Genomic DNA, 72,089 nt, shown 5'->3' on the forward strand with positions numbered 1-72,089 from the left:
GTTAAATTTTAACGAGTTTATTAACCCTTCTTTATCTGAGAAAAATAAATTAACTTGTGATACAAAGATATCTACTTAGTTTTTACGTTGTAATGAGTTTAAGCTGTAAATTGTTGAACGTTAAGAAGTGATCGTGTAATAAATGAAGTAAGAATGACCATTTAGCTGTGAAGTTTTGATGAGTTAAAGCACTGCATTGTTGAAGGTAATGACGTTAATCTAAAAACAGTAAACACTGGCCATTACATTTTAACGAGTGCTTTAAGCTCTTCATTGTTGAAGAAAATTAAGTGAAATATGTGATTTAAAATGCGTTGAAAAGGGTAAATAAGCTGTCGCATGTCGACGAAGTGTCCGGGTTTGCGGATGAGTGCGCCCATTACAAAGCGTTAACAACCAAACCAAAGGGAACTATACATGTTGATTTAACCTTAAGGATTGCTGATCAAAACGTTGACATTGAGCGGAATTTTAATAATTAACAACTACAAAATGAAGCAGTTGAACTTCTGAGACCGAGTTCTGAATGTTGTAGAGATTTAAATAATTAAAGATAACATTTGTCAGGTAATAAACTGTGTGAATCTCATCATTACCATCGTCACATCATTATCATCATTACATCATCACGATCTATGGGCAGATATCCCGTTAGTAGAGACCCATCAACTCACACAGAGACATATAAATGCCTCACACGGAGAGACCCACAGACTCAGAGAGAAAACCTATAGATTCGCTGACTCATACATAGGCACATAGACTCACATAGAGACCCATAGACTCACACAAAGACCCATATATTCCTCACACAACGATTAATAGACTCACAGAGAGACCCAGAGATTCACACACATATCTGTAGCCTCAAACCGAGACAGATAGACTCACACATATACACATAGACGCACATAGAGACCCATATACAAACACCGAGACCCGTAGACCCACAAAGAAACACATACACTCAAAGAGAGACCCATCGACTCACTACACAGCGATCATTAGACTTATGCAGAGACTCAAAGACTTACACAAAGACCCGTATACTCATACAGAGACCCGGAGAGTCACAGAGAGAGCCATAGACTTACACACAGAGCCATAGCCTCACACAGAGACCCATAGACTTACACAGAGACCCATAACCGTACACAAAAACCCATACACTCAAGCAAAGACAAAGACCCCCCGTATAGCCTTAACAGACTGTAGGGGCATGTGCTGCTAGCAAGCACCTATGAAGGCTGGTACGGCACACGAGGAAGTGGGTGGCCAGCACCACGCCTGGACGCCTTTGTCCCCCCAGTGGCAATGTTTACACACCACACTAGGTAATCATTTGAGGCTGAGTCGACCTAGTGGAGGCCGAGAACATGTTCAGATAAACGTCACTGATGTTAGCCATGAGCGGAAATCAAACCCGGGTCGCTGGGTTCATAGCGCAGCATAGCGCGAGACACATAAATCAGATGCCATCCAGACATCCACCTTGCGTCCTTCCCTGTGGAAGAGGTATGTGGATAACACTTTCGTCATTTGGCCACATGGCCTCCCAGCATTGAACCACTTCTTGGACCACATCAATTCCAGACATCCATCCATCAGATTCACCATGGAAGTGGAGAAAGATGGCAAACTACCATTCTTAGATATTCTGTTTGAGAGGAGACCTGACGGATCCTTGGGACATTCTGTCTACAGGAAAGCCACCCACACAGATTCCTACTTGAAACCGGATTCCCACCACCACCCATCTCAAAAGAATTCTCTCATCAAAACGCTATACCACAGAGCTCATGGCATTTCTGACCAACACCACCTGGCCAGTGAATTAAGATACGTACACCAGGCCCTCAGGTTGAACGGATACTCTGAACGCACCATCTGCCAAGCTGTGTCTCCCACCATACAGAAACAGCAACTTGAAACTCCGATCAAAACTGTCACGTTACCATACATAGCAGGCGTGACCAAAAAGATCTCCAAAATTCTAAACAAACATAAGATCCAAGTCCGATTCAGTACAGTACATAAAATCCGTGATCTAATTATATCTGTGAAGGATGTCATCCCTGACTTGCAATACCCTGGAGTCTATAAACTGAGTTGCAGCTGTGGTGACTTTTACATTGGGGAAACGAAACATCATGTCTCTGATCGTGTCCGCGAGCACAAGTCAGATTTGAAACACGGCAAAATTGAGTCTTCCGCCGTTGCCGATCATTGCTACAACGCGGAGGGCTCTCATGATATTGTTTTCTCCGAGACTAAGGTGCTCTGCAAACCCTCTGGCTACCATCAAAGGTTTGTACACGAAGCCATTCAGATATACAAACACAGACATAATTTCAACCGTGATGATGGGTACAAACTTAGTAATCATTGGAAAGATGTTATCAACCATGCAAAAAAGATTTAACTACACATTTTTGGACCATCTTATCTGACAGGCACTATTTTACTCTACCGAGTGTTAACATCCCCAGCGTTTAACTGTTAAACTTATTAGATTATCTTGTTATTGCGTGGCCATAAATTAGTAATTCATCCACCGATGTCAACAGGGGCTCCGTAATTTTCTAGTGATTACATTATATTGTTATATTTTATTTTAATAATTTCTTAAAAAACTTTTTTTAATTTTCATATTTTTTTCGATACGAGAGGTACCGGATCTGCTCAAATAAGTCCCGGAATGCAGGCAAGCCAACACACCAGCACAAAGTAAGCACAAAAATGATAGAAAAATGTGATGATGTGACTGAAGGCAGCGAAAGCCCCGACAGTGGCCATCAGCATTTGAACCCCGTGGTCACACAATGACGCTGCCTCATATAGTCCTCTCCTCTCCCTCTTTCGGCTCTCCCATGTGCACGCACCGGAGAGCATCAAAGCGCACATCCACAGCTCATCCCGGCTCAGATCCCCGTGCTTTGAACAGAGAAGCGCGTATAGTAGCAGCCGCTACAGCTGTGTCTGCCTGTGACTGGGGTGTGGGGACGAAATCTGATGGGAACGCATTACCCCCCCCCCCCCCCCCATAATCTACGCACCTGTTGTTACCGGAAAAAGCGGAAATGACGTGCATTTGCGGAAATTACGTCTCCGTGCGTCGCTGGTTGGCTAAACACTTGACTGAAACTTTATTGCGTGAGCGACAGCAAATGGAATCTATATATATAAAATCGTGAATCTGTCTGTCTATCTGTCTGTCTGTGTGTCTGTGTGTCTCCGGACCATACGCATTTTCATTGGACGGCGGTTGCCCCTGGCAACGGCTAGCGACGCCTTCGCCGCTTTCATTGGACCTGGCAACGGCTAGCGACGCCTTCGCCAAGGGCTGCAGTTTCATTGGACGGCGGTTGCCCCTGCCAACCGCTAGCCACGCCTTCGCCACTTTCATAAGCTCCGTAATTAATTAAATAATAGCCATTACACAGTATTGTTGGAGCGCTAGGGGGGGGGGAAGGAACGCCACCCGTACCCTGCCTCTTCCAAGCCGACAATTTTAGGCGAGGCCGCAGGCTTTGCACGCTACTAGGCCTCGACACCCACCACGCCACTCTGAGGTAAATTCATCAAAGTTTTTCCTACTCTTGACTACACCCCCACCACAATGTGTGCTATTAATATTACTTTTAAACCCAACGCGCCAACAATCTATTACTTTAATGTTCACTGTACAAATACTCATTAAGCTGGGTGAGCGTACTGACAGTCTATTATGTACACTGTTGCCTGCTTATTAAGCTCTGTGAGCGTACTGCTCTATCATGTAGACTCTAGCCTGCTTATGAAGCTGAGTGGGTGTACTGGCAGTCTATAATGTAGACTGTAGCCTGGTTATTATAATCGATTCTTTAAATGTTCTTTGTACAAATAGTCATTAAGCTGCTTTAGCGTACTGCCCGTCTATTATGTAGACTGCTGCCTGCTTATTCAGCTGGCTGGGTGTACTGCCAGTCTATCATGTACACATTAGCCTGGTTAGGAAGTAAAGTTAGTCAATTTGTAACACGTACGCTTTCGCAAACATTATTCATAAACAACGTTATTGCGTTTAGATCGCCTTATTTATTAAGGTGTCACCCTCATCCACCACCCGACACGCCCAATCTGCACAAAATTGTCACGTTCATAAAAGACTAAGACTTGACTGCTTTAGCCCACCGGTGTGTTCAAGCGGAAAACCACAACAATTACCATTTCTCATGAAAAAACTACTGTATAATTATGTTTAAACCCCACGCGCCAATAATGGATTTGTTTAAATGTTCACTCAACAAATACTCATTAAGCTGGCTGAGCGTACTGCCACTCTAGAATGTACAGTGTAGCCTGGTTATATTTCTGGGTGGCTGTACTGACAGTCTATCATGTACACATTAGCCTGCTTCTTAAGTAAAGTGAGTCTTTTTGTAACACGTACGCTTTCGCAACCATTCTTCAAAAATAACTTTATTGCCTTTCGCTCGCCTTAAATATTAATGTGTTGTAACCCTCCACCACCCCACACGGCCAATCAGTCAAAAAGTGTCCCGTTGATAAAACACTCATAAGTCTCTGCTTTGGCCCACCGGTGTGTACAAGCGTAAAACCACAACAATTCCCATTTCAGAGTACGTCCTTTCGCTGATGCTGGATGCAATTACCAGCCAAACGTCGTACTGTTCAGTTGTCTGTCCATCTGTGTACGATCGCTTGCGAGGGATTTGCCGGGAGGCACGTCCCGTGCCCCGCGATGGGAATACGCATGTCACTGTGTATGTGTTTGTGTGTATGTATGTGTGTTTGTGTGTATGTGTGTGTCTGCGTGTATGTATGTGTGTGTATGTGTGTGTCTGCAGCAAGCGCGTGTATGTGTACCTATGGACGCGCGCGCGTGTGTTGTGTAGGGGGAACGGTAGTGTAGTGGTTAGCGTGCTGTCTGTGTCTGTGTGTGTCTGTGTGTGTGCGTGTGTGGTGTGTGGGGAGCGGTAGTGTAGTGGTTAGCGTGCTGTCTGTGTGGCTGTGTGTGTGTCTGTCTGTGTGTGTCTGCGTGTCTGTGTGTGTGTCTGTGTGTGTGTTTGTGCGTGTGTGGTGTGTGAGGAGCGGTGGGTGTAGTGCTTAACGCTACGCTGCGCTACCAACCCGGCGAACCCAGTTCGATTCCCGCTCACGGCCACCACCGGTGACGATTATTTGAACCTCCCCTAGGTCGACTCTGCCTCAAACGAGTAACTGCTGTGGTGTATTAACATCGCCACTGGGGAGACAAAGGCGGCCGGCCGTGGTGGATACAAGTCTCGGGCGAAGCCGGGTAGTACAGTTAGTGAATATATATATCTTGTCACACAGCCCCAATCATGTCTTTTTCAAAGCCTGCAGTGAAGAGAAAGTTTGGTGACGAGCACAGACAATTTCAGGAAAAGTGGGAGATGCAATATTTCTTTGTTGAGCACATGAGCACCCCGACGTGTCTTATTTGTACAGAAAAAGTTTGGGTGCACAAGGAATACAACCTCAAACGTCATTACTCAACTAGACATGCTGAGGAGTATGCAAAATACCAGGGAGATGAGAGAGCCAACCGGGTTGCCAATCTTAAAACATGTCTACTGAGGCAACAAAATGTCTTCAAGAACGCAACCAAAGAGAATAATGCAGCAGTCGAAGTAAGCTACGTGGTTAGTGAGATGATTGCTAAGGCAGGGAAGCCATTCACAGAAGGCGAGTTTATCAAAAAGTGCATCTTACAGGCTGCAAAGTATAGTCTTTCCCAGGGGCGGTTTCTTCATTAGGGCGATTGGGCGACGCACCACCAATGTCATTCAACCACAGTCACGCTAGCCGTCATTGCAGCCTCTAGATATAGTCCAATCAGCGTCATGTCACGTTCTGTGGAGTACCGCCTCTTTTTGGGCGATTTCACTCCGGCTGAGAATCGCCCCGAGTGGCCCCATAGACTTACATTCAAAGATGTTTTTTTTCGACCGGGGGGCGCTGCAATGCATTCTCTATGGCTTCCGGACGGGCAAGCCCTAACGTGCTTACGTCATCATACGTGCTTACGTCATCATACGTGCTTACGTCATCATACGTAAGCACGTTTCATCCAACAATATAATTTATCGCTACCTAGTGGAATCTTTAATAAAATAAACTTGAGTGGTTTGTTTTAATAGTGAGTATATAAACAAACAAGATGTATTGTAAGAGTCACTTTATTTTTCATTAATATTAAAGAAGTGAAGTTGCCTTTACATGCTTAAGCTGTTAATTTATTCATTGCATGAATAAATTCAATCATCCAGACATTTGCCCCCCCTGAGAGATTTTGCAGGAGCCGCCACTGGTCTTTCCGGAAAAGAAAGGTCAGTTTAGCAACATCAGCCTTTCTGCTAACACCGTGGCAGAGCACATTTCTGACCTGTCAAGTGATATTTATGATCAACTGCGTGAGAAAACCAAATTTTTCAATGCATACTCAGTCGCTCTTGACGAGAGTTCAGACATCACTGACACTGCCCAGCTCACAATATATGTCCGTGGTGTTGATGACAATTTTGAAGTGATGGAGGAGTTGCTCACAGTAATTCCAATGCATGGCCACACCACCGCTCAGGAGATATTTTGCCAGCTGTGTGATGCCATTGTGAATGCCGGTTTGCCATGGAAGAAGTTTGTTGGAATAACAACCGACGGAGCGCCATCAATGACAGGGAGGTAAAATGGACTGGTGGCACTTGTTCAAAGAAAACTAGAAGAGGAGGGTGTGGAGGAGGCCATTGCTCTGCACTGCACCATCCATCAGCAGGCCCTTTGCAGCAAATGCCTGAAGTTTGACAATGTGATGTCTGTTGTTGTGAAATGCATCAACCAAATCAGATCCAGGGGTTTAAAGCACCGGATGTTCCGTACTTTTTTAGAGGAAATGGAGTCAGAATATGAGGATGTGCTCTACTTCACCGAGGTACGTTGGCTCAGCAGAGGAAACGTCTTGAAAATATTTTTTGAGTTGAGAGCAGAAGTGAAAGCCTTCATGGAGAAGGATGAGGTGGCTGTTCCTGTGCTAAGTGATCCCAAATGGCTCATGGACTTAGATTTTCTTGTTGACATCACGCATGAGCTGAATATACTGAACAAGAAGTTACAAGGCTAGGGGCAGCTCGTCAGTGCTGCCTATGACAACGTGAGAGCATTCTCCACAAAACTTGTGTTATGGAAAGCCCAGCTCTCTCAGACAAACCTTTGCCATTTCCCAGCATGCAAGGCACTCCTGAATGCAGGCACACCATTCAATGGTGAGAAGTATGTTGATGCCATTTTGAGGCTACAGGAGGAATTTGATCACAGATTTGCAGACTTCAAGACGCACAGAGCCACTTTTCTAATTTTTGCGGATCCCTTCTCCTTTGATGTGCAAGATGCCCCTCCTGTGCTTCAAATGGAGCTCATTGACCTGCATTGCAACTCCGACCTCAAAGCCAAGTTCAGGGAGGTGAGTGGAAAAGAAGACAAGCTTGGGCAATTTTTGCGAGAATTGAACCCCAGCTTCCCTGAGCTTTCCCGAATGTTCAAGCGGACCATGTGCCTTTTTGGGAGCACATATTTGTGTGAAAAGCTCTTCTCCACCTTGAACTTCAATAAGTCCAAGTACAGGTCCAGACTTACTGATGATCATCTTCAAGCCATACTGAGGGTCTCAACTGCTTCCTCCCTCAAGCCAAATGTGGCTCAGCTATGTGAGAGGAAGCGCTGCCAGGTCTCTGGCAGCAAGAAGTAGGCAAGAGAAGCCATGTTCAGAAGAACCGTTCATGTTCTTCAATATTCTATTCATGTTCAGAAGAACCCATTGAAGTTAAATAACTGTTAGTAATGACATTTGAGAAGTTTGGATTTTTTTAGCAAAGTTTTTTTTGTGGAATACCTGATGCGGCCCAGCCTCACCCAGATACTGCCTCCAGCGGCCCCAGGTAATTTGAGTTTGAGACCCCTGGCCTAGATGAAATCCCCGCAATGGATTGGATACCGGTTACCCAGCGGTGGACATTCAGATACCCCTTGTCGCACCCTAGATGGCGCTCTCCCCGTAACACATTGACATGCTAATCTCTCCCATTAACACAGCTGTTGTGTGTGCGGCGGCGGGACTCCTTTCCATCTCTAGCCCACCTCCTTTCCCTTGGGTTGCACCCACCTCAAACCTACATAACCTCTTGTTGCAGTCGCTCTCCCACTATATTTTTCCTGGTTTAGCAGTTCTACTGCTGTATTTTTTCACCTGAAGACGATTGCTTGTGTTGCAATCGAAACGTCGTGATATATTTTTTTCTACCTACGTGACTTTACCGAAAAAACTAAGGAGAATGTGTGTAATATTGGATTCTGGTTGGAATCCATCCTCATCAAAGGAAGGATTTGAACCACAACTAAAGACTACGTATTTATGAACTAAACACTATTGTTATATTACCAGGAAAGCACAACTGAGTTTTTAGCTCGTTAACAGATGATAACTCAACGAAGTGGTTTATCACGTGGAAATGTATAGCAGCCAAATAATCAAAGAGCATGTTTGTAAATGTGGAGGGAAGAAACTGGAGGACTCGGATAAAAATCAACGGGACTACTCCTAACATAGTAGACGTCAGGGTCAGGATCGAATCCACGACCTCCTGTATACAAGACGAGGTAGATAAAATCTCACCACCGTGATGTGAAAATAGATTCGAGCATTCCAATAATGCCATTGCCATGAATTCCCCTTCATAAATCATCTTTAAATACCTGGCATCGCCCCTGAAAGAAATGCATGTGATTGTGTGCGTGTGCGTGCGGTCTCATAATCTGGTGTCATCCATTCGCCCATACGTCATTGCGACTTTCATAGAATCTGAAATGGACAAGTGCCTTGAAAGCGCTTTTAAACAAATTCGCCAAATATCTACAGGACCTCAACTCAGTCACAGCATCAGATGTGCATCCTTATTCTTACTATGCCTTTGCTTCTCAGCTTAGGATTGACACCCTTCCCTCCCTCCACCACTTAAAATCATTCCGAGCTCAGAATGCACAATTCTGCTAACAAAATGCATAATTTGCATATATATTTTACACAAACGTACTTTGCCAAAATTAAAGGTCGCAAAAGGTTGCTCAAGTTTACAGAAACGTTTAAACGATAATGAATTAAAGGAAGCTGGTTTGACCAAAGTGTTCAGTCATTCACGATATTCTTTCATACAGCCGAATATGCACATCAGGGAAACTGCAATGAGTGTTTGTCTCAAGTCAAACATTAAAAATCCCAATGGATATACGTGTAAAGATAAACGCTTTTTAACTTTCAAAATCAGTGGTTTGATGCTTACACACATCTCAAAAGGGTTTTACGAGAAAATGTAAAGATGAAAATTAAATCAAATGTACAAATGCAGATGATCACATATCCTAACAAAATACATAAAAATTAGCAACATCTGCCTACTTATGTACAAGAGTGCATGATAAAATGCACCTGTCAGGCAAAGACTACGTTCTGAGAGACATTTGATGGAAGGCACTGGCATATTTAAGATTCTATGAAAGTCACAATGCAAGCAAAAATTAAAAAAAAACTGGAATGTTTTCACAGCGGTCAGGGTAGAACATGTTGACGCTTGATTATAAGGAGGAATGTATTGTAAAGGCAAGACTGGAGGGCAGAATCTTTTTACGCAATCTTAACAAAATAGCTGTGAATACAATGGCATGTATATTATAGGCATGGCAAATGTCATGAACATTTGAACGTGATTCGGGACAAACTACGAGTTCTGAGACAGCACACGCACATCCATCCATTCGTTACAACTTTATCAAATGATGACAAAATAGAAAACGCGTATGTATGCATGGTGGCATCTGTTTGTATAAACTTAACAAAAACAACATTGTATAAAAGTAGGACTGATTTTTTTCAAAATTATAAACCAAGCGTTCAGGAATATATGAACATAAATACCCCCAATTGCCAACATATGCATATACTGATTGACGTACTCTGATAGCATATGCGTTGTCTTTAAAACTGATTGGTCCACACCAGAGACATTTTTCTTTCGAGCCTAGTCTCAAAACGGTGTTAGATAATACATATGCTATCAGAGTATGTTTTTTGTTTGCATTCTGACCACAAGTATTGTGATTAATTCACACTTGATTCCTTGTAAAAGGTTTCAGTTTGGTGTTTTAACATCTTAACACAGCTGTGTTAAGGGGAAAACCTATTCTCATATTTTGGTACTGGCAAAGGAGGTCCCATGAAATCTATTGTTTTTAAATGCCCATATGGTCAGTGTTAAGAAATGTGCAGAGGTTCAACAGAAAGAGAAGCAGTCAAACTCACAATTAGGAGTATTGTAGTTTTCCATGTAACAATATAAAATACTTACCACAATTGCAGACACCTACACACAGACAGACAGAGACACTCACAACAACAACCGCCATTCGCCACTAAGTGGCGGTGACGTCACCACGACGCTTGTGCCAGGCCAAGTGCACCTTGAGGCCACGTGAAGTGTCGAACGCCCGCTGGCAGGAGGTCACGGGGCAGACCCAGGTGCCACCTGTCGACTGACCGAGATGCCTGAGATGACTGGCTGATGCACCACCTGTGCCCCCTACTGTACCAACTTGCTGTGCTTTAGCCACCCAGGCGCTCCGCTCGTTGTTGTGAGCGTCGCTCCTCCGCCCTCCGTTGTTGTTGGAGGGCGACTGCCTCCAACTGCCCAGTAGCGTCCTTCACGAGCCTCCTCCACAGAGGCCGATCTTGACACCGCTGGTACCAGTCATCGGCAAGTCCACTCAGCTCCCCGTCCTCCTGTACCACATCACTCCATCTCTTCTCTAGCCCGTGCCGCGCCCGTTTAGCCCCCTCGATCCGGCCGAACAAAAGCTGTTTAGGCATGCGGTGGCTGGGCATGCGGGCTACATGACCCAGCCAACGCAGCCTTGCCTGCGGGAGGAGCTCACCGATGGGACTTTGCCCACATCTTTCAAGGATTTGTGAGCTCCTCACACAATCCAGCCTGGTTAAAGCCAGGATGGATCGTAGGCAGGCCAGCCTAAATGTTTCCAACCGGTGAAGATGTTCCATTCGGGGGGTCCACGTTTCGCAAGCGTAGAGAAGGGAGAGTATCCAGTACAGGGGCATGGAGGTGGCATCGCTTCTTTTTGTAGATGACGTTGTCCTCTTTGCCCCGTCAGTCTGTGATCTCTAGCATGCACTTGAATGGTTGTATGTCGAGTGTAAAGCAGCTGGGATGAGGATCAGTACCTCCAAATCCTGGTCTTGGTTCACTCCTGGGAGACAGTGCTTTGGTCTCTCCAGGTGAGGGGGGAACAGCTGCCCTTAGTGGAGAAGTTTAAGTACCTCGGGGGCTCTTTCGCGAGTGATGGTGAGTGCGAGCGTGATATCGGCCGGCGGATTGGTGCGGCGCTCGCAGTTTTGCGGGCATTGTACCATTTTGTGGTAGTGAAGTGGGAACTGAGTTATCGAACAAAGCTCGTGGTTTACAGGTCGAACTACAATCCCACCCTCACGTATCGTCATGAGTAAGTAAGTAAGAACATTTGATATTGCGCAGTCTTTTGAGTCCAGTCCATCACGAATGCGCATTGCTCACACGTTGAAGTAGGCTCTCTGAAACAACACTGTTTTGTGTCTGTTGCGGAACTGGCTCAGACTCAGGGATGGATCCTGAACATCATCCTTGGGTAATAGGTTTCTCCGCAGGGTTGCCAGGTTCACTCTCCGTGATCGGGTAAGGAGCTTGCTAATCGGGGAGAGATTTAGAGTCAAGTTGGTGCTCCTCTGAATTGAGAGGAGCCAGTTGAGGTGGTTCGGGCACATGGTTAGGATGCCCTCCGATAGACTCCCTCTGGTATTCCACCGGGCACGTCCCACATGGCGAAGAACCCGGGGGCATCCCCGGACATGCTGGCGGTACTGTCGAGCTAGAATACGTGTCTAGTAGTGTATAGTAATGTAGTGTATAGTGTAGTGTATAGTCTAGTAGTGTATAATAGTGTATTGTTGTGCCTATAAGTGTAGTGTTTAGCAATGTGTAGTGTAGTGTATAGCAGTGTATAGTGTAGAGTATAGTGTAGTGTATAGTGGCGCATGGTAGTGTAGTGTATAGTAGTGGAGTGCATAGTAGTGCTGGAGCCCATTGCCAGGTAAAGGGAAGTATGGACTGCCCTACTCAACATGCTGCCGCCACGAACCTCACCAGAACAAGCGGATTGAGAAATGAATGAACGAATACAAATTGACCCTGCTTATGCCTCCAATGAGTCGTTAATACTCGGTAAGGGATAAGTATCATCCCGAGTCACCTGATTTAAGTGGCTAAGAACTACGCAAAACCTTAGTGAACCATCGGGCTTCTTTACAACAACCATCAGTGGGCCTTAGTGGCTGGTGGAGGGAGTGGTAAAATCTACTCTCTGCATTTTTTTGCTTTTTGAAGAAATGTTCTAATAAATACACAATCCTTGATTTAGACTTACAAGTAATGCGGATTCTTAAACCTGACCGTGTGGATTATTTAAAAAGAAAGGCAATTGAACTCGAAGAACAATGCAAGGAGAATACAAGTCTCTTTGGGACCTTTTTTGCAAAAAAGAACCCAACGTCCCATGCACACATTCATTGCCGTATGGTCACTATTTTGATAGTCTCATTTAAAAAATAAAATCCCTTGGTGTGTTTTGTATTTCGTGTTTGTCTTGTTCACCACTTTGAAATGCTGCTTTCATTAAAGCACAAAATAAGTGAATCTTTTGATTCTTATAAATTTATTGATTAAAACCGAGAGTTATGACCCCAATAAAACATTTAATTCTGACTTTGAAAACATTGTCTTAAACTGATATGTTTTATATCTAGTTGCACAGCCACTATATCATGCTCATGCTCCGGAACACACACAAATATTAATTAATAAAAATAACTGTGACCTCTTCAGCATTATAAACATTACACAATCCAGATAGCTTAACAAAAAAAATGCGACATCCAAACAATCATTAGTTCATTGGTTGTTAGAATACCAACCATATTATTTAAATCAGATTCTTATTCCCCAAAGATATAAGATATACAGATAACAAATATCATATGGTAGATAGCAAAGCACGATGCCAACACTCCACTTTGCAAATATGACTTAAAGATGTGCAATATATTCCTGTATTGTATTCAGATTGTATCATCTTTATGTATATATAAAGCTGCATGCGATCGAAAATAACAACTCAAATTCCAGAACGACTCCCAATTGCTCATGCACCTTTTCTTCAATGACCAAATTGGCAATAGACGCAAATAACTTAAAGTTGTTAATGTAAAATATGAAGCTTCGTGTTAAATAATTATGTGAAAAGTCAATTACTTGTGATGTCTTTGGAAGCGGTTGGCAGTTGTAGAACTTGATCTTTCCTCTCCTCTACCCTTCTGAAGCATTCGTCAGCAATGATGCCACTTTTATTCGTTGCTTTTATGAATCCATCTATGTCGTTTTCTTCATCGCCTTCCTCATCCCTTCAAAGTGAGGTCTTCCTGCCGCCTGGATTCCAAACAATGCCCAGATGATGGATGTGTTGTTCTACTTATTGATCTCAGCATATTCGTTGGTATTTATAGGACCTCTGCATTTGTCGTTTTGTTGATTCGGTTTCCACTCAGCATTTACATTTTAAAGTTGTTTGCTTTTGTCCATTGATTTGTATGATATGTTCCACTTAATATGCAGTTTTTTTCATTGGTTAAACCATCTTCATGCTATGCAAATAGTGGTGTAAAAAATAATGTAGACTTTGCAGTAACTGACAATGGATCTGGAGGAAAGGAAGATGAGTAGGCAGCGTGGACAATATTTGCTAATACGCTTCTCTGGATATCACCTAAAAACATTCTAATACACAAGTCCTCTCCTCAAGTCATACATCATATTGACTTCGATGCATCAAACGAAGAAATTGTATTGAATGTATGCAAAACTGTTATTATTTATTCACATTTACCAACCTGTGCGATTATATGTCCACGTATGAAAATGTTGTTATCGTCATTATCATCAGTTACTGAACGTTCAGCTTAAAAAAGCAATAGCACTGCCATAAATACACATTTGTATCTATATAAAACAGATTATTTGTGATAACGACACTTTTTCATAGCACAAACAGAGGTCAGAGATAAAGAGTGCATAAGGGTTGAAGACTACGAATGTGAGTTTTGTTTATTTAACTTGTAATGTTGTTGGTGTGCCAGTAATGTATCAACCGATTCCACCTTCATGAGTCTCTTGTGATCTACATGTATGCATTTAATATTTACGTCTTAGGCACGATGTTGATCATTGGCCAACCTCTCTCAACTTCGACTGTGACCTAGAAAATGTGGTTAATAAGTTCCTCTGGTCTTAGACAGATATTTCACAGCATGCTGCCAACCTTACTGTCAATTGTCTTTGTATCATAACATCATTAATCGAATAAAAGTTCCTAAATGAATAGGGTCACAATACACATCTCTCCAATATCTGAACCTCAACATGAACATTCAACAAATGTTTTTTCACATCCCATCAGCGACACGACATTTTGGAAGCACATCATTTCAGCAACATTGATATTGTAGGGAGTCATATTGGCTGCCTGTTTGTGTTACTCAGTTTAACACGTATGCCTTTGCGACCAATATTTTCCATAATAGAGTTGTTTTGGGTTAGATCGCGTAAATTTGTGTTACTCTTTGAAAAGAAGTTGCTAAATATATCTTATGTTGCTGATTTACTTGACTGGTTCTATTTGATGAGTTTCCTAAAAGTCTCAAGAGCTTTCTTCTATTTCTGTCGAGAAAAAAATAGTTGAATGAATTGCACAGATTTTGACCTTATTTTGTATGTTTACATTGGCAGTTTTGACAGGGCTATTTAGTGTTTGATTTATCATTCTTTCGTCTTCTCCAGCAGGTCTCTTGGATTTCAAATTCCATGAATAATCACTTCGGCACTTGCCCCCCTTAGTCACCCAGGCCTGTTTTAACTCCCGAGCCTTGTTAATAACATATTTTGGCCCTTTATTGAAATATTACATGGAATCATTCGTAACTTAATGTAGCGCTAACATTAGTCATGGTGCAAACCTTATTCAAATCATTGCTTAATTTTCTGCCATCTGTCGGCTCTGGAGTTTGTCCTAGTCATATTTCGCCGTCGTGCTCTTTTCCCTGAAATTCTTCCTCAGTTTGATTTTGACCGTCATCATTATTAAGCCACCGTCACTTCCAATGTCTGCCCAGATAAATATCCACTCTTCTTAGTTGACTGAAAATGGTTTGACATTCGTGTATCGTCAGTACAGTAGTGAAATGCACCACAACATGAGTGCTACGTTGGTCTTCTTGATGGTTTGTGGGGGTGAATGGTGTTGATCAGTACAATGTTGTTTAATTTAGTACATTTTATGAGCCTTGTAAACCCAGCTAATTTGTGTGTCCCATGTGGTGCCTTTCCAGTCATTGGAAGCATTTGTTCACATTATGGATTTACAGTACCCGGAGGCTTGCTGAAATTGTGTTGTATTAACTCAGATATGTGTTATTGATGGGTCTGAACGTATATTTGGAAAGCAAACTAATGAATTGTGCGTTATGGTGATATTATTTTAATGGCAAAATGGCATTGAGCAAAACAGAATTGCTGCTGCAAAAGGAAATAAGCAGAAAATATGAAGTTACCTGTAACGATGTTTCAACATTTACTTAAATGTTATATTTGGCAGATATCCATGCTGAGAACGGAATACTTGATAATATTGGAACTTTTCAGCTTTGCATTTGACTTCCAATGGCCATATGCTATCCCATGGAAATATATTATTATGCTCATGCTGAAGCAATTTTGGATGAACATAAAAGTCTGAAAGGAACAATCGTGAGAGGCAAAATACCAGTCTTGGGCATTCATTAGAGGGGATGGGCAGCTGATTAAAGCTCTAGAAGAGAGTACCCATGGGAGAAGGCTCTGCCTCATGAAATAGGGGTCAGACACCAACATGAAGAAGAAAGCGCAAGGCTGGTGAGTATTTGTGGGAACTTGAAGCACAAAGCTCTAGAAGAGAGTACCCATGGGAGAAGGCTCTGCCTCATGAAATAGGGGTCAGACACCAACATGAAGAAGAAAGCGCAAGGCTGGTGAGTATTTGTGGGAACTTGAAGCACAAACTTACCATTAAAATATGCAATATTGATTTTAGATTTCAATAAAAAATGTTAAAGTAGAAACACAATTTAATATTAAGCACGTAGTTAGCTGATGTGTAATTTACCACTTTCATTAACATTTCTATTATTAATTTTGTATTTACATTTGAAGTGCATCACAAACAAAATGCACGTTTAAACAAAACAAGAGTATAGAGGAATAAACACATTGGAAATGATTGTAGATATTTCTTTATGGATTTCTTGAAAACATGCATATATTAATTTTGCACTAAAAAATTCACGTAATTGGTAGATAACACTATAATATTTTTTTTGTTCCTGGGCAGTAAATGGTATTTCCTAATTGATTATTCTCCAAAAACTTTGCTTTTTTGACCAGGACATTGATATTTTGAAATTTACTTATTTTCCAGAACATTCCAGATAGATACAGTACTGAGTAAACTTGGAGTAACTTCTAGAAAATTCTAGAACTTTCCAGTAATATAAATATTATAAATACAGGGGCTGTAAGCCTACCAGTTCAGTTTAGTTCCAGCTGCCTACGTGGATACATATCTGCATTTTTCTGAGATGCATCAAGAGGCTGCAAGCGTCCGGCAGACGCATTTTTCTATGTCTGCGGCCAATTTATAAAGACAAGAGCGAAAATGTACTCTGTGGAAGCGTCTACTAAGATGTGTGAGGTCTACAAGGCATATTTTGGCATGCCTGTCTGGGATCAAGACAAACCCAGCACACCTCATTTCACCTGCGAGCAATGCAAAAAAACTCTGCAGAGTAAGATGGATAATTGTTGCTCGGAATTTTATGTTATGAAATTTGTTTAAAAAAATAAAACTGGAGTGCAATGAATTCCCGAAGAAGTAAGGAGCAATCGGCTTGGAACAGCTTTGCTGCAGTGATTCGTGGATACCTGTGCAATCACAAGGTCGAAAACTATGTGGAGCTGGTTGAAACTCTGGTGAAGAACCACAACACAATGGGCTGTAGGATGTCCCTCAAAATGCATATCCTTGATGCTCATCTTGATAAATTGAAGGAGAACATGGGAGCATTCTCGGAGGAGCAATGCAAGCGCTTTCACAAGCATATATTGTACATTGAACGCTGCTACCAAAGACAGTATAACAAGAAAATGATGGGAGACATGATGGGAGACATTTGGGGGCTGATTCTTGAAAGTGATTTGCAGTATAATCGTAAATCTCGAAAACTACTCACTTCTAAATCTTTGTAGTAATTTTTTATTACTTTAGTATACATACATGTACATTTTGATTCATGTGTTGTTTCTTTCTGACTTTATGTTAACGAAAATACACACATTTTCCCGTTTTCTCATTGAAAATAGGTAAATTTCAAAATATCAATGTCAATATTTGTGGGGAATAATAGCCATTTTCTGTACTTTTGAGCCATAAACAATTATGAAATAACACTTACTACACAGGAACAAAAATTGTGTTACATAGTGTGATCAGATTATTATAACACCCACAATGCCTCAAGTTAAGTGTATGTACATATGCATGCATGTAACGATCGTTAAATGTCATGCCATTTTAGAGATGTTGCTGTTTGATGATGAATTGTGTTCGTTGTTATTAAAAATATTTAAAATGAAAGACTGTCCAGTTTGAAACAGAGCCACATATTCATAAGTTAATCTGTGACATAGGGTGCTCAATTGTAGTTTCATTAATCAACCTACAGATTCTCTAAATGCTTAATAACATCATCTTCTTCAATAGATTCCCAATCTGATGGGACTTTTCCCAGGGCTGAAAATTTTTGGTTATAGCGCTTTTCTAAGTCTGACTTGAACTTGCAGACAAACCATTTCCAATATGGCTGTGTGGTTAAGTCTGGTGTTATGCTCCAACAAGCATATTCTGGCCCGGCTGTACGATAATCCTTCCATGGTATTTTCCTGTCTGGAAGCACTAAGCTGCAGTTACTGGCAACTAAACTAGTGCAGATGTCAGTGACAAAGTTATCAGTTTCATGCCAATATCCTCCACTCACTGCCTGTGGGCGGTGAATGGGAACACTGTGGTCTCCGTCATGATTGGACATCGTGTTTGTGCAGATGGCTTTACAGGATGGGCACTGCACCCAGCACCCACATAGCTGCCGAAATAGTATTTTGTGCGGTTCGTTCTGAACGTTTTGTAAATCATTTAAGCATGTTAAAGAAAATTGATCTTTTAATCTTTGAGCCACGGTTTTCAGTCCGTTTGTTAATTCTTCTTTAAAAAATTCAATATCTGTTATTTCGCTGCAGTCGCTTTGGTCCAAAGTGTGTCTTGGGAGCTTGATGACGTCATCAAGGTGTGTGCAAAATGTATCCAGCCATGAAGATGCATCATACTCGTCTTGTTCCATTTCAGTTGCTTTATTGATTGCCCGAGTAATTGCAGCTGTGGTATCCCCAAGATTTGAATTTAACATCTCGTGAATGATTTCATCATCGTTTCCCTTGCAATACTCTTCTACACATTCCGTAATGTATTTCTGAAAGTGTTCTTTTGGATGGTGAATATATTCATCAAATGCTGTAAAATCTTTCTTCTTCGCTAAATCTATGAGAATGTAGTTTTCTAATTTTGATCGATTTCCGTTGAATGCCGTAAATGTGGACTTCATCCTGCCTGCAATGTCAACGCAAACTTTATCATAAACTGCCTGTTGAATGGATGCTTTCAGTTTGTTACACAAAAAATCCACGAAAATAGTTGTGGACGTTGCTCCTTGGCAGCGAATTTTGAAGCTGTTGAAGTATTCTTCTTTCTTACTGGTAAAGTATACTAATGGGTCGTTTTCCCTCTGGAAATTTTCATGCATTCTCTGAAATCGCCCCATAACCTCTCCTAATATGTGGACAGATAAATAAATTTTGAACTTCTCTGTGAGCTTAAATCTTTTATTGGATTGTGAAAATTCCTGTATGTCTGAATTCATTCCCTCAAAAATTTCACGTATGTAGGATGGGTTGAAATTCGTTCTATGTTTCTCCTGGGTGGTAATGCAGCTCCTGACTTTGTATTTTATGGCAGTAATTAAATTTTTAATTGACTCAGTATCCTCATCTTTAAAATGGTGATTCCGATATCCAAGCCATTTCGTGTTCATCATAATGTGTTCGTTTTGATTAACGGAAAATTCTGCCTCTTTGTGACAGTTCAATATCACTTTTTCTAGGTGTGGAATTTGATTCTCGTAAACGTCGTAAAGAAGGTTTTTAATTTCTTTTTTTACATCAAGCGTTGGAGGGCTGGTCATACCGTCTTTTATCACTTTAATCCACTCCTTCCAGATTTTATCAAAATCATTCTTCAATTCTTTGTCATTTACTGTATTTCCTCTCAATTTTGAAGCCAAATCCTTGCTCTTTCTAATAAGTTGATCTTCATAACTTGATCTCTGCAGATCAAGATTCCGTTTTTTGTCTTTTTGAGCCATCAGGGCAGAGTAGTTTTTGTAAGCATCAAATACTAGCTCTTCTTTCACGGTTTCAAATCCTTTTTCGAATTTAACTTTCCATTGAACCAACAATTCTGCATCATCTGCGCTATTGAAGTGTTCTTCCATTTTCTTTTTAATATCCTGATAGTTTGACAAAATTCTTCGTTCAATCTGTAATCGTGTCATTGTATCTGTATTGTTATCAATGCTGTTATAGAGTTTGTTCTCCTGCTGAAGAACATGACTCCTGAGTTCCCAAGTCCATTTTCCATACATTTCTTCCAGTTTGGTATAAGCTGCGATCTCTATTGTGTTCTTAAAGCTAAACACGAAATTTTCTGCGAGCAAAGCCGTCCATAGATCCTTAATGCGTGCTTTGAATTCTGATATTTTCAAGACATTTACTGTGTTTTCTTTTTTGGCATTTGTAAGTAACATTTCTTTAAGGTCTTTAATATTTTGGCAGTAGCTTGGATTTGGCGGAGCCATCGGAGGGTCTCCCTCCCAAAGATGAGCAAAGTAACGGATCTGAGAGTTCACGTCAAACCTGATCACTGCGTCAAATGATGCAACAGCGCATTGCTCCTGGTCTGCAGCCATGCGTGTCATCTCATCGAGTTTTTCCTGAAAGCGTCTCCTTCCCTCCATGTTCTTATTGTGAGCAGTCACATCTCCTACGTTTTGATGGACAAACACACAGCTCGGTGATAACTTCACCTGCCTCATTCTCAGAAACGCCTGCACAGCAATTTGTAGAATGTCTTGCATTTCAGAAGGGTTCTCTCCAAAAATGTTGATCACGGTCATGTTTCCCAGCCCAATCACAAACGTTGCCAGCTGATTGTCATGACTATGTGTTGCATTTGACAGCTCTACAGAACGCAGTCCTTCTGTGTCGACTATCAGCACGAAGTCATATCCCAGTTGTTTAATGAACTCTGCCTCCACCTTCACTAACTGCATGTAGGCCCCTCGGGTGCATCTCCCACTGCCAACAGGAAACTGGAGGCCAAACATGGCGTTCAGTAGCGTGGACTTCCCACTGCTCTGTATTCCCAGTATTGAGATAACAAACAGCTTCACGTCCCCAATTTCATCAATGATTCTGTCCAAGATTGAGCTAATCCAAATGAGAGGCACATGTGCAGCATCGCCATCCATGAGTTCAAGAGGAAATCCAGAGATCATCATTTCTGCTGCAATCTTGGGCAAAGTAGCCGGGAGTTTGTCAACTGATGGCGTTGTCCGTGAAGCTTCGTAGATCTGACCAACTTCCCTAAAAACGTGATCAATTCCAAAGGAAGAGGCTTCAAGTTCTTCTGATATTTTATCCAACTCTAATTGTTTTTTTGCAATGTTAGAACCTTGTTTTTTCAACGCTATTATTGCCGTCCAGGCCTGATGATAAGTGAGATGCAGTTGTGATAAGCGATTTGCAGACAAATTATCTAAGTATATGCGTAGCCAATGCAGGAAGTATGTTTTTACTGTGCGTGACTTATGGTTCAAAATTTCAATCAATGATCTCATAAAATCGTTAAGAGGAAATGCTTTTTCAAGCTGTGCTTTCCTAATGCGTGTTTTTTCTCCTAAAATATTACTTTTGTATTCCTCAACACTTTGCCCCCCCCTTACCGTCATGCGAGTCAATTCTTTGTCTTTCTTGCACCACGACTGCCACAATTTCCCTTGAAGAGGCAGAAATGTCTCCTTTATGGAACACAGCGGCTTGTCATGTATAAGACTCAGCAAAACTTTCGCTGCTTCCTTTCCCTCTTCACATTGTTTATCATCTTCATCAACAATGAATCCATACCGTCTTGCAATAGCTGAGCAAGCTTCGATGTTCATTTTTCTTTTTGAATTTTCTAAAAACGATTTGATTATTGACGTCAATTCATCGATTAACTCAGCCTCATTTCGATTCTCGACAGCAATTTTCGCGTTTGTTCCAGATATTCCACTGGAAACTCTCTTTTTGTCAGCACAGAGGCAAATTAGCGGCTTTGGGGAACTCAAACATTCGTCTAAGATACGTTTGCCCTCTTCATTGCGATCACCATCTGACAGTAATATAACATTTATAGACGAAATATCATGTAAAAATTTCGCCTGTGTTTTGTGTTCTCTTGCATCTCCGTGGAGATTAGTGAATGCTATGCAGTCATTAAATACATCATTGTCCTTCCCACCTGGAAGATACCAGGCGATCTCTGCAACTCCTTTCATTAGTTGACCATTCCTGCTGCTGCCTCGGCAGTGCCTATGAAAGAAAACTCGATGCGTTTGATTGCCGAGCAGAGAGTTCATTATCTGAGATTTCGATGCAGGTGATTCACCAAATCTTACGAAGGACACGAGTGCAGTGTTGGCATCATTGATTGCACAGTTTTTAGATTGCCATTCGTTGGTAGATGCATCACGGTATTTCCAGCTCTTTTTAATCTGTCTGAATGACCACATAGGGAATTCTATTTCTGAACGACAAGGATTTGGAACTAAAAGCGGAAGTGCAAACTGGATGAATGACAGTTTGGTGTAAATGTACTGCCTTACAAAATTATCTCCACAATGGAAAATTGCCATTTGTAAGTCCATAGGGTGAATGTTGGTTTCAGTGTTTGTCCTAGGCCCATCACTGTTATTTATTACGTCATCATCATCATCATTAGAAAAGAAGCTATCACTATTAGGGCTTTTATTTGTATTCATGGACTGAGATAAGTTGTTTAATTTGCCTTGGTTTTGATTTTCACACTGAAAACTAACACATCTTGCTCGATAGTCAATCATCGTCAGTTTTTGCAGATAAGAAAGAGCAAGTTCTTGTTCTGTGCATCGATCAGGGTTAGTTTGAATTGGAGACCCGTTAATAACACATACATTACTTGTGTGTAATTCCTTGGGGTAGTATTTTATCAGCGAGAGTCTTTCAAGCAGATTCATGAACTTTTCATCATCATCATCATTTCTTAGTGGTTGAATAGATGCCTTATTTTGTAATTCTTCTTGCCTTGAATATGTGTCCTCTTTCCATCCCCCCTGGGAAATTATTTCTGCATTTTGTATCGTACATTCTTTCTTTGAACTACATGTTTGTTCTTTGAAAGTTCCAGCGATAATGGATTCCAGCATCATATCAAGTTTATTCCAGTCAGTTGGCCCTATTTCACTGCATTTAATCACATGGGAAACTTCAGCACACATTGTTTCTTCGACCTGGGATCTCATGAAATCGAACTGTTTTCGCTTTTCGGCAAGAGTCCTTGCATTAGACAAACCTGTCCGTAACACGTATGCCTGAGCTCTAGATTCGTCTTGTTGCATCAGTCTTGAGTACTCTCCGTAAGCTGACTCTAGTTCACGTTGAAGATGATCAATTCTGTCGTAATCCAGGGGATGCTGAAATCGTTTTTCTTTTACACAGTAGCCAACAGCAGAAGCAACTGAATTGATAAGTAGCTCTTGTTCGATGAGTTTTGTTCTTTTTAGTGATTGGCAGAATGAATTAAATGCATGTGTGATTTCTTTGTTTCTTTTTTCGTGTATTTCTGAATAAGTTGGTGAAAAGTCAACTTTCAAATGTTCTTCTGCTTTTGATAAGATGTTCACGAGATCTTTAAAATCAGATAATTGAGTAGGGACTCCTTCAGACTCATTCAGCCACTGCATAATGGAGGCGAATTGTGGAAAACTGTCACCGTCAAAGCTGTTTGGCTCCATAATAGACCGCATAAGCTTTGTGATTTTCACCGTTTTGGCAGGTGCTGTAACAAGATTTGACAACAATGATTGGAGGGCTGGGTGAGATAAACAGGTGTTTATCCAAGTTAAATTGCTTTTTGTTTCATCATATAACGTTTGTTTCAAATCAAGTATCTTTTTTAAATTATTTTCCATGTCGGATTCTTGCCAATGTTTAATATCTTGCATCACTGACCTGGCTTTAGCGTTAGCAGAGACCAATATATCTTTAAGACAAAAATCTGGATTTTGGTTTGTCAAAAGTGTGTATGCCTCCTTGAGCGTGCTAACTATCAAGGTATTTTGAAAATCATCCTTGTGGTTAAACTTGACAATGTCCCATACTGGAACCAATGATGTGCCTAGATCAATGACAGACCACGTCTTGGTGTTGGATACAATGTCGGTTTTCCATTGTTGAAGAGAACAAAGGCCAGGTGATCCACCTATTGTACTTACAGAAAATGTCACCTTACTAAGAAGTGTAGCATTGTATTTTTCAGAAAATTCCGTTGTAAATTCGGATGCCATCATGCTCACACCACCTGCACTACCACTGCTGTTGTAGGCAGAAGTGGAATACATTTCCACTGCCTCCGAAAGCATATTTCCGTATTCCTTTTCCTCATCTGAGCTGATTCCCTCTGCTGATGCTTTCCACTTAAATATCCCACCAAAGTGGACAGGGCCCGTATGGGCATGAGAGCCAAAGTTCTCAACAAAACTTCTTAACCTGTTTCTTAGCACATGCGTTTTAAAAGAATCCTTGGCGGTTTTTAAAGTGTTTTCAACGCTTTGTAATTCCTCCAACGCCTCATCAGAGAGCTTGAGTTGATTAAAGTCAAGACTTCCTGAGGCAAGTGGTAGGTACAGGTATTTGGCGCTATGAATGCAGGTATCCGTGGGCTTTTCTTGTTGCTTTTTTACATTGTGTAATACCTTGCTATGCCGTGAGTTGATTTCTTTCTTCAAGGCCTGTAGGAAACCTTCTTCTGTGGTTATGGTATTGAATCCCATTATTTCCACTGCTGTCTCAAATATGTTTTCCTCTTCAGATGATGAAAACTCTTGTAGCTTTATCATCGGCTGATGTACTGGCCCAGCAAGATCAAACGACATTGGGATGTTTAAGAGTTTGCCTCTTTTCTTTAGCCTATCCTTTATTTGACCAGTTCGATACACCCCCTCCAAAGCAAGTCCTTTAGATGCATTTTGTAAAATACGTGAAATAGTCCCACGTAAAGTTGAAATGTCTGCTAAATTTAACTGCTTTAGAGAAGTGTTTGCCATATCATTGGAATGGCTGCCATCACACAATGGGGTTTCTTTTGCTCCTTTCAATTTCATTTGCTGCTCTGTCTCAGTCTCTATGTTGGCCTCACCACTGTGAATTAATCTTTTCTGATGGATTTGTTCTGGATGCTGCTTTGTTGGTGCATCTTGCTTCTGTTTATTTCCAATTGGCTCACATTGTTGTGATTGTTTTAAAACAACTTCATTGCCCGACATTCCCACTAACTTACACAATGCCTTTTTCTCCCATGAATGCCGGCAATGTGGTTCTATGATTTCAAATTCCTCAGGGCCAAAATATTGCAATGCTTGTACATTGGTGATATCCAAAATATCTCGTAGTTTTGGAATCCAATAAGTTGTATTAATACCTAAGTCTCTAAGTACTTTGGCAAGCTCATCCTCAGCTTTTACGTCGTGTTCCTCCTCTTCAGACATAGCCTTGAATACACACATAGACATCGTCCTTAATTAGTAATACAACATTTAACAATAATACAAATCAATGTATAATTCAGTTGAATATTGCATGTTGTTTTTAATCATAGCATAACAAATATTCAGACGAATAACCAAAGTTCATCACCTATTTAAATGTCAAACATCTGTGAGAAATATTAAATAAAGAAATTGAATATTAAATAAAGTATTTACTTATACCTACCATGCTTATCTACGTTTTTAATAATACAAATTAAATTTAAACAATTGATTAAGCCGTTGCTTGTTGTAATTTGGAATATAACAGTACGGAATTAATTCCTTTAACGGGCCCAATTTTTTAAAGAGACTAATGGGAAGTGTTTTAACTTACCATGCTATAACAAGCATCACTTAAACCATGGCACCATAGATAATGAATCAATCCTGCCCAGCTCCTGTGCTCAAGCTCCACACGTGGTTCTCATGCCACTTGGCCCAAAACTATTTTCCTCAAAAAACTACTTTTTAATTGTAAACGTTTTTGACTAAATGTCATTAACCAATGCAAATGTTGATAAAAGTCGGTCTTTATCCAATGTTACACCGGCCCCTAGAGGTAGTAGTAAGGGGTGTACTGGGATCGGGCCAACGTCATGTATAGAAAAAAGTGGTGCGGCGCTTGGAGTTGACAGGTGGGGGAATACTATGAGGTCTGGTCTTAGAGATCGTGTGTCTACTGTGCAATTACAGGATCTGGTAGAGGTTAAAAGTGGTGGTACTAAGGTGTGGTGGTATCAAGAGCTTTGACCGTGATGACATCTTGATCTGAAAGCCAACGCTCTTTGTGCCAGAGTGAGCTAAGGCCACACACGCACACACTGTGTGCCCCTGCGCGAGAGTAGGGTGGTCTTAGGCACTTCTCAAAGCTACAATCACACTGGGGTCAATTGATCGCATAGGGATAATGTGTTGGACATCACATTACATTATCCCTATGTGATAATGTAATGTACAGTACATTATTCATTGTAGTGGCTGCTGAAGTGGTGATGGCCATTGCTTTTTCGGGGGCTTGTATACATTGATTACCATCACATGACGGTTATTATTCATGTGCCACCACTTGTGATATTGGACTTGAGAGCACGGGCCTTTAGTCCCTGCCTCAGGCAGGTGGTGAGGTGATGTTTAGGTTGGTTAATGGCAGCACCAAAAGTGTCACCATTGTTTCTGTAATTTGCTATCCGCGTGCTGGCACAGAATGGTATACTCTTCTTTGAATGAAAAAATGTGTACGTCTGCTTTGAAGTTCATCATAACTACAGTATCATATGAATAATTATATATATTGACTGCAGTCTCCCTAATTCTGTATTAAGTGTTTTTTTCGAATGCGTAATCAACTTTGAAGCTGTAAATAACAATTATTATATGCATAAAATGCTTTACAACGAAAATACTGTAAATATCAAATCATGAATATATAATGGACAGCACCAATGATTGGTGGAAAACCTACAAACGCCACAGTCGCTGCCCACCACTTACATTAACATTGGCTGCTGTCATTTCGGCTATGCCCATTTCAAACCTTTATAAACAGTTGTCATTAGAAGCTAACCCCCTTTTCCTGGTGACAACCGCTTGTGTTGCGATCGAAACGTCGTAGTTTTTTGTTATTCTTTGTAATTGTCTTTGGACCATTCTACGTGACTTTACAGAAAGACCCAAAGAATATGATTTCAATTTATTGATTACTACAAATGCATAATTAAACATGCCATTTACATGACAGAGACATTCCAGTCGTGATGCCAACAGCAACCTTAATCTTCACAATGCAAGTGCCAGAGTTGACCATCTCATGGACTCACCTCTTGCTTGCTCAGAGCACAAAGGAGGCTGGAACTCTCTTCCTGACCCTCTTATAGACAGACAAGTGCGAGGGTGCGGTGGAGTTGCATTGTGTCCAGCTTTAAAATATAAACAAAGCAAACACGTGATTAATTATTTTCAAAGTACACTACAAAGCCACCACTGTTTCAGATAACTGTGAACTATGCATGAGTTTACTGACTCACATAGACTTTCATTTAAAAGTTATTGCAACAACATACACATTGATACAGCATCTAAATATAAGTTAATCTGAACAAAACCATGAAAACCGGATGAATCCCAAAAGCATGGTGGGAGGTGTTGGTCATTGCAATACTCAAACCCGACAAGCCAACCGGTGACCTGGGAAGCTATGGGCTAATATTACTCATGTGAACGACCTACAAACTCCTGGAAAGCATCATCCTCCAGAGGATCAGCCCCCTCGTCGAGTCAGTGATCCCTGGAGAACAAGCAGAATGTGTGGACTTCTCATCGGCCTTTAACACAGTCTGGATTAAGGACTTGATGTGGACGCTCAGAAGGACCATTCCTTGCCTGAAAACAATCCTCGTGATATGGACGGTGCTGATCAATAGGTCTCTGCGTGTTTATATGAGCAACAAAGCCAGCTCACCCTGGCTCCTTATTGTATATACAGTCGATCCTTCTGCATCGCGACTTTACCCATCGCGGTTTCGATATATCGCGGGGTCGGCATAAGAAATAAAATGGGAATTCTTTTGGGGAGTTTTGCGAAAACCGCAGACGACATGCGAAGGCCGGCAAATGACACACAAAGAGTTTAGTAACGCAAAAATGCATCACATATATGCATAATATCAATGTATTTATTGTTTATTACCATAAATATACACAATTTTTTTAAAAGTAAAATTCTGTGAAAAGTTAGTTTGCGCGTTGGTTTGGAGGATGCCAAGCTTGTTTACGGCAGCCTCTCGCGTGATATCTCATAGCCCCTCCCCTGTACCCCCTGGCTGGAGGTGCTCGCTTCGCTCGCCAAGGGGACCAAAACATTTAACGCGTTTTTTCCAGATGACGGGGGGGGGGGGGGGGCTGAGCCCCTAACCCCTGTGATGTGAAAGGGTCGACTAAGGGCTGAACGATAAATCGATTTCAAATCGAAATCGTAATTTGAAACAATGCGATTAGCAAATCGCGATGGCTGCGATTTTTGGTGATTTGAACAGTCCTATTACTTTCTTATTGAAATTGTTTTATTTTTTATTATTATAACTTTATTTATTTAACTTAGCAATTGTTCTATGTTTGCTTGTTCTAATTGAATTAAAAATTTAAAAAAATACATGTTTGAAGGAATTCATATCTTTTAACTTCTCATCCTTGCATTTGACTATATAGGGCAGTTCATATTTTTATGGTATCATGTGGTATTGCTCCATCACATGTTTCACATTTATTAACAGAGTGAATATTGAACTGAAGCTTGACTTAAACAATTTAATCGCAAATCAAATGGCAATCGCAACATGTCAGAAAAATCGCAATTAGATATTTTTCCCAAATCGTTCAGCCCTAGATCGACTGTATGACTATTATAATTTTTTGTAATGTCTTGTCTATTTTGAATGTCGCAGTTCCTGACAAACAAATATGCATTCACTGCATGCCAGAAGTCGGGAAAACCAGATGGCTAAGCCACAAGAGTATTAGAATGAGAAGTGGGTAAACAGAATGAATGAGACATCTATCAAATTGGTATGATGAGAATAACCAGAGCTGAGGAGGGCCTGGAAGAAGGTGTACATTTTGCTTCCCGGGAATTCACTGAACTCGTGTTGTAAAGGAGGAAGACGTTCATGACAGGCCATAGAGGAATAACTCTTGCATTGGCAAGGATTGACCCAGGGAAATTTCTGAGAGAGAATATACACAAGGGTGGACCCATGGCAAAACACCATAAACTCGCTGCTCACCCAAGGGCAAATACAGGCAAAAGAGACAAGTATGCACCTTGCCGATTCACTCTCTGAGTTAACAAACCCTGGTGCCTGGAAAGTTGAAACGTTCAAATGCCAACCATGCATATGAACATTCTTAAACATCATGATATTAAAAATTACCTTTGGTGATACTAGATATTTTTAAGTGACAATACAGCATATAGTCAGGGGGTTGTGAATACAACTAGTTACATGTTCTATTAACATCCACTTATCAATACATAAGTTCCATGAGATCTGGGTTAAGCATATCAACTTGATAATGACGTATGGAAGTTTTGTATTGAAGTCTTGAACCAAAGGATCATTCAGAAAATATACGTAATACGAATAACGTATATTCTCCACGACAAGAATTGCATGCATTCCAGGGGTATAAACCAGAGCCTGCCAACCGTCTTTGTCTTCCCAGTGACTGTCATTGCATGCTGCAGCAGGATGGAAGTTTTGTATTGAAGTCTTGAACCAAAGGATCATGCAGAAAATATACGTAATATGAATAACGTATATTCTCCACGACAAGAATTGCATGCATTCCAGGGGTATAACCAGAGTCTGCCAACCGCCTTTGTCTTCCCAGTGACTGTCATTGCATGCTGCAGCAGGAATTAATTTTAAGGATGAGTCGACCTAACGAGGGAGGAAAGCCGTTTCACAATAAACATGGCTACAGACACACACAACACCTAGGGGCAATTAAGTGTGTCTGTGCTCACACATATCGTGGGATGACCTCCAAAGGGAGTAGTTTGATAGGGGTTATGACATCAAGTGCCAGGATGTCTGCGGAGCCAGAACCAGGGATGATCTCAGGCTGACCCGATGGATGCACCACGTGTGCAAAGGTGGGAGGAGAATATCGGGCCGTAATGTATACTAGGTAATTAATCACACGAGCTAGAAATTACATACAAACAGCACACAATCATATTAGTCAGTTCTGCACTGGCAGACTCCGAGACTTTCTCTCGTGACTGGCAACAGAGTTCAGTTCCTGCTGAGGCACACTAAGTGTCACGAGAAGGATTCTATTACGTGTTTTCGTTTGTTTTTGGGCCGCTTGCAGAGCCAAGGACTGCGCCTGTATTGTTGCAATAAGTTACGTGGTTGAAGAAAATTGTTAATAAGAGCACCCTAGTGGTGAGGTCGTCTTATACAGCCCTTTTCATGCTACTGTCGTGCGATGAAATGTTCTGTTAAATACTGCACATTCATTGGAAAGGGCGCAGCCTGAAGTGCAACACATACAGGTTTCCCTCGCTTTGTGGTTGTAGATGTGTTCCAAGAAAAAAGGCACACAAACCGAAACCACACAGGACAGCTAACCTGCCAAACAGTTCATAGAATACATACACAATGGTGTTCCACGTCCGATCACGAAGCCGTATATGAGTGAATTTAAATTGCATATAGCGAATTTTGGGTAGAAATACATTCGTCCAAAATACATGATATTACACAAACCGAACCCGCATAAAGTGAGAGAAACCTGTACTGACTAGCGGCAACCTTAGTCTACACCACGTCACTTGTATGTGCATTTATTTACGTACACATACACCCCTCACTTGCATACTTTGGTGTTTAGATTGTGTCCTGTGTTTAAACTTAAGCACGATTTGTTCGCCACAAGTATACGTGGTTAATGCAGACATGAATCCTTGCAAAGGTTGCAGTTTGGTGTTTTAACATCCTAACACCTCTTTCATTGCCAGAAAGGGCAAAACCTATTCTTATACCCTGAGTTTTTGTTCTATATTTTTCGTTAATGACCACATGTCCGAACACTGTCAAAGCAGGTAGTATGCACTGTGATTGGCATATCAATAGAGAATGCGTTTGATAAATAAATACTATAAAGGGAATCGCAAACAGTGCAAAAAGGATAATGTTGTTTATCGGCTATGGCTAGTATTACAAACCAACATCAAGGTTCGCGTATGTGCAAGTGTTCAGTCAAGATTAATGTTCGACATATTTTTAAAACGTCATTTTGTTGTTGTCTAGTCTGTAATAACTTATAATATTTCATTACTTTGGTGTGTTTGCATGCAGTCCGATATTACAGGGCCATTTGTTCAACCTATTTAACATCGCTAACCCATTAGACATTAACATGCAGTTTAATATGGTATTATTTTTTAAACGTAGCCTGTTAACATATCTGATTTAACATAGCCAGCCTATATTAACCACACATAGTCTATACAATGTACGTTCTAACATATATACCGTACATAATTTACCTGTATTTTTAGCCTATTACTGGCCAATGTGCAGCCGACTTGCATCTCTGATAATACTCACTATGTTCAGGTGATAGAAAGCCGTAGAGCGCAAGTCATTCGCTCCGTCTCTTCTGCTCTCTGGATTCACCCCGGCTTTATATTCAGATTCACAAAAAGGTGGAGCTTCCCAGACTCCACCCAGTGCTTGATAATAACGAATGCGCGTGTGTGCCTGTGTGTGAGAGACAGAACGCGTGTGTGGACGTGAAATAAAGATTGTGAGCGTATGCCCTTCGAGTTGTTAAATATTGCATATTACCGCGGCAGTGAGGATAGAGTATGAAGAATGAGTGTTTTGAGGAGTCGGGCAATGAGATATAATTTTCAAATTATATAAGGCTCTCAATGCACTAAAACTTAAATCATACACTAACTTGTTATGCATATTTGTGGAGCATCATGGGCGAAAGGACAAATAAGCAGAACTCCATTATATATCCACATATAAATAGAAAAATTGTTTAGTCCATTGACCGTTTATTTTTCCAGGCGAACATCAATCACCAAGCGACATTTGTAAGCAGTCAAACTACAGACTGGTCTCGATGTGCTGATCATATCCAGCATTTCAGATTTTTTTTGTCTCAAAGACAAATTTTCGTAAGCTTTTCTTGCTTGGAAAGCATCCCACTGTTTCAGAAGAAAGCAAGACAGCCAACCCCACATTTAGAGCCTCAAAGTGCACCGAACCTGGCACAGGCGCCGTGGTGACGTCGCCGTCACTTTGTGGCGAATGGCGGATATTGGTTTTGGTGTGTGGGGAGCGGTAGTGTAGCGGTGAGCGCACTGCGCTACAAAAGTGGCGAACCGAGTTCGATTCTTGCTCACGACTAACATCAGTGCCTGGGTGTGGTGTGTAAACATCGCCACTGGGGAGACAAAAGGGGCCGGGTGTGGTGTTGGCCACCCACTCCCTCGTGTGCGTGCCGGCCTTCATAGGCGCTGCTCACTAACAGCATTATTGCCTTTTAAGGCTACACGGGGAATCATTGTCGTCGTGATGTGTGTGTGTCTGTGTGTGTCTCTGTGTGAGTGTGTGTGTTTGGGTATCTCTGTCTGTGTGTGTGTGGGTGTCTGCAATTGTGGTAACTCATTGCCCCCCCCCCCTTTTGAATAGTATCAGGACTCAAGGTAATATGGAAATAAAAGTGTTTTATGTAAAATTTCGATTTAAAGCTTTCGTGACTGCAGGGATTCATCTTCTTGGTTCTTTCGGTAAAGTCACGTAGAAGGGAAGTAATAAAATAATAAAAATAAAAATAAAACATAATAAAATATTATTTTACGTGACTTTACCGAAAGAACCAAGAAGATTTTTTTATGTTACTTTATTTCATGTTTAATTTGATATATTAGACAGCTTTTTTATAGTGTTAAATGAAAAAGTACCATATTCTTAATTGTGAGTTTGACAGTGATTCCCTTTCTGTTGAACCTTAGCACATTTCTTAACACTGACCAAATTTAAATACAGTTGATTAATGTGTTCTGACTCACGAACCGTTCGAGTTATGGGCGGGTCACAGGAATGAATGATGTTCGTAACCCGAGGACTGCCCGTATTCCTTCATGACTGATTAAAAAAAAATTATCCCCTTAACAGCAGCATCCCTGCTTCCACCCCTGATGTTAATGGTTGGCTCCATACGGTGCAAAATATTTTCAACATAAATAAAACAAGTCTGTACCATAGCCTGTCAATCAGTATCTGCATATGTAGACAATTGATGGTATTTATTTTCATATATTCCTGAACGCTTGGTTTATAATATTTAAAAAAATATCAGTCCTACTTTAATAAAATGGTTTTTTTTAGTTTATACAAACGGATGCCACCATGCATGCATACCAGTTTTCCATTATGTTATTTGCTAAAGTGGTAGCGAATGTGTGTATGGATGGGCGTGTGCTGTCTCAGAATTCGTGGTTTGTCCCGAATCATGTTAAAATGTTCTTGACATTTGCCATGCTTATAATCTACAATGCCATTATTATTTTTTAAAGCTGTTTGGTTAAGATTGCGTAAAAAAGATTCCACCCCTCCAGTCTTGCCTTGAAAAATCAAGTTTTTAAAACATTTTTGCTTGCATTGTGACTTTCATAGAATCTTAAATATGCCAGTGCCTTCCATCAAATGTCTCAGAATGTAGTCTTTTGCCTGACAGGTGCATTTTATCATGCACTCTTGTACATAAGTAGGCAGATGTTGCTCATTTTAAAGTGTTTTGTTCGCATATGTGATCACCTGCATTTGTACATTTTATTTAATTTTCATCTTTACATTTTCTCGTAAAACTCTTTTGAGATGTGTGTAAGCATCAAACTACTTACTTTGAAAGTTAAAAAGCGTTAATCTTTACACGTATATTCATTGGGATTTATAATGTTTGACTCGAGACAAACACTTATTGCAGTTTCCCTGATGTGCGTATTCGGCTGTATGACAGCATATCGTGAATGACTGAAAACTTTACTCACACTGGGTTACTTTAACTCATCATCGTTTTAACTTTCTGTAAACTTGAGCAACTTGCTGCACCCTATAAGTTTGTCAAAGTATGTTTGTGTATGTTTGTGCGCAAGTCCACCACCGCAGTTCACCTCACCAGCATGTGTGTCGCCAGGGCACCGACATTTGATCTTTGAGAATTAAATTTCGATTTAAAGCTTTCGTGACTGCAGGGATTCATCTTCTTGGTTCTTTCGGTAAAGTCACGTAGAAAGGAAATAATAAAATAATTAAAATAAAAAAATTAAAATAAAACGGCTGCTTGCGTTGTGGCCGAAACGTCGTGAGAATTTCAGAATCAACTTTAAGGCATTAGCAGGAGTTGTAGATTATCAAATGGCTGTTGTAGCTATAGTTGTAAATCGTTGCATTTATTTCGCACCGTATGTAGCCAACCACACTCATCATAGGTTCGGGGGAAAGACAACAAACTAAACACAAAGCAGTTCTTAAGAAATTAGTTTTCCCATCTTGATTTAAAATTGCATAGCTCCAGTAGTTTCCTAATGTCGAAAGGAAGAGCGTTCCAGATTGACAAAGACGTGCACCTGATCGCATGCGATGCGGTGACCATCTTAATTCGATGACCAGTCAAAATACTCTGCGAGGATGAGCAGATGTCACGTGATGATTTATGATCCTTGACGAGATTAGAAAGGTATTGTTGTTCATTTGTGGCAATCATTTTGTGTGTAATGGCTGCAAACTTATAATGTATTCGTTTAGCAACCGAAAGCGAATGGAGATTGGTGAGCACTTGGTGTACGTGGTGTGATCTTGCAGTACCCGTCACGACACGTGCCAACAAATGTTGTACAGGCTGCAGCTTTATAATGTTTTTGCCAGACGTCTCGTAGAGTAGAGTTGCAATTATCTAACCTCATCGATACGATACTACACGCCACCGTGTTGGCTATGTCATGACTCAATGGTTGTCGAATGTGTTGTAGAGCCATGGAATTAAACTTGCAGGACTTGATTATATTTCGTATTTGGAGATCATATGGCATATTCTGTATCGAGAATGGTGCCGAGGCTCTTTAGATTAGTAGACAACTGAATCCTGACGTCTGCAACCACCACACCTGATCCTCCCAAAAAATGTTTAACCTCAGCCTGAATGCACACCAGCGGAACCGGCGAATGTTCTGGATTAAGCAGCAGTGGGAATTAAGAATATTGATGGAACTTGGTGACATCGACGAGCGGAAAGACTTCTGTTGAAAATAGGAAGGACCTGAGGACAGACCCCAATGGTGCACCAACCGGATTGGTACTGACCTTTTTAAAGTTAAAGTAAAAATAATCTAATTGACTTCTCTAAAAAGACCACATCCAGCCAAGAATGTATATTAAGCGTGGGAAATGCTCACGTCTTACATTGCACTGCTAGACAGTGTGCAAAATATTCACATTATAATTAAACCTGAACAAACTGTTCCCATATCTGAATTATCGCCGAGCCCTATATCTCCACCTGAGTAAAATCTCCCACATCCAATATTTCTTGCAGGATCTTTCACTTAAGACCCTCCCCCATGTTGTCATCACATTTGGACTGATCTACTACAACTATATCCTCTAGAGTTTGCACAAATCCATCATCTCAGAGCTCCCAATAATAATAAAACATAATGATTATCTATAGAGTGCCTTTACATGCCCTATCTGAACAAATAGCAATCAAATTAATCACGAGTCTATAGGAAATTGAAGTGAGAAATATATGTAGTATCATTTATAACTTAAAAAACGTGAGTTTTTGGGTGGGATATTGAATGATAACAGCTTGAAAAAGTAGTGCCAGACTGGTTCAAGCCGGCAAGAGCAAAGGTGCGGTCCCTAAACACTATGGACTGCATTCCAAGCGAATGCCTTCAAGGCACTTGTCCGTTTCAGAATCTATAAAAGTCAAAATGACGTACGGGCGAATGGATAACACCAGATTACGAGACCGCACGCACACACACACACAATCACATGCATTTCTTCCAGGGGCGAGGCCAGGTTTTAAAAGATGATTTATGAAGATTGTGAGCGTATGCCCTTTGAGTTGTTGAATATTGCATATTACATAGGCAGTGAGGATAGCGTATGAAGAAGGAGTGTCTCGAAGAGTCGGACAATGAGATATAATTTCCAAATTATATAAGGCTCTCAATGCACTAAAACTTAACCCATACACTAACTTGTTATGCATATATGTGGGTCATCATGGGCGAAAGGACAAATAAGCAGACCTCCCTTCTATATCCACATATAAATAGAAAAATAGTTTAGTTCATCGACCATTGATTTTTTCCAGGCGAACGTCAATCACCAAGCGGCATTTGTAAGCAGTCAAACTACAGCCTGGTCTCGATGTGCTAATCAAATCCAGCATTTCAGATTTTTTTTTGTCTCAAATATATATTTTTGTGAGCTTTTATTGCTTGGAAAGCATCCCACTGTTTCAGAAGAAAGCAAGACAGACAACCCCACATTTAGAGCCTCAAAGTGCACCGAGCCTGGCACAGGCGCCGTGGTGACGTCGCCGTCACTTTATGGCGAATAGCGGATATTGGTATTGGTGTGTGGGGAGCGGTAGTGTAGCGGTGAGCGCACTGCGCTACAAAAGTGGCGACCCGAGTTCGATTCTTGCTCACGGCTAACATCAGTGCCGGGGTGTGGTGTGTAAACATCGCCACTGGGGAGACAAAGGCAGCCGGGCGTGGCGCTGGCCAATCACCCCTACGTGTGCCGTGCCGGCCTTCATAGGCGCTGCTCACTGACATCACTTGCTCCTATAGCCTATTAAAGCTACATGGGGGATCATTGTCGTCGTGGTGTGTGTGTCTGTGTGTGTGTGCCCGGCAAAACAACCTCCTACCTCCTCGCGGTGCCGGATGGGCAACACTGTCGTGGACATTGCTATGGGAGGAGGGCCAATGCCACATTGGCCTCTCCCCTCATGGCGTCTGTGACCACCACAGTGGCTAAACGGGGGCTTTGGACGGGTGCGAGGGGCTGGTAACCCCTCCACCTTCAATAAATTACCACTGAAGACGAACATCCGTGGAGGGATGCAAGCAAAGCCGATGAGTCAGATGCCTTCTATGACCTCCTGTCACAGGTGCTGGCTAAAGTGGCCAATCGGGACAGAGTCATCTTGTTGGGTGACTTCAATGCCCGAGTTGGTCATGATGCTGGCACCTGGTCTGGAGTGATTGGAAGGCATGGGCCAGATTAGCTGAATAACAACGGTAGGAGGCTGCTAGATTTTTGTGCAGCCCATGGGCTTGTAATTACAAACACGCTCTTCCGGCATCGGCGCATCCACACAACATCATGGACGCATGCCGGGTCCAAGCAAGAACATCTGCTGGACTACATAGTGACGGACCAGCAGATGCGAGCCCATGTCCTTGACACCAGGACCTACCGTGGAGCTGATCTGCCCTCTGACCATCGACTAGTCATCAGTAAGATGCGCCTGCCATTCTTCCACTCCGGTGGTGGGTGTACACCCAGGACCCCATTCCAACCTAAAGTGGCCTGGTCTCAGTTAGCTGATGAAAGTTGCAAGTGAGAATTTCATCATCGCTTGCAGCTGGGGTTGGCATCGCCCCCCACTCCTCCTGATGTCGAGGGTAAATGGGCGAGATTTAGGACTGTGACTCATGCAGCGGCAATGGCTTCTTTGGGTACGCGGTCCAGACCTCCCCAGAAACCCTGGCTGACAGAGGAGGTGTTCAGGTTAGTTGAGAAAAAGCGACAGGCCCACTCTCAACGGCTACAGCATCCCACGTCAGAGAATGAGGAGGTTTACCGCAGCCTTCGCTCGGAGGTTCGGAAAGCCGTAAGGCGCTGCAAGGATGGGCGGTGGTCGCGGGTTGCTGAGGAGATTGAGTCTGCCTCAGTGGCCCGCTATCACAAATCACTATTTAATTCCATCAAAAAAGTAACCTGCAGCGCCACACCTATTACCATCATTAGGGGAAAAAACGGTGATCCAATCTCCGACCCCCAGGAACAGGTTTGCAGATTGGCTGAGCATTTCTGTGAGGTCCTGGGGGAGGGGAAATCCCTAAGTCAGGAAAACATCATGGCACAACATGGGGATAACCCTGCTGAGGCTGCGGTGCCTCAAATATTGGAAGAGGTCACCATCTGTGAGTGGCTGGCTGAGGTGCCAACTGTTGAGGAAGTACTGAAGGCGATCCAGAGTCTGAGACAAGGAAAGGCACCGGGCAGAGATGATCTCCCAAGCGAAATGCTCAGGGAGGGTGGCGTTTGTGCACAGACTGCTGTTGTATCTATGCCCTGTTTTAAAAAAAATTAAGAATAATAAAAAAAATGTTTTTTTTTCTATATATATATTTTTAATTAAATAATGGAAACAGCCCCTACTCCTCACAAACACACGAGGAATCTGTGAAACGGGGAGGGCCATTAAACGACAAGACTTCAGAGCACAGAGAGGTCAGAGACATCCAGATGGACAAAAGGTCGATGGCCTAACCTTCCCAAGACGTCTGGAGATGCACAGATAAGGTGCAGAGCAGAGAAACACAACTGTTGCAACTCGCGTTTTCTTTAACGTTTTCCTTAACGAAAAGTAGAAACTTAACAAAAATAATTAACCAGCAAACAATAGGGGCTTGTTATTAGATATTCCCTTATATTACTCGTATTCACCGCATATATATTATTTTGTATTGTATGTTTCTATCTACATGACCTTCCTAAAAACTAAAGAATACGAATTCCAGAAAGCTTAAGTGGAAACTTAGTTACACTTAACCTCAGGACATTAAAATATAACTCAGAATAAAACACCAATCCCTGGAAACAAACGCATAACCAAACTTGGCAAAACCTTCAAAATAATGATGTAACGAGGATCATTACGAATATTCATTAAACATAGACCGAATAATAACCACGATATACTAAGACCGAGGGAACTCATAAGAAATATCAAGAATAAATGTAACACACAGGACCACATAAATGTATTGCAAAAATCTCCTCAGCCACCTTTGTCTCCAACGGTCCGGCACAAACAGATGGCCCCATAAATACTTAGGGGGTTACAAAGGGTCGCGAAGGGGGGTCTGTGCTGACATTCCGAGGGCGTCTGTTTTCTTGTTTGTTTTCCTCTCGCAAGAGACGCGGAGAGAGGAGAGGGTGTTCACGTTTTTGAGTTTAAGCACAAACGCGCAGAAGAGTGAGCAGTCTGGTTCGAGTCGTGCTCAGTCTTGTAACTCGGCTTGCGACGCGGCATTGCGACGGGGCTCGCAAGGGAGCTGGGGCGGATCGTGGCTCGAGGAGAGATGGGACGACGAGGGGTCGTTCGAGTCGCAGAAGTCTGAGTTCAACCTGGGTCGAGGCTGGGTTCAGCCGTGCTCCGGCTGGTGGAGCGTCGTGAGGGAGCAAACACCGATACCGATGTCAGGTGTCGCTTCTCGCAGAACGAAGTGTCGAGGTGTGGTTAAGTGCGAGTGAAGCTGGCAGCTGCACGAACAAAGGAAAGCACGGAGAAGAGAGAGTGACGAGTGACATCAAGCAATCAACCTGTAGAAAGGGCGGAAATCGCCAAGCGTCGACCAAGCGAGCATCGAAAAGGACGAGCAGCAGCGGATGAGCAACAAGAGCCATCGTTCATCGCCAGAGCGCTCCAAGCCGGTGAGCGTGCACAGCCGCGTCGTCCAGAAGCCTGAGCCAACACAGCCTGAAGTAAGGGCAGGTGTCCGTGTGAAGTTGGCAACGATCAAGGAGAGAGCGACGACAATATCATCGCACCGCCGAAGGCGAGCATCGTGCCGACTCAACAATCATCCAGCAGTGGAGAAGCCTGGAGCTGCCACCAAGAGAGAGAGAGCGCCATCGAATGCGGCGTGTGTTTGATACACACACACACAGACCAACACCCAGTGAGAACAGACAAGACGTCCAGCAGCGACGACGGAATCATCGCGCACCACGTCGGCGAGCGTCGTGCCAATGCCGCTCAATCGAGCAGTGGAGAGAGAGAGCGCACGAGCAGAGACACGCCCGAGCGAGGGAGCAGCACGGGCTCGCTGCGGCCACGCCCAAGCGAGAGGAACCTCTCTGGCCGCTGGTTGTATCCTCCCCCACCCAAGCTCCGACACAGTGCCCTGCCTCTGCTTAAAATATTAATTATCAAGGGACAAAATACAACGCACACACAACACGCACACGAATAAGACTTTCAAAAAGTTATCTTGTGTTTCAAAAAGGGTTGCCATTTCAAGGTGGTGCGTTCAATATCAACTGATCGTGCAAAGCAGTTGCTGCTGTCGAGTTACATGAATAAGAATGTTTTAGTCATTTATTTTCGTTATATAATCTTGCCGATGAATCTAATGACGTATACTTTTGCCTTTGCATCTTAGAGGTCGTATGTTTTAGAATTAAAATTGCTTAACACCAAGTGTTCGAGTGCTTCTTTCCCAGTCCATGCAAAACTGTCTTATTCATAAGAACTGTTACCTGCGATGAGATATGAATTTGGAGACCTAACATAACATAAACACACTAAGATAATCAGTAAATGTTTAATCAAAGATAATCGTTTTATCCTGATTGATACAACTCTGGATAACGAAGCTAAGCCATAATTATCATAACTGCACACATTAACATAATCGCAAGCATTCGCATAAATTAATACGAGTTTCTCCGTAATTATCATAATTTATGCATATGACTACATACATTAACATAACTTATGCGAATAACGCATTTTTTGGAAATTTATTAATTATTATTCTTTTTGTCAAAATTTCATAATCCGACATATACAACACTGCCCTACATGACATCAATCAGGACCGAAGGTTCATGAAAATAAAAGTGTTGTTTTTCTATTAATGTTACTTTTTTATGTTTTATTTTATTTATTATAAGTATTTTATATTGTTACATGGAAAACTACAATACTCCTAAGTGTGAGTTTGACTGCTTCTCTTTTTGTTGAACCTCTGCACATTTCTTAACACTGACCATATGGGCATTTAAAAACAATAGATTTCATGGGACCTCATTTGCCAGTACCAAAATATGAGAATAGGTTTTCCCCTTAACACAGCTGTGTTAAGATGTTAAAACACCAAAATGAAACCTTTTACAAGGAATCAAGTGTGAATTAATCACAATATTTGTGGTCAGAATGCAAACAATAAACATACTCTGATAGCATATGTATTATCTAACACCGTTTTGAGACTAGGCTCGAAAGAAAAATGTCTCTGGTGTGGACCAATCAGTTTTAAAGACAACGCATATGTTATCAGAGTACGTCAATCAGTATATGCATATGTTGGCAATTGGGGGTTTTTATGTTCATATATTCCTGAACGCTTGGTTTATAATTTTGAAAAAAAATCAGTCCTACTTTTATACAATGTTGTTTTTGTTAAGTTTATACAAACAGATGGCACCATGCATACATAACCGTTTTCTATTTTGTCATCATTTGATAAAGTAGTAACGAATGGATGGATATGCGTGTGCTGTCTCAGAACTCGTAGTTTGTCCCGAATCACGTTCAAATGTTCATGACATTTGCCATGCCTATAATATACATGCCATTGTATTCACAGCTATTTTGTTAAGATTGCGTAAAAAGATTCCACCCTCCAGTCTTGCCTTTACAATACATTCCTCCTTATAATCAAGCGTCAACATGTTCTACCCTGACCGCTGTGAAAACATTCCAGTTTTTTTTTTTAAATTTTGCTTGCATTGTGACTTTCATAGAATCTTAAATATGCCAGTGCCTTCCATCAAATGTCTCTCAGAACGTAGTCTTTGCCTGACAGGTGCATTTTATCATGCACTCTTGTACATAAGTAGGCAGATGTTGCTAATTTTTATGTGTTTTGTTAGGATATGTGATCATCTGCATTTGTACATTTGATTTAATTTTCATCTTTACATTTTCTCGTAAAACCCTTTTGAGATGTGTGTAAGCATCAAACCACTGATTTTGAAAGTTAAAAAGCGTTTATCTTTACACGTATATCCATTGGTATTTTTAATGTTTGACTTGAGACAAACACTCATTGCAGTTTCCCTGATGTGCAAATTCGGCTGTATGAAAGAATATTGTGAATGACTGAACACTTTGCTCAAACCAGCTTCCTTTAATTCATCATCGTTTAAACGTTTCTGTAAACTTGAGCAACCTTTTGCGACCTTTAATTTTGGCAAAGTACGTTTGTGTAAAATATATATGCAAATTATGCATTTTGTTAGCAGAATTGTGCATTCTGAGCTCGGAATGATTTTAAGTGGTGGAGGGAGGGAAGGGAGTCAATCCTAAGCTGAGAAGCAAAGGCATAGTAAGAATATGGATGCACATCTGATGCTGTGACTGAGTTGAGGTCCTGTAGATATTTGGCGAATTTGTTTAAAAGCGCTTTCAAGGCACTTGTCCATTTCAGATTCTATGAAAGTCACAATGACGTATGGGCGAATGGATGACACAAGATTATGAGACCGCACGCGCACACACACAATCACATGCATTTCTTTCAGGGGCGAGACCAGGTATTTAAAGATGATTTATGAAGGGGAATTCATGGCAATGGCATTACTGGAATGCTCGAATCTATTTTCACATCACAGTGGTGAGATTTTACCTACCTCGTCTTGTATACAGGAGGTCGTGGATTCGATCCTGACCCTGACGTCTGCTATGTTTGGAGTAGTCCCGTTGATTTTATACGAGTCCTCCAGTTTCCTCCCTCCACATTTACAAACAGCTCTTCGATTATTTGGCTGCTATACATTTCCACGTGATAAACCACTTCGTTGAGCTATCATCTGGTAATATAACAATAGTGTTTAGTTCATAAATACGTAGTCTTTAGTTGTGGTTCAAATCCTTCCTTTGATGGGGATGGATTCCAACCACAATCCAATATTACACACATACTCCTTAGTTTTTTCGGTAAAGTCACGTAGGTAGAAAAAAAATATATCACGACGTTTCGATTGCAACACAAGCAATCGTCTTCAGGTGAAAAAATACAGCAGTAGAACTGCTATACCAGGAAAAATATAGTGGGAGAGCGACTGCAACAAGAGGTTATGTAGGTTTGAGGTGGGTGCAACCCAAGGGAAAGGAGGTGGGGCTAGAGATGGAAAGGAGTGCCGCCGCCGCACGAACGCACAGCAGCTGTGTTAATGGGAGACATTAGCATGTCAATTTGTAACGGGGAGAGCGCCATCTAGGGTGCGACAAGGGGTATCTGAATGTCCACCGCTGGGTAACCGGTATCCAATCCAAAGCGGGGATTTCATCTAGGCCAAAGCTAACGGGCAGAGTTAGAGTGAATGTACGAGAACCATCTAGAGCAGGGGTGTCCAAACTTTTTGCAAAGAGGGCCAAATTTGATTAAGTGAAGATGCCCGGGGGCCAATAGTTCCTTCTGACATTTTTTCAACCACAAAAGTTACATGAAAATACACACTGTTATAAAACAATTTGTCCCAATTACCTTTATTTTAAAAATGACAATGTAACCAAATATAAGCCACTCAGGCAGACGTGAACAACTCTAAAAACACAATTCTGCCTTTCATTCAGTCAGATAACATTGAACAAAATGTATAGTATACCTTAAATTTCCATGAGTTAAATATCTTTGCCTCATGAACATTTTAAACAGGAGTTATAAGTAACTAGCGGTTAGTACGCGGCGTTGCCCGGGCGAAAAAGGCAGACACATGTAGTTACACACGCAAATCCATTGATACACACATAGAGTTACACGCACAAATGGACTCACACATACATACATAGACTGAACAACAACAACCGCCATTCGCCACTAAGTGGTGGTGACGTCACAACAACGCTTGTGCCAGGCTATGTGCACCTTGAGGCCACGCGAAGTGTCGAATGCCCGCTGGCAAGAGGTCACGGGGCAAACCCAGATGGCACAGGTCGACTGACTGAGACGACTGGCTGATGCACCACCTGTGGGCCCTACTGTGGCAACTTTCTGTGCTTTAGCCACCCGGCGCTCCGCTCGTTGTGAGCGTCGCTCCTTCGCCCTCCGTTGTTGTTGGAGGGTGACTGCCTCCAACTGGCTAGTAGCGTCCTTCAGGAGCCTCCTCCACAGTGGCCGATCTTGACACGGCTGGTACCAGTCATCCGCAAGTGGACTCAGCTCCAAGTCCTCCTGTAGCACATCACTCCATGCCTTCTCCAGCCCATGCCGCGCCCGTTTAGCCCCCTCGACCCGGCAGAACAAAAGCTGTTTAGGCATGCGGTGGCTGGCCATGCGGGCTACATAACTCAGGCAACGCAGCCTTGCCTGCCGGAGGTCACCGATTGGACTTTGTCGACATCTTTCAAGGATTTGTGAGCTCCTCACACAATGCAGCCTGGTTAAACCCAGGATGGATCGTAGGTAGGCCAGCCTAAATGTTTCTAACCAGCGAAGATGTTCCATTAGGGGGGTCCAAGTTTCGCAAGCGTAGAGAAGGGAGGGAATGACCGTGGCATAGAAGACCTGAAGCTTCATAAGGAATGATAGACCAGGTAGCTTCCACACAGCGTTACGCAGCCAATGAAAAGATACTGCAGCTCGACTGATTCGGAGTGAGACCTCTGCTGTTAAACCGGAGCCGGTCATTAGCACACTGTCCAGGGAAACTCTCCACTGTCTCCACAACTGCCCCATCACGAATTGGGAGTTGTGGGGGTGGAGTGTCCGATGGTACAAAATAGCCAGGCAGGTGCTTAGCTTTGGTTGGGCTGATGGTAAGGCCCCACCTGTTGGTAGCAAGCTCCAGGTTCAGCAGCAGCACCTCGAACTCCTCTTCCGAGTGAGCAGCCATTAGCAGATCATCGGCATACATAACGTGGTTGAGCAATAGGGAGCCATCCCTTTACCGCACGCGGGCATCGATCAGTCTCCCATTGCATCTGTAGCAGATGGGAATTCTTCCGGTACAGGCATTGAAGGCTCGACGAACTACGTGATCCAATGTGGGAGCCAGAGGACATCCCTGTTGCACCACAAGGTGTAAAGGGAATGGTTCTGACTCACGGCCACGTAGTTAAGACGCGGGGCCGCTCACCATCATGAAGGTCCTTAAGGATGGTGTTGAGTGGGTTCGGGACTCGGAAAGCACGAAGAGCAACCCAGAGGCCAGGCCTACTGATGGTATCATAGGCCTTGAGCAGGTTAATAAAGCACACGAATGGACTAAGATGCACACATGGACCTACAGTCACGCAAAGAAATGGAGTTACACTGACTAACATGGATGCATGCACACACAGCGACTAACACACATGCACATGGACTGAGACATACACACACATGGACTGACACACAAACACATAGACTTACAGACACACACACATATGGACTCACACACACATAGACATGCACTTGAGATACGCACACATGGAGTTACACACACATATGGACGTACACACATACAGCGACTCACACATACATCGACTCACACACAGGCATACGTGGACTCACACACATTGACGTAAACACACATGTACTTACACACACACATCGACTAAGACACACACACATGGACTTACACACACATACATAGACTGACCCACACATTGCCCAACACACAGATACATATATGGACTGTGACACACAGACGTACTTTAGATACACGTGGATTAACAGGCACATAGACTCACACACACGCATTGACTTACACACACACATCGAGTGACACACACACATGTATGGACTTACACACATGTGGACTAACACACACACAGCGACTGATACGCACACAAATGGACTGACACAAACACACTTGTACGTACACACACACATGAGGCGTTGTCCGTTTGAAAAAGACAGACACACACATGGACTTACACACAGACATGGACCCACACACGTAGAAACCCATCGACTTACACGCACACAAACACATATGGACTCACACACACAGACATCGACTTTAGGGACACACATGTAGTTTCTGCACACGAACATTATAATTGGAATATTAGGCAACTTATTAGTTTCATAATAGTAAACAAAGCAGAGTTGTTATGTGCACACACAAATTATCATTGTAGTATTTGTAAACTTATTTGTTTAATAATAGTAAACAATAAACCTCAGTTCTTAGCGAAAGATGCAATAAAATTATACTTTACATTGGCGTGGTGACGCGTCGTCCCGTGTAGAGCTCGCGGCCTCGCCTATATTGCCAAGCCGGAGGAGGTGAGACATTGCCAGGCTGCAGGGTGGGCCGCTACCCCCCCACCACCCCCCCGCCCGAGGCAGAATAATACTATGTAAGGGCTTTAAGAATATTAAGTTAATATCTAAGAACTTTATAACAGTAACTGCAACGCATTGGGGTGGTGGGGGGGGACATCACACTGTGAAGGAAAATCGCCAGCGTGATTTGTATATCTATTCCATGTTCAACGCGTGAAATAAAATGTCCCCGTGAGCTGGAGCGAATGCGCAGTACTTGGTAGGGTCCGCCCCCTCCCCACGCAATTGGCGTCAGTTGGTACGGTAGACGGCGCGCAATAAATGATAAATAATAATAAAAACGGCACAAATTTGTTAATTAAAGTACTTTAACGTTTACGGATGGGAAAACGGAATAGCCTATTCCCACCGTGGGGCTTAGGGTGTGCCGCCCGGCAATTTTTTTTCTACGTGAAGGCCACCGTCCGAGAGCCAAATCCCCCGCAAGCGCGAGCGCGCGGAGACTTTTATAGGTAAGATGCAAAGTGGTCTGTTATCATTAAACTTTAAAACAAGTTAAGTTTGCCCTTGTCTTTTACAAGATCTTTCAGAAAGCAATAGTTTGTGTCACATCTACAGGTACATAACATCAACAGTTATAACCAAATCTTATCCAAGAGTTTAATAAAATAATTGCCATAAGTCCAAGTGCATTAGTGTACTTTAGGCTTTTCACTGTTAATAGTGACAAATGTTACCGTTCAAAACACTCAATTTCAGATTGATCAAGGAACAGATAACTTGCTGACACTAATGAGAAGGGTGATACTGAGATCTAGATTTCAGTAAAGAGACCAGGTCTGGCTTGAGGGCAGTGGTTGAGATGCGTAAAATGTCACGCAAGTGGGAGTCACTCATCCTTGACCTCAATCGGTTCTTGTTTAAGTTCATGACTGAGAATGTTTGCTCACACAAATATGTGGAGCCGAATAAGCTCAGCATTTTCTTAGCGAATGACCGCATTTCTGGAAACCTGCTTTTGTCCAGCTGCCGGTAAAAGTCAACAAGAGAACACTGCTGGTGTTTTCTGTGGCACTCATCCTCACACTGCAGCTCAATGAGCTCCAGCTGCAGCTGTGGATGAGCATCATCAGGATCCACGGAGAAGGGAGAAGAGAAAAGCAACATGTCTTTTCAACAACTGCAAAGTCCAGAAAGCGTTTGTTAAATTCCACAGAAAGAGATGCAATAGCAGTTGCATAACTCTTCATTTGCGCACCGATGTTGTCCTGTGGGAACCTGTGAATGATCTCTTTCAAAGCTGGGAAGTGCGCGGTGCAGGGCTCTGTTTGGGACAAGTGTCTTTGGAAAAGTTGCAGTTTGGTTCCAAAGGCTTTAATGTGAGCGCATAGCTGGCTCACCACTGCATCTTTTCCTTGAAGATAACATTCAGCGCATTCAAATGCTTCGTTATGGCAACCAAAAAAGCTAGATTTGCCAGCCATACAGGATCGGACAGTTCCTCCATTGGTTGTCCCTTCTCACCCAAAAAATGTCCAATTTCCTCTTTGAGAGAGAAAAATCGCTGCAGTGCGGACCCCCGACTTAGCCACCTCACATCGTTGTGATATATTACGTCAAGGTTCGCGTATGTGCAAGTGTTCAGGCAAGTTTAATGTTTGACATATTTTTAAAACGTCATTTTGTTGTTGCCTAGACTGTAATAACTTATAATATTTCACTATTTTGGTGTGTTTGCATGCAGTCCGATATTACAGGGCCATTTGTTCAACCTATTTAACATCGCTAACCAATTAGACATTAACATGCAGTTTAATATGGTATTATTTTTTAAACGTAGCCTGTTAACATATCTGATTTACAATACCCAGCCTATATTAACCATACATAGTCTATACAATGTACGTTCTAACATATATACCGTACATAATTTATCTGTAACTGATTTCAATACTTTTAGCCTATTACTGGCTAATGTGCAGCCGACTTGCATCTCTTAGAATACTCACGATGTTCAGGTGATGGAAAGCCGTAGAGCGCAAGTCATTCGCTCCGTCTCTTCTGCTCTCTGGATTCACCCTGGCTTTATATTCAGATTCACAAAAAGGTGGAGCTTCCCAGACTCCACCCAGTGCTTGATAATAACGAATGCGCGTGTGTGCCTGTGTGTGAGAGACAGAACGCGTGTGTGGACGTGAAATAAAGATTGTGAGCGTATGCCCTTCGAGTTGTTAAATATTGCATATTACCAAGGCAGTGAGGATAGCGTACTCACTTGATAAAGCAAATATGGCTGTGACGGTCCCACCTGATGACGGAGACTTGTGTTACCTCCAAAACGTCGTGATTTTTATTATTTTATTTTTATAAATTTTAATTTCATTTTTTTACCTACGTGACTTTACCGAAAAAACTAAGAGTATGAGTAAGGAGTGTCTTGAGGAGTCGGACAATGAGATATAATTTCCAAATTATACTAAGGCTCTCAATGCACTAAAACTTAAATCATACACGAACTTATTATGCATATATGTGGAGCATCATGGGCGAAAGGACAAATAAGCAGAACTCCATTATATATCCACATATAAATAGAAAAATAGTTTAGTCCATTGACCGTTTATTTTTCCATGCGAACATCAATCACCAAGCGGCATTTGTAAGCAGTCAAACTACAGACTGGTCTCGATCATATCCAGCATTTCAGATTTTTTTTTGTCTCAAATAAACATTTTCGTGAGCTTTTCTTGCTTGGAAAGCATCCCACTGTTTCAGAAGAAAGCAAGACAGCCAACCCCACATTTAGAGCCTCAAAGTGCACCGAGCCTGGCACAGGCGCCGTGGTGACGTCGCCGTCACTTTGTGGCGAATGGCGGATATTGGTATTGGTGTGTGTGGAGCGGTAGTGTAGCGGTGAATGTACTGCGCTACAAAGTGGCGACCCGAGTTCGATTCTTGCTCACGACTAACATCAGCGCCTGGGTGTGGTGTGTAAACATCGCCACTGGGGAGACAAAGGGGGCCGGGTGTGGTGTTGGCCACCCACTCCCTCGTGTTTTTGCCGGCCTTCATAGGCGCTGCTCACTAACAGCACTTGCCCCTATAGCCTGTTAAGGCTACACGGGGAATTATTGTCGTCGTGATGTGTGTGTCTGTGTGTGTGTCTCTGTGTGGATGCGAGCCCATGTCCTTGACACCAGGACCTACCGTGGAGCTGATCTGCCCTCTGACCATCGACTAGTCATCTGTAAGATGCGCCTGCCATTCTTCCACTCCGGTGGTGGGTGTACACCCAGGACCCCATTCCAACCAAAAGTGGCCTGGTCTCAGCTGATGAAAGATGCAAGCGAGAGTTTCATCATCGCTTGCAGCTGGGGTTGGCATCTTCCCCCACTCCTCCTGATGTCGAGGGTAAATGGGCGAGGTTTAGGACTGTGACTCATGCAGCGGCAATGGCTGCTTTGGGTACGCGGTCCAGACCTCCCCAGAAACCCTGGCTGACAGAGGAGGTGTTCAGGTTAGTTGAGAAAAAGCGACAGGCCCACTCTCATCGGCTACAGCATCCCACGTCAGAGAATGAGGAGGTTTACCGCAGCCTTCGCTCGGAGGTTCGGAGAGCCGTAAGGCGCTGCAAGGATGGGTGGTGGTCGCGGGTTGCTGAGGAGATGGAGTCTGCCTCAGTGGCCCGCGATCACAAATGACTATTTAACTCCATAAAAAAAGTAACCTGCAGCGCCACACCTATTACCATCATTAGGTAATCCAATCTCCGACCCCCAGGAACAGGTTTGCAGATTTGCTGAGCATTTCTGTGAGGTCCTGGGGGAGGGGAAATCTCTCAGCCAGGAAAACATCATGGCACAAAGTGGGGACAACCCTGCTGAGGCTGCGGTGCCTCAAATATTGGAAGAGGTCACCCCCTGTGAGTGGCTGGCTGAGGTGCCATCTGTTGAGGAAGTACTGAAGGCGATCCAGAGTCTGAGATCAGGAAAGGCAGCGGGCAAAGATGATCTCCCAAGCGAAATGCTGAGGGAGGGTGGTGTTTGTGCACAGACTGCCCTATATGACATCATAACAACAGTCTGGACCGCTGGACGGGTTCCACAGGATTGGAAGGATGCCCTGGTGGTCCCCCTCTTTAAGAAGGGGGACCGCACAGACTGTAACAACTACAGGGGTATCTCACTCCTCAGTGTGCCGGGAAAGGTCCTGGCAAGGATTATTCAACATCGCCTTGCTAGGCACGCTGAGGAGAGGCTTGCGGAGCCCCAATGCGGTTTCAGGAAAGGGCGGTCCTGCACAGATGCCATATTTTTTGTCCGTCTGCTACAGCAGAGGTGTAGGGAATTCCAACAAGACCTACATCTTTGCTTTATTGACTTGGTCAAGGCCTATGATACCATCAGTAGGCCTGAGCTCTGGGCTGTTCTTCGTGCTTTCGGAGTCCCTGACCCTCTGCTCACGATCATTAAGGACCTTCATGATGGTGAGCGGGCCCGGGTAAAACTACGTGGCCGGGAGTCAGAGCCTTTCCCTGTACACCTTGGGGTGCGACAGGGATGTCCTCTGGCTCCCACATTATTGAACATATATTTTGACTGCGTAGTTCGTGAAGCCTTCAATAACTGTACCGGGGGAATTTCCATTTGGTACAGATATAATGGGAGGCTGATCGACGCCCGGGTGCGATCAAGGGATGGCTCCCTATTGGTCAACCACGTTATGTATGCCGATGATTTGGTAATAGCTGCTCATTCAGAAGAGGAGTTGGAGACGCTGCTGCTGAGACTGGAGCGTGCCACCAAGAGGTGGGGCCTTACCATCAGCCCCACCAAAACTAAGCACCTGCCTGGGTATTTTGTACCATCGGACACTCCACCCCAACAACTCCCAATCGGTGATGGGGCAGTTGTGGAGAGAGTGGAGAGTTTCCCATACCTGGGCAGTGTGCTTATGACCGGCTCCAGTTTAACAGCAGAGGTCTCACTCCGAATCAGTCGAGCGGCAATATCTTTTCATCGTTTGCGTAACGCTGTGTGGAAGCTACCTGGTCTGTCGCTCCGCACGAAGCTTCAGGTCTTCTCGGCCACGGTCATTCCCTCCCTTTTCTACGCTTGCGAAACGTGGACCCCCCCTAATGGAGCATCTTCGCCGGTTGGAAACATTTAGGCTGGCCTGCCTACGATCCATCCTGGATTTAACCAGGCTGGATTGTGCGAGGAGCTCACAAATCCTTGAAAGATCTGGGCAAAGTCCCTTCAGTGAGCTCCTCCGGCAGGCAAGGCTGCGTTGGCTGGGTCATGTAGCCCGCATGCCCAGCCACCGCATGCCTAAACAGCTTTTGTTCGGCCGGATCGAGGGGGCTAAACGGGCGCGGCACGGGCTAGAGAAGAGATGGAGTGATGTGGTACAGGAGGACGTGGAGCTGAGTCGATTTGCCAATGACTGGAACCAGCTGTGTCAAGATCGGCCTCAGTGGAGGAGGCTCGTGAAGGACGCTACTGGGCAGTTGGAGGCAGTCGCCCTCCAACAACAACGGAGGGTGGAGGAGCGATGCTCACAACAACGAGCGGAGCCCCGGGTGGCTAAAGCACAGCAAGTTGGTACAGTAGGGGGCACAGGTGGTGCATCAGCCAGTCATCTCGGTCAGTCGACCCGTGGCACCTGGGTCTGCCCGTGACCTCCTGCCAGCGGGCGTTCGACACTTCACGTGGCCTCAAGGTGCACTTGGCCTGGCACAAGCGTCGTGGTGACGTCACCGCCACTTAGTGGCGAATGGCGGTTGTTGTTGTTGTCTCTGTGTGTGTGTGGGTATCTCTGTCTGTGTGTGTGTGTCTGCAATTGTGGTAACTCATTGCCCCCCTTTTGACTAGTATCAGGACTCAAGGTATTATGGAAATGAAAGTGTTTTATGTCACTTTATTTCATGTTTTATTTGATTTATTAGACAGTATTTTTTAAAGCCTGTCAATCAGTATCTGCATATGTGCGGCAATTGGGGATATTTATGTTCAAATATTCCTAAACGCTTGGTTTATAATTTAAAAAAAATATCAGTCCTACTTTTTAAAAATGTTTATTTAAGTTTATATAAATGGATGCCACCATGCATGCATACCAGTTTTCCATTTAGTTATTTGCTAAAGTGGTAGCGAATGTATGTATGGATGTGCGTGTGCTATCTCAGAACTCGTAATTTGTCCCGGATCACGTTCAAATGTTCATGACATTTGCCATGCTTATAGTATACAATGGCATTGTATCCAAAGCAGTTTTGTTAAGATTGTGTAAAAAGATTCCACCCCTCCAGTCTTGCCTTTACAATACATTCCTCCACGTCAACATGTTCTACCCTGACCGCTGTACATTTGATTTAATTTTCATTGTTACATTTTTTCGTAAAACCCTTTTGAGATGTGTGTAAGCATCAAACTACTTACTTTTAAAAATAAAAAGCGTTAACATTTACACGTATATTCATTGGGATTCATAATGTTTGACTCGAGACAAACACTCATTGCAGTTTCCCTGATGTGCGTATTCGGCTGTATGACAGCATATCGTGAATGACTGAAAACTTTACTCACACCGGCTTCCTTTAACTCATCATCGTTTTAACTTTTTGTAAACTTGAGCAACCTGCTACACCCCTTAATTTTGTCAAAGTATGTTTGTGTATGTTTGTGCGCAAGTCCACCACTGCAGTTCATCTCACCAGCATGTTTGTCACCATGGCACCGACATTTAATCTTTGAGAATTAATTTGAAGGCATTAGGCAGGAATTGTAGATTATCAAAGGGCTGTTGTAGCTATAGTTGTATTTAGTTAAACTTATTTCGCACCGTATGTAGACAACCATGCTCATCAGTAGCTTCCTAATGTCGGAAGGAAGAGCGTTCCAGATGGACAAAGACGTGAAACGGAACGCATACGATTCGGTGCCCGTCTTTATTCGATGGCCAGTCAAAATTCACTGCAAGGATGAGCAGAGGTCACGTGATGGTGTATGATCCTTGACGAGATTAGAAAGGTTTTGTGGTTCATTTGTGGCAAGCATTTTGTGTGTAATGGCTGCAAACTTATAATGTATTCGTTTAGCAACCGAATGCCCATAGAGCTGGATGAGCACTGGGTGGACATCGTGTGATCTTGCAGTACCCGTCACGACACGTGCCAACAAATGTTGCACAGGCTGCAGCTTTATAATGTTTTTGCCATCGTCTCGTAGAGTAGAGTTGCAATTATCAAACCTTATCGATACGATGCTGCATGCCACCGTAATGGCTATGTCATGACTCAATGGTAGTCGAATGTTTTGTACAACCATGGAATTAAACTTGCATGACTTGACTATATTTCGTATTTGGAAATCATACGGCATATTTTGTATCGAGAATTGTGCCGAGGCTCTTTAGATTAGTAGACAACTGAATCCTGACGTCTGCAACCACCACACCTGATCCTCCCAAAAAATGTTTAACCTGAGCCTGAATGCACACCAGCAGAACCGGCGAATGTTCTGGATTAAGCAGCAGTGGGAAATAAGCATATTGATGGAACTTGGTGACATCGACGAGCGGAGAGACTTCTGTTGAAAATAGGAAGGACCTGAGGACAGACCCCAATGGTGCACCAACCGGATTTTGTTACTGAACCTTTTCAAGGGAAATGTTAAAATTAACTAATTCATTTCTCCAAAAGACCACACTCAGCCAAGACTGTATATTAAGTGTGGAAATGCTCACGCTTACATTGCACTGCTAGACAGTGTGCAAAATCTTCAAATAATTTAAACTGACCAAACTGTTCCATATCTTAATTCTGCCGGGCCCTATATCTCCACCTGAGTAAAATCTCCCACATCCAATATTCCTTGCAGGATCTGTCACTTAAGACCCTCCCACATGTTGTCATCACATTTGGACTGTTATACTACAACTCTATCCTCTAGAGTTTACACAAATCCATAATCTCAGAGCTCCAAATAATAAAAAAAAACATAATGATAATCTTTAGAGTGCCTTTACATGGCCTATCTGAATAAATAACAATCAAATCAATCACAAGTCTATAGGCAATTGAAGTGAGAAATATATGTAGTATCATTTATAACTTTTAAAAATGTGAGTTTTTGAGTGGGATATTGAATGATGACAGCTTGAAAAAGCAGTGCCAGACTGGTTCAAGCCGGCAAGAGCAAAGGTGCGGTCCCTAAACACTTTGGGCTGCATTCCAAGCGAATGCCTTCAATGCACTTGTCCGTTTCAGAATCTATAAAAGTCACAATGACGTACGGGCGAATGGATGACACCAGATTACGAGACCGCACGCACACACACACAATCACATGCATTTCTTTCAGGGGCGAGGCCAGGTTTTTAAAGATGATTTATGAAGATTGTGAGCGTATGCCCTTTGAGTTGTTGAATATTGCATATTACATAGGCAGTGAGGATAGCGTATGAAGAAGGAGTGTCTCGAAGAGTCGGACAATGAGATATAATTTCCAAATTATATAAGGCTCTCAATGCACTTAAACTTAAATCATACACTAACTTGTTATGCATATATGTGGGTCATCATGGGCGAAAGGACCAATAAGCAGACCTCCATTCTATATCCACATAAAAATAGAAAAATTGTTTAGTTCATCGACCGTTGATTTTTCCAGGCGAACATCAATCACCAAGCGGCATTTGTAAGCAGTCAAACTGCAGACTGGTCTCGATGTGCTAATCAAATTCAGGATTTCAGATTTTTTTTTGTCTCAAATATATATTTTTGTGAGCTTTTCTTGCTTGGAAAGCATTCCACTGTTTCAGAAGAAAGCAAGACAGTCAAACCCACATTTAGAGCCTCAAAGTGCACCGAGCCTGGCACAGGCGCCGTGGTGACGTCGCCGTCACTTTATGGCGAATGGCGGATATTGGTATTGGTGTGTGGGGAGCGGTAGTGTAGGGATGAGCGTACTGCGCTACAAAAGTGGCGACCCGAATTCGATTCTTGCTCACGGCTAACATCAGTGCCGGCGTCTGGTGTGTAAACATCGCCACTGGGGAGACAAAGGCAGCCGGGCGTGGCGCTGGCCAATCACCCCCACGTGTGCCGTGCCGGCCTTCATAGGCGCTGCTACTAACATCACTTGCTCCTATAGCCTGTTCGGCTACACGGGGGATCATTGTCGTCGTGGTGTGTGTGTGTGTGTGTCTCTGTCTGTCTGTGTGTAGGTGTCTGCAATTGTGGTAACTCATTGCCCCCCCCCCCCCTTCTGACTAGCATCAGGACCCAAGGTTCGTGAAAATAAAAGTGTTTTTTTCTATTTATGTTACTTTCTTTTATGTTTTATTTTATTTATTATAAGTATTTTATATTGTTACATGGAAAACTACAATACTCCTAATTGTGAATTTGACTGCTTCTCTTTCTGTTGAACCTCAGCACATTTCTTAACACTGACCATATGGGCATTTAAATACAATAGATTTCATGGGACCTCCATTGCCAGTACCAAAATATGAGAATAGGTTTTCCCCTTTTTTCTGGCAACAAAACAGCTGTGTTAAGATGTTAAAACACCAAACTGAAACCTTTTACAAGGAATCAAGTGTGTTAATCACGATACTTGTGGTCAGAATGCAAACAAAAAACATACTCTGATAGCATATGTATTATCTAACACCGTTTTGAGACTAGGCTTGAAAGAAAAATGTCTCTGGTGTGGACCAATCAGTTTAAAAAACAACGCATATGCTATCAGAGTACGTCAATCAGTATCTGCATATGTTGGCAATTGGGGGTATTTATGTTCATATATTCCTGAACGCTTGGTTTATAATTTTGAAAAAAATCAGTCGTACTTTTATACAATGTTGTTTTTGTTAAGTTTATACAGATGCCACCATGCATAATACCCGTTTTCTATTTTGTCATCATTTGATAAAGTAGTAACGAATGGATGGATGTGCGTGTGCTGTCTCAGAACTCGTAGTTTGTCCCGAATCACGTTCAAATGTTCATGAGATTTGCCATGCCTATAATATACATGCCATTGTATTCACAGCTATTTTGTTAAGATTGCGTAAAAAGATTCCACCCTCCAGTCTTGCCTTTACAATACATTCCTCCTTATAATCAAGCGTCAACATGTTCTACCCTGACCGCTGTGAAAACATTCCAGTTTTTTTAAACATTTTTGCTTGCATTGTGACTTTCATAGAATCTTAAATATGCCAGTGCCTTCCATCAAATGTCTCTCAGAACGTAGACTTTGCCTGACAGGTGCATTTTATCATGCACTCTTGTACATAAGTAGGCAGATGTTGCTAATTTTTATGTGTTTTGTTAGGATATGTGATCATCTGCATTTGTACATTTGATATAATTTTAATCTTTACATTTTCTCGTAAAACCCTTTTGAGATGTGTGTAAGCATCAAACCACTGATTTTTAAAGTTAAAAAGCGCTTATCTTTACACATATATCCATTGGGATTTTTAATGTTTGACTTGAGACAAACACTCATTGCAGTTTCCCTGATGTGCATATTCGGCTGTATGACAGAATATCGCGAATGACTGAACACTTTTCTCAAACCAGCTACCTTTAATTCATCATCGTTTAAACGTTTCTGTAAACTTGAGCAACCTTTTGCGACCTTTAATTTTGGCAAAGTACGTTTGTGTAAAATATATATGCAAATTATGCATTTTGTTAGCAGAATTGTGCATTCTGAGCTCGGAATGATTTTAAGTGGTGGAGGGAGGGAAGGGAGTCGATCCTAAGCTGAGAAGCAAAGGCATAGTAAGAATATGGATGCACATCTGATGCTGTGACTGAGTTGAGGTCCTGTAGATATTTGGCGGATTTGTTTAAAAGCGCTTTCAAGGCACTTGTCCATTTCAGATTCTATGAAAGTCACAATGACGTATGGGCGAATGGATGACACCAGATTATGAGACCGCACGCACACACACACAATCGCATGCATTTCTTTCAGGGGCGAGGCCAGGTATTTAAAGATGATTTATGAAGGGGAATTCATGGCAATGGCATTACTGGAATGCTCTAATCTATTTTCACATCACGGTGGTGAGATGTTACCTACCTCGTCTTGTCGTGGATTCGATCCTGACCCTGACGTCTGCTATGTTTGGAGTAGTCCCGTTGATTTTTATCCGGGTCCTCCAGTTTCTTCCCTCCACATTTACAAACATGCTCTTTGATTATTTGGCTGCTATACATTTCCACGTGATAAACCACTTCGTTGAGCTATCATCTGTTAACGAGCTAAAAACTCAGTTGTGCTTTCCTGGTAATATAACAATAGTGTTTGGTTCATAAATACGTAGTCTTTAGTTGTGGTTCAAATCCTTTGATGAGGATGGATTCCAACCAGAATCCAATATTACACACATACTCATTAGTTCTTTCGGTAAAGTCACGTAGGTAGAAAAAATATATCACGACGTTTCGATTGCAACACAAGCAATCGTCTTCAGGTGAAAAAATACAGCGGTAGAACTGCTAAACCAGGAAAAATATAGTGGGAGAGCGACTGCAACAAGAGGTTATGTAGGTTTGAGGTGGGTGCAACCCAAGGGAAAGGAGGTGGGGCTAGAGATGGAAAGGAGTCCCGCCGCCGCACGCACAGCAGCTGTGTTAATGGGAGAGATAAGCATGTCAATGTGTAACGGGGAGAGCGCCATCTAGGGTGCGACAAGGGGTATCTGAATGTCCACCGCTGGGTAACCGGTATCCAATCCATTGCGGGGATTTCATCTAGGCCAAAGCTAACGGGCAGAGTTAGAGTGAATGTACGAGAACCATCTAGATTTTAGAGGGTTCCACGAGGGGGCGTGGCTGGAGTCGGAGCTGTGCTCCGCCGAGATGAATATAAGTGGAGGCAGGAGAGGACTCGTCATCGGTGTGGGAAGCCTCGGGTCTGGACTGCATCACCGCTCAACCTCTCCTTGCCAACGACCACGTGGCGAATCCCCAGCGAGCAGCCACTCCTCCCAGCACGCTGCCAGCCAGCGGCGGATCGGATAGAGAGTGAGGCGTGCCCCGACAGTGGGCAGGAAAACGGCTCATCAACGGCAGAGAGAGAGACGCGAGTCAACAGTCGTCGTGGAAGTCGTTTATTACGTTGAAGTCAGAAGTGGTCCTTCTAGAGATCTATCTACGTGACTTTACCAAAAGAACCAGAAAATATAGATTCCTGCAGTCACGAAAGCTTTAAATCAAGGTTATAAATCCCAATGGATATACGTGTAAAGATTAACGCTTTTTTTACTTTCAAAGTCAGTAGTTTGATGTTTATACACATTGCAAAAGGGTTTTACAAGAAAATGTAAAGATGAAAATTAAATCAAATGTACAAATGCAGGTGATCACATATGCTAACAAAACATTTTAAAATTAGCAACATCTGCCTACTTATGTACAAGAGTGCGTGATACAATGCACCTGTCAGGCAAAGACTACGTTCTGAGAGACATTTGATGGAAGGCACTGGCATATTTAAGATTCTATGAAAGTCACAATGCAAGCAAACATTAAAAAAAAATCTGGATTGCTTCACAGCCGTCAGGGTAGAACATGTTGACGCGTGATTACAAGGAGGAATGTATTGTAAAGGCAAGACTGGAGGGTGGAATCTTTTTACGCAATCTTAACAATACAGCTTTCAATACAATGGTATTGTAGATTATAAGCATGGCAAATGTCATGAACATTTGAACGTGATTCTGGACAAACTACGAGTTCTGAGACAGCACACGCACATCCATCCATTCGTTAGTACTTTATCAGGCGTTCAGGTATATATGAACATAAATACCCTCAATTGCCTACATATACAGATACTGATTGATAGGCTGTGGTACAGACTTGTTTTATTTATGTAGAAATAATTTTTCACCGTATGGAGCCAACCATGATAATCAGGGGTGGAAGCAAGGATGCTGCTGTTTAGGAGATAATTGTATTCTTTAATCAGTCATGAAGGAATAGGGCAGTCCTCGGTTTACGAAGCTCATTTATTCCCGAGACCCGTCCATAACTTGAACGGTTCGTGAGTCGGAACACAATAATCCACTGTATTAGAATATGTTTTCCCCTTTTTTCCTGCAACAAAACGGGTGTTAAGATGTTAAAACTCCAAACTGAAACCTTTTACAAGGAATCATGTCTGCATTAACCACAATACTTGTGTAATAAAAGACTCCATCAGGCACTGCTGGTCTCCTTTGGTCTTTTATTTAGGTTCTCTCTCCGCGCCCCGCTGGTCTCCTCCGCAGACCAGCGTTGTCTCGCGCGCGCCCCGCTCGCACTCCCTCGTCAGCTCCTCCACTCTTCCTCACATCCCGCTGGTCCTGATAAGGGACCAGCGTCTCCTCTCGCGTGCCGTGCACGCTCCTCCGTTAGCTCCTCCACTCCCGCACTCCGCACACCACTGGCCGACGGCGTGCTGAGGTCCTTCAGCCATGTGGCCGATGGCGCGGATCTCCTCTCGACACCCAACGTGTGTCAGCCTCTTAACTTCCTCAACTGACCCCGATCTTCTTGGTTCTTTCAGTAAAGTCACGTAGAATGGAAATAATAAAATAATAAAAATAAAACATAATAAAATAATTCACACTAAGATGAATCCCTGCAGTCACGAAAGCTTTAAATCAAAATTTGACCCCGATCTCTTCTGGGCTCCCACTTATATCCTCTCCCCCCACGTGACCCTGACTCCTCCCCTTCCGGATCGTCAGATCCGGCCTTCCCATACTGCCCTACTGGCTTCGCCCCCATTCACCTCGCCTCCCATTGGAGCCGAGCTGAACGGTGGCCCCTCCCACACGCCCCGCAGACCAGGCTCCGCCGCCCAATACCCCGGGCCGTGTGATTGGGCCAGAGCCCAGCAACAACCCCATTTACGCTCGCATTACACTTGTGGTCAGAATGCAAACAAAAAACCTACTCTGATAATATATGTGCATTGTCTTGGAAACTGATTGGTCCACACAGAGACAGCTTTCTTTCGAGTCAAGTCTCAAAACGGTGTTAGATAATACATATGCTATCAGAGTATTTTTTTGTTCGCTTTCTGACCACAAGTATTGTGATTTATGAACACTTGATTCCTTGTAAAAGGTTTCAGTTTGGTGTTTTAACATCTTAACACCTGTTTTGTTGCCAGAAAAAAGGGGAAAACGTATTCTCCTATTTTGGTACTAGCAAAGGAGGTCCCATGAAATCCACTGTTTTTAAATGCCCATATGGTCAGTTTTAAGAAATGTGCTAAGGTTCAACAGAAAAAGAAGCAGTCAAACTAACAATTAGAAGTATTGTACTTTTCCATGTAACAATATAAAATACTGTATAATAAATAAAATAAAATATAAATTAAAGTAACATTAATAGAAAAAAACACTTTTTTTTCATGAACCTTGGGTCCTGATGCTAGTCAGAAGGGGGGCAACGAGTTACCACAATTGCAGACACCCACACAGACAGACAGAGAGACACAGACAGAGACACACACACCACGACGACAATGATCCCCCGTGTAGCCTTAATAGGCTATAGGGGCAAGTGCTGTTAGTGAGCAGCGCCTATGAAGGCCGGCACGGCACACGTGGGGGTGATTGGCCAGCGCCACGCCCGGCTGCCTTTGTATCCCCAGTGGCGATGTTTACACACCAGGGCTTCCGGCACTGATGTTAGCCGTGAGCAAGAATCGAATTCGGGTCGCCACTTTTGTAGCACAGTGCGCTCACCACTACACTACCGCTCCCCACACACCAATACCAATATCCGCCATTCGCCACAAAGTGACGGCGACGTCACCACGGCGCCTGTGCCAGGCTAGGTGCACTTTGAGGCACTAAATGTGGGGTTGGCTGTCTTGCTTTCTTCTGAAACAGTGGGATGCTTTCCAAGCAAGAAAAGCTCACGAAAATATATATGTGAGACAAAAAAAAATCTGAAATGCTGGATATGATTAGCACATCGAGACCAGTCTGTAGTTTGACTGCTTACAAATGCCGCTTGGTGATTGATGTTCGCATGGAAAAATCAACGGTCGATGGACTAAACTAATTTTATATTTATATGTGAATATAGAATGGAGTTCTGATTATTTGTCCTTTCGCCCATGATGTTGCACATGAATGCATAACAAGTTTGCGTGTGATTTAAGTTTTAGTGAATTGAGAGCCTAAGCATAATTTGGAAATTATATCTCATTGTTCGACTGCTCGAAAGACTCCTTATTCATACGCTATCCTCACTGCCTTTGTCATATGCAATATTCAACAACTCGAAGGGCATACGCTCACAATCTTTATTTCACGTCCACACACGCGTTGTGTCTCTCACACACAGGCACACACGCACATTCGTTATTATCAAGCACTGGGTGGAGTCTGGGAAGCTCCACCTTTTTGTGAATCTGAATATAAAGCCTGGATGAATCCAGAGAGCAGAAGAGACGTAGCGAATGACTTGCGCCCTACGGCTTTCCATCACCTGAACATCGTGAGTATTATAAGAGATGCAAGTCAGCTGCACATTGGCCAGTAATAGGCTAAATCTATTGAAATCAGTTACAGGTAAATTATGTACGGTATATATGTTAGAACGTACATTGTATAGACTATGTGTGGTTAATATAGGCTGGCTATTGTAAATCAGATATGTCAACAGGCTATGTTTAAAAAATAATACCATATTAAACTACATGTTAATGTCTAATGGGATAGCGAAGTTAAATATGTTGAACACATGGCCATGTAATATCGGACTGCATGCAAACACACCAAAATAGTGAAAAATTATAAGTTATTACAATGTAGGCAACAACAAAAAGAATTATGTTTTGAAAATATGTCAGACATTAATCTTGCCTGAACACTTGCACTTACGCTTACCTTGATGTTGGTTTATAATACTATCCATATCCCAAACACAAAATTAGCGACTCCCTTAATAGTCTTGATTTATCAAACGCTTTATCTACTGATATGCCAATCATAGTGCATACTACCTTCTTTGACAGTGTTCGGACATGTGGTCATTAACGAAACATATAGAACAAAAACTCAGGGTATAAGAATAGGTTTCGATTTAAAGCTTTCGTGACTGCAGGGATTCATCTTCTTGGTTCTTTCGGTAAAGTCACGTAGAAGGGACATAATAAAATAATTAAAATAAAACATTATAAAATAAAATTATCAAGACGTTTCGGCCACAACACAAACAGCCGTCCGCAGGTGAAGAACAAAGCTGTCTGAAAAACAGCGTCGTAATGAACAACGCTAAGCTTGGCAGCTTATACTTAAGCTTTGTCAAGGCACTCTGCCCCTCCCACCCAGCTTAAAATATACGCTGCCAAGCTTAGCAGTGTTCATAGGAGCGCTATCTTTCAGACAGCTCTGTTCTTCACCTGCGGACGGCTGCTTGTGTTGTGGCCGATACGTCGTGAGAATTTTATTTTATTATGTTTTACTTTTATTATTTCCCTTTTATGTGACTTTACCGAAAGAACAAAGAAGATATAAGAAAAGGTTTTACCCTTTCTGGCAATGAAAGAGGTGTTAAGATGTTAAAACACCAAACTGCAACCTTTGCAAGGGTTCATGTCTGCATTAACCACGTACACTTGTGGTGAACAAATTATGCTTAAGTTTAAACACAGGACACAATCTAAACACCAAAGTATGCAAGTGAGTTGTTTATGTGTACGTAAATAAATGCACATACAAGTGATGTGGTGTAGACTAAGGTTGCCGCTAGTCAGTACAGGTTTTTCAACCTTTATACGGGTTCGGTTTGTGTAATATCATGGATATTGGACGAATGTATTTCTACTCAAAATTCGCTATATGCAATTTAAATTCACTCATATATGGCTTCGTGATCGGACGTGGGAGACCATTATGTGTGTACGCTATGAACTGTTTGGCAGTTAAGCTGCCCTGTGTGGTTTCGGTTTGTGTGCCCTTTTTCTTGGAACACATCTATAACCACAAAGCGAGGGAAACCTGTATGTGTTGCACTTCAGGCTGCGCCCTTTACAATGAATGTGCAGTATTTAACAGAACATTCCATCGCACGACAGTGGCATTAAAGAGCTGTATAAGACGACCTCACCATTAGGGTGCTCTCATTAACAATTTTCTTCTACCACATAACTTATTGCAACACTACAGGCGCAGTCCTTGGCTCTGCAAGCGGCCCAAAAACAAACAAAAAAACGTAATATAATCCTTCTCGTGACACTTAGTGTGCCTCGGTAGGAACTAAACTCTGTTGCCAGTCACGAGGGCAAGTCCCGGAGTCTGCCCGTGCCGAACTAACAAATATGATTGTGTGCTGTTTGTATATAATTTCTAGCTCATGTGATTAATTACCTAGTATACATTACGGCCCGACATTCTCCTCCCACCTTTGCACACGTTTTGCATCCATCGCGTCAGCCTGAGGTCATTCCTGGTTCTGGCTCCGCAGACATCCTGGCACTTGATGTCATAACCCCTATCAAACTCCTCCCTTTGGAGGTCATCCCACGATATGTGTGAACACAGACACACTTAATTGCCCCTAGGTGTTGTGTGAGTCTGTAGCCATTTTTATTGTGAAACGACTTTTCTCCCTCGTTAGGTCGACTCATCCTTAAAATTAATTCCTGCTGCAGCATGCAATGACAGTCACTGGGAAAACAAAGGCGGTTGGCAGGCTCTGGTTATACCCCTGGAATACATGCATTTTTTGTCGTGGAGAATATACGTTATTCGTATTACGTATATTTTCTGAATGATCCTTTGGTTCAAGACATCAATACATCACTTCCATACGTCATTATCAAGTTTATATGCTTAACCCAGATCTCATGGCACTTATGTATTGATAAGTGGATGTTAAAAGAACATGTAACTAGTCGTATTCACTACCCCCTGACTATGTGCTGTATTGTCACTTACAGTGAGGGAAAAAAGTATTTGATCCCCTGCTGATTTTGTACGTTTGCCCACTGACAAAGAAATGATCAGTCTATAATTTTAATGGTAGGTTTATTTGAACAGTGAGAGACAGAATAACAACAACAACTATTCAGAAAAACGCATGTCAAAAATGTTATACAAAGATTTGCATTTTAATGAGGGAAATAGGTATTTGACCCCCTCTCAATCAGAAAGATTTCTGGCTCCCAGGTGTCTTTTATACAGGTAACGAGGTGAGATTAGGAGCACACTCTTAAAGGCAGTACTCCTAATCGCAGCGTGTTACCTGTATAAAAGACACCTGTTCACAGAAGCAATCAATCAATCAGATTCCAAACTCTCCACCATGGCCAAGACCAAAGAGCTCTCCAAGGATGTCAGGGACAAGATTGTAGACCTACACAAGGCTTGAATGGGCTACAAGACCATCACCAAGCAGCTTGGTAAGAAGGTGACAACAGTTGGTGTGATTATTCGCAAATGGAAGAAACACAAAAGAACTGTCAATCTCCCTCGGCCTGGAACTCCATGCAAGATCTCACCACGTGGAGTTGCACTGATCATGAGAACGGTGAAGAATCAGCCCAGAACTACACGGGAGGATCTTGTCAATGATCTCAAGGCAGCTGGGACCATAGTCACCAAGAAAACAGTTGGTAACACACTACGCCGTGAAGGACTGAAATCCTGCAGTGCCCGCAAGGTCCTCCTGCTCAAGAAAGCACATATACATGCCCGTCTGAAGTTTTCCAATGAACATCTGAATGATTCAGAGTACAACTGGGTGAAAGTGTTGTGGTCAGATGAGACCAAAATGGAGCTATTTTGGCATCAACTCAACTCGCCGTGTTTGGAGGGGGAGGAATGCTGCCTATGGCCCCAAGAACACCATCCCCACCATCAAACATGGAGGTGGAAACATTATGCTTTGGGGGTGTTTTTCTGATAAAGGGACAGGACAACTTCACCGCATCAAAGGGACGATGGACGGGGCCATGTACCGTCAAATCTTGGGTGAGAACCTCCTTCCCTCAGCCAGGGCATTGAAAATGGGTCGTGGATGGGTATTCCAGCATGAAAATGACCCAAAACACACGGCCAAGGCAACAAAGGAGTGGCTCAAGAAGAAGCACATTAAGGTCCTGGAGTGGCCTAGCCAGTCTCCAGACCTTAATCCCATAGAAAATCTGTGGATGGAGCTGAAGGTTCGAGTTACCAAACGTCAGCCTCGAAACCTTAATGCCTTGGGGAAGATCTGCAAAGAGGAGTGGGACAAAATCCCTCCTGAGATGTGTGCAAACCTGGTGGACAACTACAAGAAACGTCTGACCTCTGTGATTGCCAACAAGGGTTTTGCCACTAAGTACTAAGTCATGTTTTGCAGAGGGATCAAATACTTATTTCCCTCATTAAAATGCAAATCAATGTATAACATTTTGACATGCGTTTTTCTGGATTTTTTTGTTATTCTGTCTCTCACTGTTCAAATAAACCTACCATTAAAATTATAGACTGGTAATTTCTTTGTCAGTGGGCAAACGTACAAAATCATCAGGGGATCAAATACTTTTTTCCCTCACTGTAACAATATATCATATTACCAAAGGTAACTTTTTAATACCATGATGTTTAAGAATGTTCATATGCATGGTTGGCATTTGAACGCTTCAACTTTCCAGGCACCAGGGTTTGTTAATTCACAGAGTGAAAAGGCAAGGGGCATACTTGTCTCTCTGCCCTGGATTTGCCCTTGGGTGAGCAGCGAGTTTATGGTGTTTTGCCATGGGTCCACCCTTGCGTATATTCTCTCTCATGAAATTTCCTGGGTCACTCCCTGCCCATGCAAGAGTGATTCCTTTATGGCCTGTCATGAACTACTTCCTCCTTCGCTACACGAGTTCGGTTAATTCCCGGAAAGCAAAATGTACTGCGTCTTCTAGGCCCTCCATCGATGTCTAATTTATTATGATTACCCACTTCTCATTCTAATGCTGTTGTGGCTTCGCCATCTGGTTTTCCCGACTTCTGGCATGCAGTGAACGCATATTTGTCTGTCAGGAACTGCGACATTCAAAATAGACAAAACATTAAAAACAATTATAACAGGCATACAGTCCATCTAGGGCTGAACGTTTTGGGGAAAATATCTAATTGCGATTTTTCTGACATGTTGCGATTGCGATTTGATTTGCGATTAATTTGTTTAAGTCAAGCTTCAGTTCAATGTTCACTGTGTTAATAAATTTGTAAACATGTGATGGAGCATTACCACATGATACCATCTACTTTTAACTGCTCTAATGCAAGGATGAGAACTTAAAATATATGAATTGCTTTTAACATTTATTTATTAAAATGTTTTTATTCAAATAGAACAAGCAAACATAGAACAATTGCTAAGTTAAATAAATAAAGTTATTATAATAAAAAAATCAAACAATTTCAATCAGAAAGTAAAAGGATTTTTCAAATCGCCAAAAATTGCGGCCTTTGAGATTTGCTAATCGCATTGTTTCAAATTGCGATTTCGATTTGAAATCGATTCATCGTTCAGCTCTAAGTCGACCCTTTCACGTCGCAGGGGTTAGGGGCGCAGCCCCCCCGCGATCTGGAAAAAAACGCGTTAAATGTTTTGGTCCCCTTGGCGAACGACGCGAGCACCTCCAGCCGGGGGGTTCGGGGGAGGGGCTGTGAGATATCACGCGAGAGGCTGCCGTAAACGAGCTTGGCATCCTCCAAACCAACGCGCAAACTAACTTTTCACAAAATTTTACTTAAACAAAAATTGTGTATATTTATGGTTTTAAACAATACATATGTAATATCTCAATAATGGCGGGAGACGAGTTGACGTGGCAGCACTTATTTATTAACACTGGTGCAACAGTAACAGGCACAGCCGAGATAACGCCTACGCTACGCGTGCCTAACTCGGCCACGCACTCAGGCTCTCCGGCTACGCTCTCCCCACGGAGAGCTATCGGACCCGCCTTGCCAGGGCACAGGTCTCGACCACTGGGTTACACAGCCCGGCCCTTACAAGGACGTCGGGCCGTGAATCCCAAGGCCTCGCCTCTGAGCCTCACAGAGTCCCGGCCCTTACAAGGGCAGCGGGGCTAGGGGTCTCAGGGCCTTATCTCTTCCTCCGTCTTCTGTCTTCACTGGTTAACGACTCCCCGAGTGCTGCCGCACATCGCCTTACATAGCTCTCCGCTCCAGGGGGCGGGGCCTATGCGGACCGCGATGTGGACACCCGCCTGCGGACCGTGATGTAGCCACCCACCACGCGCTGTCTCACGATCCTCGCCGCCAGCACGTACCACCACTACACATACAATGATAGTATGTGATGCATTTGTGCGTTACTAAACTCTTTGTGTGTCATTTGCTGGACTTCGCATGTCGTCTGCGGTTTTCGCAAAACACCCAAAAACTCCCCAAAATAATTTCCATTTTATTTCTTATGCCGACCCCGCGATATATCGAAACCGCGATGGGGAAAGTCGCGATGCATAAAGGTCGACTGTATATACAATAAGGAGCCAGGGTGAGCTGGCTTTGTTGCTCATATAGACACGCAGTGAACTATTGATCACCATCGTCCATATCACCAGGATTGTTTTCAGGCAAGGAATGGTCCTTGTGAGCTTCCACATTAAGTCCTTAATCCAGGCTGTGTTATAGGCCGATGAGAAGTCCACACATCCCGCTTGTTCTCCAGGGATCACTGACTCGACGAGGGAGCTGATCCTCTGGAGGATGATGTTCAGATTAACTTATAATTAGATGCTGTATCAATGTGTATGTTGTTGTAATAACCTTTAAATGAAAGTCTATGTGAGTCAGTAAACTCATGCATAGTTCACAGTTATCTGAAACTGTGGTTGCTTTGTAGTGGACTTTGAAAATAAGTAATCACGTGTTTGGTTTGTTTATATTTTCAAGCTGGACACAATGCAACTCCACCGCACCCTCGCACTTGTCTGTCTATAAAGAGGGTCAGGAAGATAGTTCCAGCCTCCTTTGTGCTCTGAGCAAGCGAAAGGTGAGTCCATGAGATGGTCAACTCTGGCACTTGCATTGTGAAGATTTAGGTTGCTTTTGGCATCACGACTGGAATGTCTCTGTCATGTAAATGGCATGTTTAATTATGCAATTGTAGTAAACAAATAATTGAAATCATATTCTTCGGGTCTTTCTGTAACGTCATGTAGAATAGTCCAAAGACAATTACAAAGAATAAAAAAAAAACTACGACATTTTGATCGCAACACACGCGGTCGTCACCAGGAAAAGGGGGTTAGCTTCTAAAGACAATTGTTTATAAAGGTTTGAAATGGGCATAGCCCAAATGTCAGCAGCCAATGTTAATGTAAGTGGTGGGCAGTGACTGCGGCGTTGGCGGGTTTTCCACCAATCATTGGTGCTGGCCATTATATTCATGAATTGATATTTGTTTTCGTTGTAAAGCATTTTATGCATATAATAATTGCTATTCACAGCTTCAAAGTGGATTACGCATTCGAAAAAAAACACTTAATACAGAATTAAAGAGATTGCAGTCAAAACATATAACTGTTCATATGATACTGTAGTTTTGATGAGCTTAAATGCAGACGTACACATTTTTTCATTCAAAGAAGAGTATACCATTCTATGCCAGCACGCGGGTAGCAAGTTACAGAAAAGTTGGTTACACTTTTGGTGCTGTCATTAACCAACCTAAACATCAGCTCACCACCTGTATGAGGCAAGGACTAAAGGCCCGTGCTCTTAAGTCCAGTACCACAAGTAACGGCACATGCATAATAACCGTCATGGTTGGCCATGTGATGGTAATCAATGTATACAAGCCCCCGAAAAAAAAAATGGCCATCACCACTTCAGCAGCCACTACAATTAATAATGTACTGTATAATAGATTATCACCTAGGGATAATGTAATGTACAATATCACATAGGGATGATGTAATGTACAATATCACATTGGGATAATGTAATGTGATGTCCAACACATTTTCCCTATGCGATCGATTGACCCCAGTGTGATTGTAGCTTTGAGAAGTGCCTAAGACCACCCTACTCTCGCACAGGGGCACACAGTGTGTGCACACAGTGTGTCCGTGTATGGCCTTAGCTCACTCTGGCACAAAGAGCATTGGCTTTCAGATCAAGATGTCATCACGGTCAAAGCTCTTGATACCACCACACCTTAGCACCACCACTTTTAACCTCTACCAGATCCTGCAATTGCACAGTAGACACACGATCTCTAAGACCAGACCTAATAGTATTCCCCCACCTGTCAACTCCAAGCGCCGCACCAGTTTTTTCTATACATGACGTTGGCCCCACCCCAGTACACCCCTTACTATCACCTCTAGGGGCCGGTGTAGCATTGGATAAAGACCGACTTTTATCAACATTTGCATTGGGAAATGACATGCAGCCAAAAACGTTCTCAATTGGAAAGTAGTTTTTTGAGGAAAAGAGTTTCGGGCCAAGTGGCATGAGAACCACGTGTGGAGCTTGAGCACAGGAGCTGGGCAGGATTGATCCATTAGCTATGGTGCCATGGTTTAAGTGCTGCTTGTTATAGCACGGTAAGTTAAAACACTTTCCATTAGTCTCCTAAATAAATTGGGCCCGTTGCATGAATGAATTTCGTACTGTTATATTCCAAATTTCAACATGCAACGGCTTAATCAATTGTTTATATTTAATTTGTATTATTAAAAGCGTAGATAAGCATGGTAGGTATAAGGGAATACTTTATTTAATATTCATGTTCTTCATTTAATATTTCTCACAGATGTTTGACATTAAAATAAGTGATGAACTTTGGTTATTCGTCTAAATATTTGTTATGCTATGATTAAACACAACATTCAATATTCAACTGAATTATACATTGATTTGTATTATTGTTAAATGTTGTATTACTAATTAAGGACGGTGTCTATGTGTGTATTCAAGGCTATGTCTGAAGAGGAGGAACACGACATAAAAGCTGTGGATGAGCTTGCCAAAGTACTTAGAGACTTAGGTTTTAATACAACTTTTTGGATTCCAAAACTACGAAATATTTTGGATATCACCAATGTAAAAGCATTGCAATATTTTGGCCCTGAGGAATTTGAAATCATAGAACCACATTGCCGGCATTCATGGGAGAAAAAGGCATTGTGTAAGTTAGTGGAAATGTCGGGCAATGAAGTTGTTTTAAAACAATCACAACAATGTGAGCCAATTGGAAATAAACAGAAGCAAGATGCACCAACAAAGCAGCATCCGGAACAAATCCATCAGAAAAGATTAATTCACAGTGGTGAGGCCAACGTAGAGACTGAGACAGAGCAGCAAATGGAATTGAAAGGAGCAAAAGAACCCCCATTGTGGGATGGCAGCCATTCCAATGATATGGCAAACACTTCTCTAAAGCAGTTAAATTTAGCAGACATTTCAACTTTACGTGGGACTATTTCACGTCTAAGTCTTTTACAAAATGCATCTAAAGGACTTGCTTTGGAGGGGGTGTATCGAACTGGTCAAATAAAGGATAGGCTAAAGAAAAGAGGCAAACTCTTAAACATCCCAATGTCGTTTGATCTTGCTGGGCCAGTACATCAGCCGATGATAAATAAACAAGAGTTTTCATCATCTGAAGAGGAAAACATATTTGAGACAGCAGTGGAAATAATGGGATTCAATACCATAACGACAGAAGAAGGTTTCCTACTGGCCTTGAATGAAGAAATCAACTCGCGTCATAGCAAGGCATTACACAATGAAAAAAAGCAACAAGAAAATCTCACGGATACCTGCATTCATAGCGCCAAATACCTGTACCTGCCACTTGCCTCAGGAAGTCTTGACTTTAATCAACTCAAGCTCTCTGATGAGGCGTTGGAGGAATTACAAAGCGTTGAAAACACTTTAAAAACCGCCAAGGATTATTTTAAAACGCATGTGCTAAGAAACAGGTTAAGAAGTTTTTTTGAGAAATTTGGCTCTCATGCCCATACAGGTCCTGTCCACTTTGGTGGGATTTTTAAGTGGAAAGCATCAGCAGAGGGAATCAGCTCCGATGAGAAAAAGGAAGACAGAAATATGCTATCGGAGGCAGTGGAAAGGTATTCCACTTCTGCCTACAACATCAGTGGCAGTGCAGGTGGTGTGAGCATGATGGCATCCGAATTTACCACGGAATTTTCTGAAAAATACAATGCTCCACTTCTTAACAAGGTGACATTTTTCGTAGGTACAATAGGTGGACCACCTGGCATTTGTTCTCTTCAACAATGGAAAACCGACATTGTATCCAACACCAAGACGTGGTCTGTCATTGATCTAGGCACATCATTGGTTCCAGTGTGGGACATTGTCAAGTTTAACCACAAGGATGATTTTCAAAATACCTTGATAGCTAGCAGGCTCAAGGAGGCATACACACTTTTGACAAACCAAAATCCAAATTTTTGTCTAGAGGATATATTGGTCTCTGCTAATGCTAAAGCCAGGTCAGTGATGCAAGATATTAAACATTGGCAAGAATCCGACATGGAAAATAATTTAAAAAAGATACTTGATTTGAAACAAACGTTATATGATGAAACGAAAAGCAATTTAACTTGGATAAACACCTGTTTATCTCACCCAGCCCTCCAATCATTTTTGTCAAATCTTGTTACAGCACCTGCCAAAACGGTGAAAATCACAAAGCTTATGCAGTCTATTATGGAGCCAAACAGCTGTGACGTTGACAGTTTTCCGCAATTCGCCTCCATTATGCAGTGGTTGAATGAGTCTGAAGGAGTCCCTACTCATTTATCTGACTTTAAAGATCTCGTGAACATCTTAACAAAAGCAGAAGAACATTTAAAATTTGATTTTTCACAAACTTTTTCAGAAATTCATGAAAAAATAAACAAAGAAATCACACATGCATTTAATTCATTCTGTCAATCACTGAGAACAACAAAACTCATCGAACAAGAGCTACTCATC

General features: G+C 42.5%; 2 protein-coding genes across 4 annotated transcripts in view; one reads left to right on the forward strand and one right to left on the reverse strand.

The window, feature by feature from the left end:
- Positions 1-12,904: 12,904 nt before the first annotated feature.
- On the reverse strand, positions 12,905-48,140 carry LOC133339747 (interferon-induced very large GTPase 1-like). Of its 3 annotated transcripts, none has more exons than XM_061547911.1 (3): positions 48,098-48,140; positions 27,067-27,165; positions 12,905-25,210 (listed from the first exon to the last, which is right to left on the reverse strand). In XM_061547911.1, the coding sequence occupies exon 3, from the start codon at positions 25,205-25,207 to the stop codon at positions 17,975-17,977; it is 7,233 nt and encodes a 2,410-aa protein (XP_061403895.1). In that variant the 5' UTR covers positions 25,208-25,210; positions 27,067-27,165; positions 48,098-48,140; the 3' UTR covers positions 12,905-17,974. The 3 variants fall into 3 exon arrangements, with proteins under 3 accessions (XP_061403895.1, XP_061403894.1, XP_061403896.1); XM_061547910.1 differs by lacking the exon at positions 48,098-48,140 and adding an exon at positions 31,363-31,670; XM_061547912.1 differs by lacking the exon at positions 48,098-48,140 and adding an exon at positions 31,302-31,320.
- Positions 48,141-61,574: 13,434 nt separating this feature from the next.
- The window catches only part of LOC133339751 (interferon-induced very large GTPase 1-like), a 12,514-nt gene continuing 1,999 nt past the window's right edge, over positions 61,575-72,089 (forward strand). Inside the window, exons 1-3 of the mRNA XM_061547919.1 lie at positions 61,575-61,617; positions 68,028-68,127; positions 70,059-72,089. The exon at positions 70,059-72,089 is cut by the window's right edge and continues 1,999 nt beyond it. Coding sequence (XP_061403903.1) covers positions 70,062-72,089 — 2,028 coding nt within the window. The 5' untranslated portion in view covers positions 61,575-61,617; positions 68,028-68,127; positions 70,059-70,061. The remainder of the gene's footprint in view (positions 61,618-68,027; positions 68,128-70,058) is intronic.

Source organism: Lethenteron reissneri, unplaced genomic scaffold, assembly GCF_015708825.2.
Source record: "Lethenteron reissneri isolate LAM-NWPU_2019-01 unplaced genomic scaffold, ASM1570882v1 scaffold_216, whole genome shotgun sequence".
Taxonomy (NCBI): domain Eukaryota; kingdom Metazoa; phylum Chordata; class Hyperoartia; order Petromyzontiformes; family Petromyzontidae; genus Lethenteron; species Lethenteron reissneri.

What these genes read in the sequence shown, in the direction of transcription:
- LOC133339747 (XM_061547911.1), bottom strand. Translation starts at nt 25,207, where the DNA reads ATGTCTGAAGAGGAGGAACACGACGTAAAAGCTGAGGATGAGCTTGCC.